Raw genomic sequence first — 72,089 nt, 5'->3', positions numbered from 1 at the left:
ACTATGCTTTCGTAGTGGTTTAGCCACATTTATATTTTCTTATACATTATTAATCCCATTCCTGCCTTACTCTGTATTTACCTGACCAAAAATACTTTCCCTCCTACTATCGAACTTCACTAACCCCACTACATCTAATTTCAACGCAACCTCTTTCGTTTTTAAATATTTTAACTTACCTGCCCGATTGAGGGATCTAACATTCCAGTCCGTAGAACACCAGTTTTGTTTTTCCTGATGACGCCATCCTCTTGAGGTAGTCTCAGCTCGGAGATCCGAATGGGGGACGTCTATACCTCCAGAAGATTTTACCCAAGAGGATGCCATCGTCATTTAACCATACATATCTTCGTGAAAAATTGTGGCTGCAGTTTCCCCCTGCTTTCAGCCATTCGCAGTACCAGCACAGCAAGGCCGTTTTGGTTCTGTTACATGACCCTGCAACTATTGAAAAAACTCTTCAGGAACCACATGTTTGTCTGGCTTCTCAGAGCATGCTCTCCATTTGGGGTTGCATCTACGATACGGCTGTCTGTATCGCTGAGGCACGCAAGCCACCCACCGACGGCAAGGTCAGTGGTTCATGAAGGTACGATACTCCTCAGGCACGGAATTTTATCAGAAACTGCTTGTGAGGAAATCTAGAAATGTGGAAATAATTTTAAATCACCTGTCAATAGCAGTCATTATTTCGTATGAATAAACACCTAGTTGAGTTTCACAAGAAATATATTTTCTAAATATGTCCTACGTAGCGTTAGATCATTTTCTTTCATGTAATTCATAATCTAATAATGCAGTATATGTTCCAGAGTCCTACAGGAAATCGACGTCAGGGACGTGGGTCTACAATTCAGAGGATTACTCCTCTTTCCTTTCTTGATTATTAGGGTGATCTGCGCAACGTTCCCGTCTGTAGCGACGGATCTATCCTCCCGCGAGCGATTAAAAATGAGCTCGAACTATGGACCTATTATCTCAGCATACTCTGAAAGGGATCTACACTCCTGGAAATGGAAAAAAGAACACATTGACACCGGTGTGTCAGACCCACCATACTTGCTCCGGACACTGCGAGAGGGCTGTACAAGCAATGATCACACGCACGGCACAGCGGACACACCAGGAACCGCGGTGTTGGCCGTCGAATGGCGCTAGCTGCGCAGCATTTGTGCACCGCCGCCGTCAGTGTCAGCCAGTTTGCCGTGGCATACGGAGCTCCACCGCAGTCTTTAACACTGGTAGCATGCCGCGACAGCGTGGACGTGAACCGTATGTGCAGTTGACGGACTTTGAGCGAGGGCGTATAGTGGGCATGCGGGAGGCCGGGTGGACGTACCGCCGAATTGCTCAACACGTAGGGCGTGAGGTCTCCACAGTACATCGATGTTGTCGCCAGTGGTCGGCGGAAGGTGCACGTGCCCGTCGACCTGGGACCGGACCGCAGCGACGCACGGATGCACGCCAAGACCGTAGGATCCTACGCAGTGCCGTAGGGGACCGCACCGCCACTTCCCAGCAAATTAGGGACACTGTTGCTCCTGGGGTATCGGCGAGGACCATTCGCAACCGTCTCCATGAAGCTGGGCTACGGTCCCGCACACCGTTAGGCCGTCTTCCGCTCACGCCCCGACATCGTGCAGCCCGCCTCCAGTGGTGTCGCGACAGGCGTGAATGGAGGGACGAATGGAGACGTGTCGTCTTCAGCGATGAGAGTCGCCTCTGCCTTGGTGCCAATGATGGTCGTATGCGTGTTTGGCGCCGTGCAGGTGAGCGCCACAATCAGGACTGCATACGACCGAGGCACACAGGGCCAACACCCGGCATCATGGTGTGGGGAGCGATCTCCTACACTGGCCGTACACCACTGGTGATCGTCGAGGGGACACTGAATAGTGCACGGTACATCCAAACCGTCATTGAACCCATCGTTCTACCATTCCTAGACCGGCAAGGGAACTTGCTGTTCCAACAGGACAATGCACGTCCGCATGTATCCCGTGCCACCCAACGTGCTCTAGAAGGTGTAAGTCAACTACCCTGGCCAGCAAGATCTCCGGATCTGTCCCCCATTGAGCATGTTTGGGACTGGATGAAGCGTCGTCTCACGCGGTCTGCTCGTCCAGCACCAACGCTGGTCCAACTGAGGCGCCAGGTGGAAATGGCATGGCAAGCCGTTCCACAGGACTACATCCAGCATCTCTACGATCGTCTCCATGGGAGAATAGCAGCCTGCATTGCTGCGAAAGGTGGATATACACTGTACTAGTGCCGACATTGTGCATGCTCTGTTGCCTGTGTCTATGTGCCTGTGGTTCTGTCAGTGTGATCATGTGATGTCTCTGACCCCAGGAATGTGTCAATAAAGTTTCCCCTTCCTGGGACAATGAATTCACGGTGTTCTTATTTCAATTTCCAGGAGTGTATTTTGTATACAAGTGGGCCGGAAGACTTGTCTTTATCAAGTGATTTGCGTTGCTTCGCTAAATTGGGGACACCTACTTCTAAGTTACTGTTTTGGCAGGTCTTCTTGATCCTAGTTCTGGAATGTTTACTTCGTCTTCTTTGTTGAAGGAATTTCGGATAACCGAGTTTAGTAAGTCCGCTTCAGCAGCACTGGCATCGGTAACATTACCAAAGCTATCGCGCAGTGAAGGTATTGTTGCTTCTCGCTGCTGGTGTACTTTACGTAAAACCAGAAATATCTTTGGATTTCCTGCCACATTTCGAGACAAAGTTTCGTTGTGGAAACTATAAAAAGCATTCCATATTAAAGTCTGTGCTACATTTCGAACTTCTGTGAAACATCGTCAATCTTGAACATTTTGAGTTCTTTTAAGTTTTTGCATGTTTTTTTCGTTACCTCTGCAACCGCGTTCTGATCTGTTTTGTATACCTTTGGGGATCAGTTCCATCTTTTATTAATTTATTTGCTATGAATCTGTCAATCGCCGTGGATAATATTTACTTGAATTTAAGCCATATCTGACCTACGCTTACATAGTTAATGTGCAAGGAGCGGAGACTGTCTCTTACGTAGGCAGGCGTCAAGCGAATTTTTATCTACTTTTCTAAATAGGTATATTTTATTGTATTTGGGTGTTACAGTATTCAGTCTCGTTACAATAACTTTGTAGTCACTAATCCCTGATGCGTCATTATGTTCAGGATTATTTGTTACTAAAAGGTCAAGTAAGTTTCGTAACCAGTTACGCTTTGATTGGCCTCCTGAACTAAACGCTGAAAATAATTTTTGTAGAAAGCATTTAACACAATTCGGACGATGTTGTATGCCTGTTACCGAGTTTAAACCTGTATTTTCTCGTTCATATCCAGAGTAGACTTTATTTGCAGCGAAAGTTTCTTTGAACTGTTCAGCAACTTTATCATCATTGTCTAGGTTGGTACAAGGAACCCATTATTAATTTATTCCAGTTGTCAAGTATAACCTCTGCCCATAGTATCTCACAGGATCTAACTACTTGAGTTTCACTACAAACGTCTACCAACAACTTGTAAAAGTAACAATCACTAATCCACCAATTGTATTTAATGTAGTACAGATGCTACACTAATTAAGTTGTTGAGAATCATTAAAACTACACGAAGGGTACTAACTTTCTGTTTATAGATACATTTCACATTTTCCAGAAACTGAACTGCGAAAACTCTTCGTATTTTCGACAGAAAAGTCAGTAAACTTTCAGCTGAAGAGCGTGATGGTGACCCTCGTACAGATATTTAGAAGAAGTGACGCGTGAAAACGAAAGCTTGAAAACGAACAACATCTGACACTTCTTAAATTGTACGTAGATTTTGTGTCGCTGCGGTGGGTATAGAAGGTTGAAAATTAAACTCACAGACATTACGTAATAAAGGGGGGGGGGGGGAGAGGTCTTGGGAGGGGAAGTGTTGTTGTACGTGGAGAATAGGATATCTAGGAACACATGATGTCTTCTGGTCGGTGCTTCGATCTAGTGAGCAATTTTACAATCACCAGACGGTATTTCCACGGGATACCGACAGAAGCAGTTCATGGAATTTTCTACTGATTTTGTTGTTGTAAGACATAAGGTTGCATGCTGTGCAACGTCTGTGTTACGAGTTCTACGTATTTAAGTGCTGTGTAATATATTACAGCTATGTTAAGAATACTGTTAATTCTTCGGTGATAAAGTTCTAAGGTGAGTAACATTCTATATAGCTTTAAAACTAGTTACACAAAGTGCAGAAGCTTGAGCGATACTTCGGGAGTCATGTGCCACCATGTACCTTTATATAGAAGATGTTCTTATCATGTTGTTGTTGTTGTGGTCTTCAGTCCAGAGACTGGTTGGATGCAGCTCTCCATGCTACACTATCTTGTGCAAGCTTCTTCATCTCCCAGTACCTGCAACAATCTATATCCTTCTGAATCTGCTTAATGTATTCCTCTCTTGGTCTCCCTCTACAATTCTTACCGTCCACGCTGCCGTCCAATACTAAATTGGCGATCCCGTGATGCCTCAGAACATGTCCTACCAACCGATTCCTTCCTCTAGTCAACTAGTGCCACAAATTCCTCTCCTCCTCGTTAGTTAGGTGATCTAACCATCTAATCTTCAGCATTCTTCTGTAGCACTACATTTCGAAAGCTTCTATTCTCTTCTTATCTAAGCTATTTATCGTTAATGTTTCACTTCCATACATGGCTGCAATCCATACAAATACTTTCAGAAAAGACTTCCTGACACTTAAATCTATGCTCGATGTTAAGAAACTTCTCTTCTTCAGAAACGCTTTCCGTGCCATTGCCAGTTTATCGTCCATGTTTCGCTTACATACATCGCTACATTCCATACAAATACTTTCAGGAAAGACTTCCTGACAAATCTATACTCGATGTTAACAAACTTATCTTCTTCAGAAACGCTTTCCTTGCCATTGCCAATCTGCATTTTATATCCTCTCTACTATGACCATCATCAGTTATTTTACTCCACAAATAGCAACCTAATTCCCTCAGCATAACCTGATTTAATTTGACTACATTCCATTAACTTCATTGTGCTTTTGTTGATGTTCATCTTATATCCTCCTTTCAAGACACTGTCCATTCGGTTCAACTGTTTTTCCAGATCCTTTGCTGTCTGACATAATTACAATGTCATCGGCAAGTCTCAAAGATTTTATTTCTTCTCCATCGATTTTAATTCCTACTCCAAATTTTTCTTTTGTTTCCTTTACTGCTTGCTCAATATATAGATTGAATAACATCGGGGATAGGCTACAACCCTGTCTCACTCCCATCCCAACCACTGCTTCCCTTTCATGCCCCTCGACTCTTATAATTGACGTCTGGTTTCTACACAAACTGTATATAGCCTTTCGCTCCCTGTATTTGACCCTGCCACCTTCAAAATTTGAAAGACAGTATTCAAGTTAACATTGTCAAAAGCTTTCTCTAAGTCTACAAACGCCAGAAACATGGGTTTGCTTTTCCTTAATCCATCTTCTAAAATAAGTTGTAGGGTCAGTATCGCCTCCCGTGTTCCAGCATTTCTACGGAATCCAAACTCGTCTTCCTCGAGGTCGGCTTTTACCAGTTTTTCCATTCGTCTGTAAAAAATTCCTGTTAGTATTCTGCAGCCGTGACTTATTAAACTGATAGTTCGGTAATTTTCACATCTGTCAACACCTGCTTTCTTTGGGATTGGAATTATTATATTCTTCTTGAAGTCTGAGGGTATTTCACCTGTCTCATAGCTCTTGCTTATCAGATGGTAGAGTTTTGTCATGGCTGGCTCTCCCAAGGCTACCAGTAGTTCTAATGGAATGTAGTCTACTCCTGGGGCCTTGTTTCGACTTAGATCTTTCGTTGCTCTGTCAAGCTCTTCATGCTCTATCATATCTCCCATGTCATCTTTATCTACGTCCTCTTCCATCTCGATAATATTGCCCTCAAGTACATCGCCATTGTATAGACTCTCTATATACTCATTCCACCTTTCTGCTTTCCCTTCTCTGTCTAATACTGGTTTTCCGTTTGAGCTGTTGATATTCATACAAGTGGTTCTCTTTTCTCCAAAGGTCTCTCTAATTTTCCTGTAGGCAGTAACTATCTTACCCCTAGTGGTATATGCCTCTACAGCCTTATATTTAACCTCTGGCCATCCCTGCTTAGCCATTTTGCACTTCCTGTTGATCTCATTTTTGAGACTTATATACTCCTTAATACCTGCTTCATTTACTGCATTTTTATATATTCTCCTTTCATCAGTTAAATTCAATATGACTTCTGTTACCCAAGGATTTCTACTAGCCCTCGTCTTTTTACCTACTTGATCTTTTGTTGCCTTCAGTATTTCATCTCTCAGAGCTACCCATTCTTCTTCTACTGTATTTCTTACCCCCATTCCTGTAAATCGTTCTCTAATGCTCTCTCTGACACTCTCTACAACCTCTGTTTCCTTCAGTTTTTCCAGGTCCCATCCCCTTAAAATCCTACCTTTTTCCAGTTTCTTCAGTTTTAATCTACAGTTCATAACCAATACAGTGTGGTCAGAGTCCACATCTGTTCCTGGAAATGTCTTACAGTTTAAAACCTGGTTCCTAAATCTCTGTCTCACCATTATATAACCTATCTGATATCTTCTAGTGTCTCCAGGCCTCTTCCACGTATACAACCTTCTTTCATGATTCTTAAATCAAGTGTTAGTTATGATTAATTTATGCTCTGTGCAGAATTCTATCAGGCCGCTTTCTCTTCCATTACTTACCCCCATTCCATATTCACTGACTACTTTTCCTTCTCTTCCTACACCTACGATCGATTTCCAGTCACCAACGACTGTTAAATTTTCTTCTCCCTTCACTATCTGAATAATTTCTTTTATCTCATCATACATTTCTTCAATCTCTTCGTCATCCGCGGAGCTAGTCGGCATATATACTTGTACTACAGAGGTAAGCGTGGGCTTCGTGTCTATCTTGGCTACAATAATGCATTCAAATAAACCTACTCCTGCATTACCCTTATTTGATTTTGTATTTATAACTCTGTGTTCACCTGACCAGAAATCTTGTTTCTCCTGCCACCGAACTCCTCTAACACCCACTATATCAACCTTTAACCTGTCCATTTCCCTTTTTAAATTTTCTAACCTACCCGCCCGATAAAGGTATCTGACATTATTCCATGCTCCGATCGTCAGAACGCCAGTTTTGTTTCTCCTGATAACGACGGCATCCTGAGTAATTCCCGTCCAGAGATTCGAATGGTGGACTATTTTACCTCCGGAATATTTTACCCATGCGGACGCCATCATCGTTCAACCATACAGCAAAGCTGCATGCCTTCAGGAAAAATTAAGGCTGAATTTTCCCCTTGGTTTCAGCCGTTCGCAGTACCAGCACAGCAAGGCCGTTTTGGTTTATGTTAACAAGGTCAGATCAGTCAATCATCCAGACTGTTGCCCCTGCAACTACTGAAAAGGCTGCTGCCGCTCTTCAGGAACCACACGTTTGTCTGTCCTCTCAACAGATACCCCTCCGTTGTGGTTGCATCTACGGTACGGCCATCTGTATCACTGAGGCACGCGAACCTCCCCGCCAACAGCAAGGTCCATGCCTCTTGGGGGGGGGGGGGGGGGGGGGGTGTTCTTACCATATAACACGTGAATTTACAAATGAACTGAGTTTCTTGAATGTCTTAATAGTTTTTCTGCCTCTAAAGTGGAAATTTCTGTTAGTTGCCAATAGCTTCTATTTCAAAATATTTTAACTGATAATTATTTTTTTGATAATGTTTCTTCTTGATGTGACATCACTTACTGACTGTTGGTATGTAGTTGAGTAACAACGTAACACATAGACTATTGCATACCGTATTAACAAGATTTCCTCGATCGTAACGGTTACAAATTTGAATAAACAAGTTTTTGTAATTTCTGAAAAAGACTGCAACACACATAAAGCGAACGCTATCATTTGAAAACGGATTAAGAGAATACATTAAATTTCTGTCACTTACTAGGCTACTGGTGAAAGTCTGTAAAATGTTTCAAGACTCACCCCTACAATATACGCAACGACAGTGATATTAAACGATAGCGAAACAGCTGCTGATACTGAGGCAACATAATAGAAAGGTACCAATGAGTTCCATGATATGAGTCATGACCACAGGGCGTAATTTCAATTCTTTGAATGAGAAGGCTAAAGAGATTTCTTGTAAAGGATGAGAACCTACCGGCTGAAAACAGTAACTGAAAATAAAACAAGCAGAAAAACTTAAATTGCTGAAAGTACTTTATTTGTAAATGCGTACATTTTTTAAAGTGACTGTTGTTGATATCAAATGAAACAATTGTTACTAGTCCATATTTATTTATTTTCACAACCTGCTTTGACGTTTAATCTTCCTAGGTACACGACCATGTTATGTGTATTATTGTGTCATGCATAGGTTGTGCTACGTTTTTGGGATAACCTGTGGCACTGTCTAGTAGAGAAAAAAATACAATATTGCATTACATAAGACACAGTTTTACAGCGTTCGTTGACATTCAAGCGAAAATATAAATGTAAAAATAAAAATGTCTCTTAATGGTCACAGGTTTCTTTTGTTGTCGTATTATCTAAAACACACTATCAAATTTTGTAAACACTGAACGGAGCAAGGACAGAGCCTGGAATCTAAGTGCAAAAAACATACAGCAAAGCAAAACACTATTCAGGAACATTGTGTGGATCTTTGCCTGCATTTGCATTTGGTTGCATTTGTTTACAAAATGTGATGATATAAAAGGAAAAGGAACCTATCAGTAAGGGAGATATTTTTAATTTTGTTTTTACTTTCACATTTACAATTTGGTTCAACAGTCCTGACCGCCAAAAAACTGTGCACCATGTACTGAAACAGTGTGGATTTTTCTCTACTCGACAGCGCCGTAGTTTACTCAAAGTCGTAACACAACATGTAAATGCCATAGAAACCCACATAAATCCACCTCCTGATGGAGGTTTAAACCTCTGAAAAGCGTTGTGCAAACTGCTATTTCATTTGGTACTTCAGATTTCCAAGTAGGAATGAATACCGAAATTAACACAGGAGAATCTAATTACATTGCTGACACACTTCATAGAAATTTGAAAAGTAAAATAAGGAGATAATTTATAAGTAAGTTATATATAACTAAATCTATCGCTTTTTCAATTCTACTGTATGAAAATGAGCTTCTTTCGGAATGTGGAGTTCAGAAAGCCGTCCACCCATTTAAAATTTTATTTGTCATGCTTTCTGTGAGTCACGTAAGGATAGTACGTAGATAGGATATCTGAAATGGAATTAACAGCAAGTATCCTTCAACATTGTTGTCTATCTGTTTGTGGTCCACTGCTGGTGACTATGTTCTCGACAGGGCATTCCTTATTACTTCCTAATTTGTCTTTCCAGAGAATGTAAAAAATGAGAGAGAGAAATTACAGGCAGTCTAATTAATACAAGCTAAGAAAAACGGTAGTTGTATGGTTGAAGGTCAATAAATTGCACGCTTTGATCTCCTATCTCATTTAGTGTTATCGAGCTCTAAAAACCAGCAGTTCGTTTCAGAAGGATCATTCATTCCAAATTTCTTTCTAGCAAGTGGTCTTTTTTTTTCAAATTTTTGAGAGGTAGGCCGGATATAACAGTTCGTAATATTTTTTTAAGTATACTGGATGGAGTGATTTCAGGTCAGTAAGAGAATGCGTTGCATGCTGATGGCATTTATTTTCGTCTTTCAGACTATATGTGGGAGATACACCCAATGATCCGGTAGGGAGGCGTACATCAACATATGACGATGTGATTTCTGTCCATGTAATCAATGTACGTCGTCAAATTTGTAAATGGCTGCCCTAAAATATTTCCCCCAAATCGTCTATGATATTGGGATACAGTTTTCCCAAACTGACAGTACGCAAAGGGACGACTAGTTCGCTGTTCGCTAAAACTGTGAACTCTGTGAGCCTATGCGAAGAGAGCTACACATGCAATGGTTTACAGTCAAACCTTAAACTGGCTAAATGTTACGGAAAAAGCTAGCAGCACAGCGCTAGTTTCGCGGTGTTACCTGTTTTCGTGGACAGCCGAGTAATCTGGGTGTCTTGCAGCCACTTCTTTAATATTTAACAAATCCTTCATCTCTGTTAACGAAAAGCACTGTACAGCATTTTCGGCAGGCATTTTAGACAGCTAAAGCTATATCACTTAATATTTATGCTCCTTCCTTTTTTGTAGAAAATCATTTCCCATTGAGATTCTTTTCCGTTTTCGTAAATTTTTGTTTCAGAACTTTTATAAGTACAAGTTTGGAATGCGGACATATGCCACTCTTCTTTTGATCTACTTTTGGACATCCTTTTCAGGGAACTTTTCTCACTTCTCGATCAAGCTTAACTTCTGGACAAAAATCACTCATCAAAAGTCTTGTTTCGAAATTCTTAATTACTCTGGAAATGTCTGATGTTAACTTCTTAGCTACACCATAAGTTGGCTGAGCATTCCTGTGTCTCTAGAGATACTTTTGACAAAGCGAGAAAGTCTTTCTCGAACCTTCTCCGTCTCTACTGTTACTCGAATTTGGTGACGGTCCCAGACCGACGAGCAGTAGTAAAAGTCTGCAGACTATAAAATCACTTTCTCTTAATACTAGAAAGGCGGCGTTTCTGACATTCTTAAAACAGCGGTAAGAGGTAATTTTGACCCCACATAAAATATTTACATATTTACTTAAACAAGTACATCTTAATGTTTGTTGATCCATACTTTATTTCTAATAATCACAACAATTATTTACAATTATAAATAATAATTACCAGTTTATTTGAATACATGTATCATATAATTTTATTGTTGCTACTGCTAACATGTTTCTTGACTGTAGATTTTAATTTGTTAGCTATTTATACAGCCGTCTAGACACATTTAGTATATTTGGTGCATTTTACTCTCACATGTGTTCTAGAAACAGCTCTATATTACTTTTCACTCAAATCATTTGAAGCTGCTAGATACACTTAGCACAGGTGATTTCTGTTTTACACGAACATTTTCTGTACACAGCTTTGTGGCCCTTCACACAGATTTCGCTAGTCTTATGGCCTCTGCAGAGGCTGATTTGGCACTTTCTCCGCTTCCTAGGTGATTATCGTCTCATATCCTCTTCCTGTGCCTGATGTTCTTGCTCTTTCGTTCCCTTAAGTTCATTTTCCAAGTGGAAGTACGAACTTCTGCCTTTCCATTTTCTTGTTCGTTACTATGTTATAGATGATCCATGAATTTATTGCCGCCATGTCCAGTATGTTGTAGAAGACGTGCATTGGCCAACTCCTACATGCATCCTTCGTAGTATATTTACAGGTAATTTGATCGACCACATCCACCACCCCCACTTCGTTGCATTATATAATGTTAGAGTTTCAGGTTTTTTTTTCCTTCCTTGTTTATTGCTACCTGAGCAAGCAGCGCACTTAGAAGAATGACTTTTTTATTCTTATTTCCTTGGTACACAGTCAAGCTGCAGTCTGTGTTGCCAATATTGTACAATATTATGGTGGAGTGTATTTCAGCATTCAGCTTCTTTCCTTCATGGGGAATTTCGCTGCGGATCTTTTCCATTATACCAACTAATGAAGTTTTCTTTTCTTTTGAGTTTTTTAGCAAGTTGAAGAGACGTAAAGAAGTTGTCTGCGGTCACATTTCTTCCTTGATTTACAACTGGCTCCATGAGACGCAGAACGACGTACTCTCCAAGTGGTTGTTCCTCTCTTTGCGTACGGGAAAGCATTACACATATGCTTTGTCGTTACATCAACGGCCAACCAGAATTTGAGACCATATTTGTCTCGTCTGTTGGACATGAACTGAGTAAACCTGCATCTGGATTTGCTTGGTAAGTTGCTCGTCAGTGGTTTTATTTTCTCTAGGGCGGTAAGTGCAAATACAGTTTTCAATGAATTTTCCCAAAATTTCATATACAAGAGCGAATTTGTTGGTTTCTAGGAGTTCAGCCCGGATTAATTTTTCATCAAAACGAAGAAATCTGAGAAGCGCCTGAAATCTGTCCCTTGGCATAATGTCCTTGATAAAAGCAGGCCCCCAGGAATGCAACCAGAGACAGTGGATGCACAGACATACCTTTTATGCTTAGTACACCCCGAACATACATGATGGCTATCAGTTTTTTCAGTTCCTCAAGTACTTTTTGAGCGTTTGATTCTGTGTATTTATTCATGGGACATATCATTGGTCACACGAAGTGGCCGCGCGGTTTGAGGCGTCATGTCACGAACTGCGCGGCCGCTCCCGCCGGAGGTTCGGGTTCTCCCTCGGGCATGGGTGTGCGTATGTTGTTCTTAGCATAAGTTCGTTTAAGTTAGTTTAAGTAGTATGTAAGTCTAGGGACCGATGACCTAACCAGTTTGGTCACTTAGGAATTCACACCATTTGAACATCGAATTGCTTCATCAAAAATAAGACGGAAGGCACTGATGACAGAGCTGTCTACTCGTTGGCAAGCTTAAGCAGTGGGACCTCCTCTCTCCTTCAGAACATTCACAGCTGACCCCCTTCCAGAAGATGAATAATTTCCAATCTCCCGCACAGTTACATCCCTTGCAATCATCTGCTGTGATAAAAGAGGTGATGATTGACGTGTATCAGCATCTGAATCATCTTCCACTAATCGCCCCTCGTTCACAATGTGTTCATCGTCACTTGTGTCAGGTACAAAATCATCATCTTCATCAGTAAAGTCAATTTCCGACTCAAATTCTGAATTCTCTAAGAGATGTAACACTTTTTCATCGCCAGCGGGGATGGCCATGCGGTTCTAGGCGCTGCAGTCCGGAACCGCGGGACTGCTACGGTCGCAGGTTCGAATCCTGCCTCGGGCATGGATGTGTGCGATGTCCTTAGGTCAATAGGTTTAAGTAGTTCTAAGTTCTAGGGGAGTGATGACCTAAGATGTTAAGTCCCATAGTGCTCAGAGCCATTTTTTTAACTTTTTCATCAGAAAGTCCACGCTGACGGTAGGTGTACGAAAACCTGTTTCACGGACAAAGACTGCCTGAGTGACATAACATAAGCTGTGGCGGACTGGAATGTACACTTGCCAAGTTGCAACAATGAGGAGCAACTGCTCTGCGTTAGTGCTCATTGTTGACACTGTTGTTGTTGTTGTTGTTGTTGTGGTCTTCAGTCCTGAGACTGGTTTGATGCAGCTCTCCATGCTACTCTATCCTGTGCAAGCTTTTTCATCTCCCAGTACCTACTGCAACCTACATCCTTCTGAATCTGCTTAGTGTATTCATCTCTTGGTCTCCCCCTACGATTTTTACCCTCCACGCTGCCCTCCAATACTAAATTGGCGATCCCTTGATGCCTCAGAACATGTCCTACCAACCGATCCCTTCTTCTGGTCAAGTTGTGCCACAAACTTCTCTTCTCCCCAATCCTATTCAATACTTCCTCATTAGTTATGTAATCTACCCATCTAATCTTCAGCATTCTTCTGTAGCACAACATTTCGAAAGCTTCTATTCTCTTCTTGTCCAAACTATTTATCGTCCATGTTTCACTTCCATACATGGCTACACTCCATACGAATACTTTCAGAAATGACTTCCTGACACTTAAATGTATTGTTGGATAATTTACTTATATTCAGAAGAGAAATTACAGTGGGATCACAGTGACCCCTTCCTCCGTTCTAGGTATACCGAATGAAATGGCGAAGAAAATTAAAATATTTTGTAAATTCTGAAACCCCTTCAGATAGAGGAGAAAAAAATTAGAAAAGTCATATAATTTCATTAACGAAGTAAATAAATTAGATATGACAATGAACGAAAAACGTATGGCAGGTGTCATTTTGACCCCTTCCACCGTTCTAGTGTTAAACCTAGGCCACGTATTGTTAAGTAACGTAGACTGTTATTTCTCCACGACTGGCTAATACACCTAAGCATGCACTGTCATTATTATTACAATGAAGAGCCAAAGAAACTGGTAATCTGCCTAATATCGTTTAGGGCCCCCACGAACACGCAGACGTGCCGCAACACGACGTGTCATATACTCGACTAATGTCTGAAGTAATGCTCGAGGGAACTGACACCACGAATCCTGCAGGGTTGTCAGTAAATTCTTAAGAGTACTACGGGGTGGAGATCTTTTCTGAACAGCACGTTGCAAGGTCATGTCCGGGGAGTTTGGTGGCCAGCGGAAGCGTTTAAACTCAGAAGAGGGTTCCTGGAGCTACTTTGTAGCAATTCTGGACGTGTCGGGTGTCGCATTGTCCCGCTGAAATTGCCCAAGTCCGTCTGAATGTACAATGGACATCAATGGGTGCAGGTGATCAGACACGATGCTTACGTACGTGTCACCTGTCAGAGTCGTATCTATACGCATCAGGGGTCCCATATCCCCCCTACTGCACGCGCCTCACACTGTTACAGAGCCTCCACCAGCTTGAACAGTCCCCTGCTGACATGCAGGGTCCATGGATTCATGAGGTTGTCTTCATACCCGTACACGTCAATCCGCTCGATACAATTCGAAAGGAGAATCGTCAAACCAGGCAACATGTTTCCAGTCATCAAGAGTCCAATTTCGGTGTTGACGGGCCCAGGCGAGGCGTAAAGCTCTGTGTCGTGCAGTCATCAAGGGTACACGAGTGGGCCTTCGTCTCCAAAACTCCATATCGATTATGCTTTGTTGAATGATTCAACGCTGACACTTGTTGACGGCCCAACATTGAAATCTGCAGCAGTCAACAGAACGGTTGCACTTCTATCACGTTGAACGATTCTCTTCGGTCGTCGTTGGACGTATTCTTGCAGGATCTTTTTTTCGGCCGCAGTGACGTCGGAGATTTGATGTTTTACCAGACTCCTGATATTCACGGTACACTCGTGAACTGGTCGTACGGGAGAGTCCCCACTCCATCGCTACCTCGGAGATGCTGTGTCCCATCGCTCATGCGACAACTATAGCACCACCTTCAAAGTCACTTAAATCTTGATAACTTGACGTTGTACAGCAGTAGCCGATCTAACAACTGCGCCAGAAACTTGTTATCTTATATAGGCGTTGACGATCGCAGCGCTGTATTCTGCCTGTTTACATACCTCTGTATTTCAATACGCATGCCCATACCAGTAGTTTGGCTCTTCAGTGTGTATTAACACATTCTTTCATCGTGGGTTAGGAGAACAATTTCATAATAATCCATAAAAAACGCAAACTATGTTCTGCAGTATTATCTACATCAACAAAATAAATTAATTCATTAGATCCACAGTTTCTATTTTCAATAATACGAAAATTACTATTATTTCTCAAATAAGTATGGCACACATCTTACAACTGTCACCCTCTTAGACTATGTGGTGTCACACACACTACTGCACTTCTGTCTCTAAATGCCAGACACAGATTTTCACCATTTCTGAATCATCCTAAAACCCACTTAGAAGTTGTTCTGACTTAATGATGAAATATGGATACGCAGTCTAAGTCAGGTGCCTAGTTTTCTGGATAGGTCATTCAATTATACAGATACCCGACTTACATCGATGTTCTGTAAGGCTACACTTACCTTTGAACTAGATTTCGGTCTCGCACAATGTGTACGCAGTAACGAGCATGGGCGCATGCTGTTTATAACATTACCTTTTACGATGATATACTGTGCAAGTAGACGTCGTGTAACATTATTTTCTCGTTTATCTAAATTTTGTAAGCAGATGAGATCAGGATATTCATTGTGGTTTCGTTGACCTATACTGTGGACACGTCCGTTTAATGGTTTGGCCTGTTATAAGAGTGATGCATAAACGTGTTATATGTAAGTGCTTCCTCTCGTTTTCATCGTTTCACTAACGATGCAATGGAGTACTACATGTACTGTTATGATTATGTATTTTATGCGATGTATATGCTGGATGTTTTGTAGCATTAACGTGTAAGTGCTCACAATGGCAAAACTGGCAAGTTATCAAAAATAATTTTCCCACAAATAAAACAGCTTCGTTGCAAGAAAAAATTATGTTAACCAAATTTTTGCAGACAGTGCAGTGTATCTGACAGGAAACAATCCTAAAGGATGTGTAGTAAGTGAATATCGTAAGGAATCTCCTTTGTGCGTGAAATACGTTTACGCAGGATTTTCCTATAAATCATTTTAATATCTCCTATACAATCACTAGTTTTGCATGATGTTCTGCGTTAATCTGTCCGTACAGATTACCCTAATTACTTGACGTTAAAGATGACTCCAGTGACTAGCCGCTATTCGAGCAGTGAAACGGTTTCCGCCTCTTACGATCAATACTCGTACAGTACCTATAGCTGATGGCAGACGCAAACAAACAAATATTTACGTTGAGACTTACCTCTCAGTAGATCACGCAGTGATGGTTTTCTTCTTTTCCTGCATTTTCTGACAATTCTCTAATTGCGCGTGTCGACTATAGATATCGGAACACTAACGGTACAATCAGACTCTCTTGGGGCCATCGTAGTCTATTTTGCCTTATGACGCCGTTCCCTAATTTAGAACGACGTAATGGATACTGCATGATAGAACATCTTCAATATAACTGCAGTATTGTGTACCTGTATAGTAGCTTACGATTCTAACCATATAGACTTTTTTGTGTCACTAATCTTCTGACTGGTTTGATGCGCCACGCCACGAATTTCTCTCCTGCGTCAACCTCTTCATTTCAGAGTAACAACTGCACCGTACACCCTCAATTGTTTGCTGGATGTATTCCAGTCTCTGTCTTCCCCTAGAGTTTTTACCCTCCACAGTTCTCTCTAGTTCAATGGAAGTTATTTCCTGACGCCTTTACACATGTCCTCTCACTCTGTCTGTTCTTCTTGGCAGTGTCTCCCATATATTACTTTCTTCACCGACTGGCTTATCAGTAAATCTGATTTTCTATTCTTCTGCAGCATCACATTTCAGATGCTTCTATTCCCTTCTGTTCCGGTTTTTCTACCGTATTCCCAATGGGCATGATTCACATAGATGGTGTCGATACTAAATCAACAGCTATATCTCAGAGAATACAACTCACCAGCAATCCACAATATTATCGTGGGTTTTATCGACGCTGTCCCCTTTGGAAATCCTAATCGCTCTTTCTCTGTCTTTGTACAACCATACTGAAATGTGATGAAGTGATGAAACAGTTTTGAGGCAACCCGTGAGATAATCTCTGTGTTCTTCCATTTTCTTGCTTGTTTTGTAAGCTGTAACTATTGCTTTAGATAACACCACTTTCGGGTAAAACAAAATTTAATCCACATTTTACCCCTTTCAAACGTTCACAATGAAGTTACAACTATCAGATCAAATCGAATCTTGGCTATAAAATAACATGTACGATTCCAGTGAGAACTCATGTATTTCCAAGGTTCGTAACATACCCATTATCATCAACACGGCAAAGACAATACAATTTCTTGCTCAGATCGATCATGCTATATACCGATTTCCTCAATAAAAGGAATTTAAAACGGTGGTTTCTGAAGTGCATGTGGAATCAACACTCAACACTGACTGGAAATGAATTTTATATGAACAGCAATAAACTGAAACTGCTCGGACGTCATTATTGCATTCTGTTTCTGTCATGAGTTAGGCCTTCCTCGGCCTGTGGCAGCTACGTTTTATCCTTCCACCTTATTGCTGTTATTACAGCGCATCACTTATCGTGTGGAATATATTGCCAAAAATTTAGTTTCCATCTTGACTCTTCCATTCGCAACCATTTATGCTTATTTTCTTCAACCTTCCCCTTTATAACAAAGGAGGATGCGGGTGAAGTGGACAGAGAGAGGGGATCAAGCAGATGGGCAGAGAGAGGGGAAGGAGGAGGTGAAATGAAAGGGAAGGAAGACGGAGACGGACTAATGGACTTTTTATTGGTACCGATACGTTTCCCCCCAAGAACTATGGACCTTGCCGTTGGTGGGAAGGCTTGAGTGCCTCAGCGATACAGATAGCCGTACCGTAGGTGTAAACACAACGGAGGGGTATCTGTTGAGACGCCAGACAAACGTGTGGTTCCTGAAGAAGGGCAGCAGCCTTTTCAGTAGTTTCAGGGGCAAAAGTCTGGACAACAGTCTGGATGATTGACTGATTTGGCCTTGTAACACTAACCAAAACGGCCTTGATGTGCTGGTACTGCGAACGGCTGAAAGCAACGGGAAACTACAGCCGTAATTTTTCCCGAGGACATGCAGCTTTACTGTATGGTATGCTTTACTGGATGATGGCGTCCTCTTGGGTAAAATATTCCGGAGGTAAAATAGTCCCCCATTCCGATCTCCGGGCGGGGACGACTCAGGAGGTCGTCGTTATCAGGAGCAAGAAAACTGGCGTTCTACGGATCGGAGCGTCGAACGTCAGATCCCATAATCGAGAAGGGGATTGGAAAATTTAAAAAGGGAAATGGATAGGTTAAAGTTCGATATAGTAGGAATTAGTGAAGTTCGTGGCAGGAGGAAAAAGACTTTTGATCATAAGGTTCGATATAGTAGGAATTAGTGAAGTTCGGTGGCAGGAGGAAAAAGACTTTTGGTCAGGCGAATACAGGGTTATAAATACAAAATCAAATAGGGGTAATGTAGGAGTCGGTTTAAAAAAATAGGAGTGCGGGTAAGCTACTACAAACAGCATAGTGAACGCCTTATTGTGGCCAAGATAGACACGAAGCCCACGCCTACTACAGTAGTACAAGTTTATATGCCAACTAGCTCTGCAGATGACGAAGAAATTGAAGAAATGTATGATGAAATAAAAGAAATTATTCAGGTAGTGAAGGGAGACGAAAATTTAATAGTCATGGGTGACTGGAATTCGGTAGTAGGAAAAGGGAAAGAAGGAGACGTAATAGGTGAATATGGATTGGGGCCAAGAAATGAAAGAGGAAGCAGCCTGGCAGAATTGTGCACAAAGCAGAACTTAATCATAGCTAACACTTGGTTCAAGAATCATAAAAGAAGGATGAATACATGGAAGAAGCCTGGAGATACTGACATGTTTCAGATAGATTATATAATGGTAAGACAGAGATTTAGGAACTAGGTTTTAAATTGCAAGGAATTTCCAGGGGCAGATGTGGTCGCCGACCACAATCTATTGGTTATGAACTATAATTAAAACTGAAGAAACTGCAAAAAGGTGAGAATTTAAGGAGATGGGAGCTGGATAAACTGAGTAAACCAGAGGTTGTACAGAGTTTCAGGGAGAGCATAAGGGAACAATTGAAAGGAATGGTGGAAAGAAGTACAGTAGAAGAAGAATGGGTAGCTCTGAGGGATGAAGTAGTGAAGGCAGCAGAGGATCAAGTAGGTAAAAAGACGAGGGCTAGTAAAAATCCTTGGGTAGCAGAAGAAATATTGAATTTAATTCATGAAAGGAGAAAATATAATAGTTCAGTAAATGAAGCAGGCAAAAAGGAATACAAACGTCTCAAAAATTAGATCAACAGGAAGTGCAAAATGGCTAAGCGGGGATGGCTAGAGGACAAATGTGAGGATGTAGAGGCTTATCTCACTAGGGGTAAGATAGATAATGCCTACAGGAAAATTAAAGAGACTTTTGGAGGAAAGAGAACCACTTGTATGAATATCAAGAGCTCAGATGGAAACCCAGTTCTAATCAAAGAAGGGAAAGCAGAAAGGTGGAAGGAGTATATAGAGGGTCTATACAAGGGCGATGTACTTGAGGACAGTATTATGGAAACGGAAGAGGATGTAGATGAAGACGAAATGGGAGATACGATACTGCGTGAAGAGTTTGACAGAGCGCTAAAAGACCTGAGTCGAAACAAGGCCCCAGGAGTAGACAACATTCCATTAGAACTACTGACGGCCTTGGGAGAGCCAGTCCTGAGAAAACTCTACCATCTGGTGAGCAAGATGTATGAGACAGGTGAAATACCCTCAGACATCAAGAAGAATATAACAATTTCAATCCCAAAGAAAGCAGGTGTTGACAGATGTGAAAATTACCGAACAATAAGTCACGGCTGCAAAATACTAACACGAATTCTTTACTGACGAATGGAAAAACTGGTAGAAGCCGACCTGGGGGAAGATCAGTACAGATCCCGTAGAAATATTGGAAAACGTGAGGCAATAATAACCCTACGACTTCTCTTAGAAGCTAGATTAAGGAAAGACAAACCTACGTTTCTAGCATTTGTAGACTTAGAGAAAGCTTTTGACAATGTTGACTGGAATACGCTCTTTCAAATTATGAAGGTGGCAGTGGTAAAATACAGGGAGCGAAAGGCTATGTACAATTTGCACAGAAAGCAGATGGCAGTTATAAGAGTCGAGGGACATGAAAGGGAAGCAGTGGTTGGGAAGGGAGTGAGACAGGGTTGTAGCCTCTCCCCGATGTTATTCAAACTGTATATTGATCAAGCACTGAAGGAAACAAAAGAAAAATTCGTAGTAGGTATTAAAATCCATGGAAAAGAAATAAAAACTTCGAGGTTCGCCGATGACATTGTAATTGTGTCAGAGACTGCAAAGGACTTGGAAGAGCAGTTGAACGGAATGGATAGTGTCTTGAAAGGCGGATATAAGATGAACATCAACAAAAGCAAAACGAGGATAATGGGACGTAGTCGAATTAAGTCGGGGGATGCTGAGGGAATTAGATTAGGAAATGAGACACTTAAAGTAGTAAAGGAGTTTTGCTATTTGGGGAGCAAAATAACTGATAATGGTCGAAGTAGAGAGAATGTAAAATGTAGACTGACAATGGCAAGCAAAGCGTTTCTGAAAAAGAGAAATTTGCTAACATCGAGTACAGGTTTAAGAGCCAGGAAGTTGTTTCTGAAAGTATTTGTATGGAGTGTAGCCATGTATGGAAGTGAAACATGGACGATAACTAGTTTGGACTAAAAGAGAATAGAAGCATTCGAAATGTGGTGCTACAGAAGAATGCTGAAGATTAGATGGGTAGATCACGTAACTAATGAGGAGGTATTGAATAGAATTGGGGAGAAAAGGAGTTTGTGGTACAACTTGATTAGAAGAGGGGATCGGTTGGTAGCACATGTTCTGAAGCATCAAGGGATCACCAATTTAGCATTGGAGGGCAGCGTGAATGGTTAAAATCGTAGAGGGAGACCAAGAGATGAATACACTAAGCAGATACAGAAGGATGTAGGTTGCAGTAGGTTCTGGGAGATGGAGAAGCTTGCACATGATAGAGTAGTATGAAGAGCTGCATCAAACCAGTCTTAGGACTGAAGACCACAACAGCAACAACCGATACGTTACATGTGTGACATATCTTTTGTAGCTCGTAGGCAGCTCTCTGTAGACTATCTTCATTGTTCAAGGTTAGAACTTGATCATCTATATACAATATCAGCATTATAAAATATTATTTGTTAAAAGCATGTGCGTAATTCTATAGTTTCCTTTTCCATTTCAGTACAAATTCGTCAATGTATTTATATAAGAGTAGTGGCTACAAACTTGTCGAATTCCTAAGTTAACATCCTCTGTTCTTTTTCCAGAAACCCCAATAATTTGGTTTCTTGTATTATTCTACATCTTTTGAATTACACATATAAGATGCCCCTTCTTCCTAACATATTCCATAACAGTTCTCTCTTTGCATTTGTATTATGAACAATACAGTTAATACACTTGATAGCTATAATTTCAGGCATTCACTTTTTCCTGTTATTCAAGATCGAAACAACCAATCACAGTCAACATCAGCACCGCCATAGGTTCGTTGTAGTAGCCGGGAAGGAGGCAACAAATATTACTTTTCTCGTCAAAGAAATACTGCGTCTCGGCTCCATTCAACGCAGAACCGAGATATGTATCAGTGTAGCATGCCTATTGTGCCTGTTGATAGTTCTGGAATTAAGTACGTCGTTTCAGCGCTGCTGTATTAAGCTACAGTGCACCCTTCGTATACATAACGACAGCCCATTCTGCCCCTGCAAGGGAAGCGCGGACGAGGATTGTGAAACTGAAACGCTGTCCTCGTACGTGAATCGTTAGATGCATGTCGTATGCATGCAAACTTTTGTAGCTTCGTGGAAGAAGGTTGTCATGGTGTGTGTGTCATCAAACGAACAACAGAAAACGTACTGAATGCACACTAATTTTCTCTCCCTCACATACGAACCCACATTCGTCAACCACTGGCAAAAACATCGTCCAGCTGTTTGCACCGGGATAGAGCAAACGCCGCTATGTAAGCAACGCGCACTGCAAATACACTTGCGAAATTAGGTATTCGCCGCGGCGTGTTTGCAGTTCCATCGCGCCCCATTTGCAAGATGGTAGGCAATTATATCGGATCCGCGCCCAGCAGATATTCGCACGCATTGCCTCTCCCTGTGCTGACCGCCTCGTGCATCATAAATACGAACCAGGTTCAGCTGTGAATTATTCCTTCGTACACTGCGTTGAGATTCCCATTATGAGTTGGTCATTTGAAGAGTGAGACGCTGAAACAAGATGGCGAGATACAAAAATTATACATCCTTTTTATCTTTTTCATCTCTGTTTGTCCGTCCTTCCTGGTGCAACAACAACGTCCACCGCTCCCACCTCACTTCCATCACAACAGATCGCAATTCTTACGCCAAGATTTTCGCAGTGTGACTCTTCTCATCTTCAGAGGCCTGTCTTATCGATACAACAGCTTCCATCCATCATTAACATATTTATTACGCTCGTATGCATGGCAGCCCGGCTTACGCATCAATATGTTGGGGAAATATATGTCCTATCTGATTAAGTCCTTGATTGGGAAAATACAGGACGTTTGACAAAGAAAAAACAGAGTACACATTTTATTATGAAATAACGGCGTGTTGTAAAAACATATACTGACGGAAAGAATTAATACACGTGGAAAGAAGACGTCGATTTTGATCCGATGACGGCATCTGCCACTGGATGGGTAGTAATTGTGTTGACAATGGCTTCAGCGTCGGCCGCCAACAGATAGAGTTATGGCATAGCTACCAGTGTGTCATCTGTGTGTACGCTCTAATAGGACATGCTCACAGAAAGAAGGCTCATTGTGGTGCAAACGTGTAAAGCAAGCAAGGAACCTTGCCATGGAGACGCACTCGTGCTTCCTACAGCCAAGTGAGAGAGTTTGAAAGGGGTCAGATTGTGGCCTTCCTAGTAGCGGAATGGTTCTTTCGAAAAACTGTTACGTAAGTCAGACGTGCTGCGTCAGTTGTGCAACGCTGCTGGTATCGCTAATCAAATGAATATTTCACACATGTAGTCGAGGTTCTGGACGTTCACACAGCATTCCTCCCCTCCCCCCCCCCCCCCCCCTCCACCAGGATTGTCTTATCGTAAGGGCAGCAGTGGTAGATTGTACAGCTACCACATCACAGAAAAGTTGGATTGTGAATCCAGATGTGTTAAGACGAATTGTTGCAAACCGGTTATTAGCAATGGGACTACAGGTACGCACAGTTCTGGCCCGTCTTGCTATCATGCCACAGCATCACGTGCATGGCGCGACTGGTGCTTTCAGAGGCGCACTTGGAATATGGAATGGTGCACGGTGGTCTTCAGCGATGAAACCAGATTCTGCCTGCAGGCAAGTGATGGTCATTTGCTCTTGCGATGTAGTCCTGTTGAGTGCTGTCTCTTACAGTGCTCTCGTCCAAGACACCCTGGTCCCACCTCAGTCCTTGAGGTAAGAGCTGCGATAAGCTACAACTCTCAACAAACACCTTTGGCGTTTCTGGAGGGGACGCAAACCAGCACTCGATAAGTGCAGAGTGTTATTAGACCCGTTCTTTTGCCATTCTAGCAAAAGGCAGATGATCTGTTGTTCCAACGGGATAATGCTCGCCTACACGTGCCCGTGAAACTCAACTTGCTCTGCAAGACGTGCAGAAACTTCCGTCGGCAACACGATCTCCGGACATGTCGCCATTCGAGCACGTGATTGGACGAGAATTGACTCGTGTGACTCGTCAACCAACAACTCTTAAAGAACGACGTGCTATGTAAAAACGTCGAGCAGGCGTGGTATAATGTATCAAATGGTTCAAATGGCTCTGAGCACTGTGGGACTTAACATCTGAGGTCATCAGTCCCCTAGAACTTAGAACTACTTAAACCTAACTAACCTAAGGACATCACACACATCCATGCCCGAGGCAGGATTCGAACCTGCGACCGTAGCGATCGCGCGGTTCCAGACTTAAGCGCCTAGAACCGCTCGGCCACAACGGCCAGCTATGACGTATCCCAGGATAGTATTCGCTATCTGTACGATCAATTGGATGCCAGAGTCAGCGCCTGTTTTGACGTCCCTGGGGCTACACTACTTACTAATGTGGGTGTTTCAGCATGGGTCGGTACCTGGTAACTCAGAACCGCTTGTGCTATTCATCTGTAGATACAATCGTTTCATGTACTCCATGTGCACCGTTGCAGCAATAAATCTCGGGTGAATCAGAAATCTCTAATATAATATACTATTTTTTCCGGCAATGTATTTCAGGCATCCTGTGCGTTACAAGCTTTATTATATTTCTTGCCAGTTCTCATAAGTCACAGGAGGTAGCTCTGTTTGTTACATTGAAGCATCTCGATACCAGTGACACAACACAAACGAAGGTTGATGTTTGTTGTCAAACTCTGTCAGATGCGGAAGCTACAAAGTAATTTTAATTGTGAATTTTAAATATTTATGGTGAAATATCAGTCAAGACTAACCAATGAAACGGTGAACGAAGACTCTGGCTTGTGCAATGAACATGCCTAATACTCTTAAAAATTTATCTTTATGCATTTTAAATGTTTTCCGACAATGGTTTTAGACACATACAACCGAAAATAATACCAAGAAAACATGTGCCAGATTATGTAAAGTAATTTCGTATAGTGGGCATAAAATACTCTAAAATGCTTAAAATTAATGTTTGTATACATTCATATCAAAAACACAAATAGTTAACACAATGTGAACCACACTTAAATAGTAAACTATAAACTTAGCAAATGAATGAACAAAACTGGTAACCAATAAACATCCAAATTTGCCTAGAAGGATGGTTAAAGTTTAATTTTTCATCATCGACAACCTCATTACAGGGGGTTAATTTAACAGTTAAGTTGGAGCGTCCTATGCCAGAGTGAACTAACTATTACAGGTCTGAAAAAATGATGGTGATTATAAGGAAGTGAAATAAAGTTTTAATAAGTACATTGTCTCAGCACAGATGTAACTATTAAAGCACTTTTGTTTCATCACACATGTTGTGTTTATAGCAGTCTTGTTTCATTCTTCAACAGAAAATGTCATATACTATAAGGAAACTGTGTCTGGTACATTTTGTACAGAATTTTCGGGAATCTCGTTCATCTTCTGATAACCCATCTTCACTGGAATTTCCAGCTATCTCTGCAGCACTTCGCAAGTTCTTGTAATAATCATGGTAGGTAGGGGGAATGAAGCACAGCATTGACTCAAGCTCTTTCTTCTTTGCACTCGTAAGTGGTCTTCCTCTGGGATACTTGAGATTCAGTGCTATGTGGTGAAGATTGGGTGTCCGACCTCTAGCTCGTTAAGAGAAACTAGCTTCATAGTACCCCACATCATCATTGTGTGTGTACTTGAACTGCATTACGTTGGGCTTCTCTTTGTTTATTCTGATGCATCTGAAGCTACAGTTAGTCCATCAACTTTTTTCCTGTTTCTTAAAACTGATGTTAAGCTGTCAGAGCTGAAGAAATCATCACGATTGATTTCCACCACACCGAACTTTTGTTTCTTGACTCTGCATGTTTTCATTATGTTCTGGATTTCATGCATATGGTAAATGTTTTCGTTGCATCTCATCTTGTTCTCAATATGACTGAAATCGGTGTTATTGGGCAGATAACTGTGACCTGGGATTTAAAAGTTTTGATTAGATTTCTTTGACATGCTGAGCAGGATCTTGAACGATATGCATTAGTATTGTTACCAGTTTGAAATTTCTATTTTGGCCACCACATGAGTCTGACCAAAAGACAACAGTTTCTTTCGTAGGATTAGCATTTAGGTACTTCATAAGACACGATCCTATCACATCTGGTCCTCGACCTGCTATTCCCTCATGCCAAAGATGCGTAGTTCCTTTGAATGTACCCATATCATGGATACCCAAACTGAAGCAAGAAAGTTGACGTTTGTAATACACAACACCAGTGGGCACTTTTGGGAGCGAAATTGTCTTTTGCAGATCAAACGCAAGGACTGTGCATTCACCGTTTGTTGCTTTCTCTTTGTCTTTTCGTAGTGTTGCCCTTGTAAGGTCAACCTGTCGATGATGTAGCTCTCTTTCCATGTTTACATCTTCAAGAGCTTTCACATTGTCAGAAGTGTTCTCTAGTGCTTTTGGAGAGTTGGTTTTAATTTGAAAGATATCACATTTCTTACATGTGTCTTTGTGTGGCAATTTAAATGAGAGGTTGAACTTAGTTTTGAAAACTTTTTCATACAACGGTTGTGACACAATGTCAGACTCTGCATTTCCTGCTATCAGTTGCTCTTTATACAGCCTGTACATTAAGCTCAAATTGAGGTGACAGGAGAGATACTTCCTATCGGGACTATCCTTCCGACAATAGTGGCTCCTATAGCATGGAAATGAATTAATATGATCTCTGATGCGACGAATTCTTTCTTCAGGAAATTTGTTATGCGGCTCATGTTTTCCTCTTCTGTCTTGTAGTTGACCAGACTTCACTTTCAGAAGAGCTCTGTGAATTTTTGCACTGTTAACACAACGTGTGTTTAGGAACATATTTTTGCAAACCCTCACATCACCTGATGTGATAGGAATAAAGTAATGTCGAGTAAATGTTCTTAGGGGATCTTCAGCATTTGATCTTCTGTCCTTCACAATGAAGGACTTTACGGACCGTCCAATCAAAGCTGTTTGTGTTTCATACCGTCCATCACTGTAATACATATCAAAAAATAACAGTCGATCCTGCAGTGAGTCTTTTTCATAACATTTGCGACGACATGTACAGCGGTAGTCCTTTAACGTTTTTCTCATTACTGATTGTCCCGTCGATGATGTAAATGCGTTTCCGCTGTTTTTGCGAGTCTTCCGAACATTCTTTTTCCAGTTATCTGGATTGCTTTTCTTGTGCTTCACCCTAATTGGTTCTTTGGATTCTGCAAAAAATAAAAATGTTTCTTAATGTAAAACTATGGCGTACATGTTCTCCACTTACATTATTACGAATCGAATACAATTCAGCAAGTAAAATAGTTAAATAAAAGTTGACAACAGATGTGCAGTCAAAACGATGCGTTTTCCTATATTTCATTTGCCAAAGTGTATCAACTACGTTCCTAACGCTGACAGCATTCTCGATGTTCAGCGACTGTAATAATCGATCAGGAACATGTCCATATCGGTAGTTGTGAGTATTCCACTACATAGTGCACAGTTTACTCCCTAGATGGGAGCACAGCACATCATCATGTAGTTAGTTCACTTTTGCATATGACAGTAGCCTTCAGTAATCGCATGCAACGAAGTAATGTTGTACACCATTCTTAGCCAAATTTATGCAGTTTTAAGTATAAAACATACCTTCAGTAGTTGATTGACGTGAGGATGGCTGTAACCACACTCTATGTCAACATTACTGTCATTTGACTCTTCATAACTCCTGTATACAACTTCGTCTGCCAACTTGTTACTGGATTTAGTTCACTCTGGCACCAGAGATAAATGTAGATCTGAGACACTCCAGAAGTGCCAACACAAAAAAAAATCGCTCAGTATCCCTCAAGAGTCCTGGTTCGTTTTGCCATATGAATCTTTATAATTTTCTGCACCATTATCAATAGCTAACCTAAAATGTCAAAATTTGTAGTTGGTTCACTCTGGCATAGGACCCTCCAGTTATCTTTACAAGGTCCACTAAACAGCAAGAAATGATATTCAACTGAACAGCCCTCACGGGTCAGAGAGCTAGTGAGCTTTGGTATGTCTTTCATTTTGATTGTAACCAAGTGACCTGCTACTGATCCGTCAATGGCAACAATTTTCTGCCGCTAATATTAAAGGACCATTGGTAGAGAACTTCCCTCGCAATGTGCACCCGGACGGTCATGAGGACTCTAGCCTTATTAATCGGTTGCAAATAGTCATGACTTATAAAATAGTAAGCAACGCACATTTCTATGGGCAACAAAAAGAACTGGCCTTGCTCAACTACCTTTTGTTGAAGAAACAAAGACAAACTCTTTGTGCCAGCCATTCAAGGAAAAAAGATTTGTTTTTGTATGAATTATTCTAACACAACGTGTGCATTTTTGTTTTCCTTCACAACCAAATATGACGAGAATCATTAGGCTCATACACTACAAAATTTCCTCTTTACTCAAACACAAAAAAGATCGAAACTATATTTTTTAATGCGTGGTAGCGTCCTACAGTATTTTCATCTGAAAATCGACTGTTTCTCCTTCAGGAAATCATTTCAGGACATGTAATGACAGTAGGTTTTGTTCCTGAGGTCAGCCTACCTCCCCTCACTTGAGTGCGTAGGAGTTACATCGAATAAAGGCTTTTGTTGCGGTCAGTGCCTTGTTCATTTAAAAAATTGGACCATCTCATTGGCGTCACTATGAACTCAATTATCTGGAAATCAAACAAAACATGTGTGGTGCTAAATGGTGTCTGGGTTTGATGTTACTTGTGCTACGCACAGTGTCCACACAAAATGCATAAATCCACACTAGGTGCGAAACTTTTGATATTTTCCTATCGATTCGTCTCCACTGTATACATTTATCATTTGTACTTTTCTCAGAACAATTTTTGAGTTTTAGTCTTCTATTTTTAAATAAACCATGTTAATTTAAATTCTCTGTGTCTGGTACATAGCTTATGAACTTAATATTTCATTCTTCAATGTGGGACACTGAACGTCCTATTACTTCACTTCGGCAAGTGTTTCTCCTTAGCTTTCCTTCTTTGCCTGAAGATTTGCCACTGTTCTTTTACAAATACAGAATCCAGCCTTTCGTGGTACTTGAATGTTCGTGCAATAATACGGTCTACTTTATTCAGAACGTTTGCACGTTCTTTCTTTGCACGTCATTGTGATGCCTATTGTTATGAACAGTGGCGTTACTCAGGCAGTAACGTTCATCTAACTGGTGCCTTGCTGAGTGCCCAGTTCTTTCGTTTCCTACCACCTGCTCCTTCTGTGTGCTAAGATGAAGTTAGCTTTCCCCGTGTTTATCTTCAGCTTTACTTAATTCACGCCTGCAATTATGGATAGCAGCCTGCGTAAACAGAGTTCAGAGTCTGCTACTAAGGTAATGTTATCTGCAGACAGAAATGGCTCGTGTTAGCTAAATTTGTTTCGCCTCTTTGTTCTAGCGATAATTTCCCTTGTTCACTGAGTTACAAATGAGTCAATTAAGTCGTCAAAGAACAGGTAAGTCTCACTCTGCCTCTGGTAATATGAAACGATTGTTTTTAACAACTGCCTTCATGAAATGATTGTTTGTTGAAAATCTGTAATTCATTATTTCAGTCACGCATTATCCATTGTATTTCATAAGACGCCTTTCTTGAGCCTACGATTATTACACCACAGGCAATTGAAATTGAGGCACCTAGAAGAATAGCAAACAACGAAATTTTATTTATTGAGCATGTACAGCACAGCGGGAAGGATATATGATTAAATTTGTTGGCGATTTGGGAATGTCATCTAGCGACGACAAGGCCACCTATGGTTAATTTTCATAGCAGACATTACATTTCTGATCTAGTAAGGTGGGTGGTTGCGCCCGATATGCAATGTCTTCGTAACGTTATCTGTCAAGAAATTGGTCCCAGACTTCATGCTGAACATACTGTCGTGACCTACATCAGTGCAAATGGTGTTCGACTGTCGAAGTGTCCAGCACAACATCCACCTCTCTCCCTGTACTTGGTACGAAAATTAGTACACAAAACTGCCCTCTCTGACAGCTACAGTGCATCTAACCCGGTTGCACATGTAGTAGAAATGAACTTGTGTGGCGTTAACGAATACGTCTCACCATGCCTCTTCAACTGAATACACAACTTTATCAATCGTAGTGCTCGTGAGTGGTAACACACCAACCTCTCGTCACCCTTTAACGATGAGGTTTCATTGGATGAGAGGTTATTGAGATTATATGAATAATTTGTACTTGGTGTTTCAGCCACTCGTGATGGTGAAACCCCTAACATTAATAATTCTTACGATTATTCTTTCATAGAAGAAACAAAGCAGTCATTTGGACATCCCAGAGCCTTATTAATCATTGTCCAATTGCAAGTGGGTGCCTCTCGTTACTTCCGATCTCAGGATCGAGTAGTTCAGATATTTATAGGGATAACTGTAGCTTAACATAAAATCCAAACCATGATGGAGCTTGGAATTTCTCAGGTATAAAAAGTCATGTTAAATGACCCAGAAGATCCTAGAGTCTGCACCCGTGATCTAGGTGATGCCGGCGCAGTAGCTCAGCGCGTTCGCTCAGAGGGTTAGCTGTCCTCTGTAAAAAAAAGAAAAAAAAAAAAACTGAGTGAATGAAGCGCAGGCGAACTCAAACGGGTGTCATGCAGTGTCCGCCGCGAACAACAACGAACAAAAACTGAGATACAAAAAAGGGGGTAGCCTATTTCATTAGTAATCAAAATGTCCTCGCCCCCGGGTTCGAAACCTGTCACCGCCTAAATTTTCATTAATAGCCAGCATTGGTGGCTGAAGACTTGACTTCGGCCATGAGAGGTCACCTTCATTCTGCCAACGGCCTTGTCAAACAAGCCGGAGGTGAGGACAGTGGTTCAGGACACTCTCTTGTCCTTGGGGTGGGAAACTGCCCTTAGGCTCAAGAGTCAGAAATGATCAACAGCATGAGTATGTAGAAAGAATGTAAACCACTGCATTAACGACAATAACATGTATCCACACGACATGTGGCCGGTAATTGAAAAAGTGTCTTGATGATCTCTCCATTGGCGAAAGATTCCGGGAACAGTCCCCCATTCGGATCTTAAGAACAGGACTTCCAAGGGGGAGGTGACCATGAGAAAAAAACTGAATAACCAAAGGAAGGCAACGAACTACGAGTCGGGCGTGGAGTGTCAGAAGCTTGAAAGTGGTAGGGAAGCTAAAAAATCTGAAAAGGGCATTGCAAAGACTCCATTTAGATATAGCAGGGGTCAGTGAAGTTAAATGGAAAGAAGACAAGGATTTCCACTCAGATGAGTATAGGGTAATATCAACAACAGCAGAAAATGATATGACGGGAGTAGGATTCTTTATGAATAGGAAGGTAGCGCACAGAATCTATTACTGTGAACAGGTCAGTGGTAAGGTTGTTCTTATCAGGATCTACAGCAAACCAACACCGACAACGATAGTTCAGGTATACGTGCTGACGTCACAAGCTGAAGATGAGATAGAGAAATTATATGACGATATTGATAGGTTAATACAGAACGTTAAGGAAGATCAAAATCTTATAGCCATGGAAGACTGGAATGAGGTTGTAGGGGAAGGAGAAGGAGAAGGAGAAGAAGAATAGGCTACTGGAGAATGTAGGCTTGGGACAAGGAATGAGAGTGAAGAAAGATCAATTAAGTTCTGTAATAAATTTCAGCTAGTAATAGCGATTACTCTGTTCTCTTCTTGTGTTCAAGAATCACAATAGGTGAAGATATTCTTGTAAAAGGCCGGGTGTTATCTGCATCTACATCTACATGGATACTCTGCAAATCACATTTAAGTGCCTGGCAGAGAAGATTTCAGTTAGATTTCATCATGGTCAGACAGAGGTTCCCAAATCAGATACTAGATTGTAAGGCGTATCCAGGAGCAGATATAGACTCAGATCACAATTTAGTAGTGATGGAGAGTAGGCTGAAGTTTAAGAGATTAGTAAGAAAGAAGCAATACGCAAAGAAATCCGATACAGAAGTACTAAGAAATGACGAGATACACTTGAAGTTCTGTAAGGCTGTAGATACAGCAGTAAGGAATAGCTCAGTAGGTAGTACGTTTGAAGAGGACTGGACATTTTCAAAAAGGCCAGTCACAGAAGCTGGAAATAAAATCATAGGTACAAAAGAGGTCACTGCGAAGAAACTATGGGTAACAGAAAAAATAATTCAGTTAATCGATGAAAGAAGGAAGTACGAAAATGTTCAGGGACATTGAGGAATACGGAAACACAAGTCGCTGAAACAAGTAGAAAGTGCAGGTAAGCTAAATGAAAAATGCTGCATGAAAAATGTGGAGAAATCAAAAGAGAAATGATTGTCGGGAAGACTGACTCAGCAAATAGTTAAGTGATAATAACCTTCGGTGAAATTAAAAGCAACTGTGTAACATTAAAAGTGCAACGAAAATTCCACTTTTAAATGCAGAGGAGAATGCAGAAAGGTGGAAAGAGTGCACTGAAGACTTTTATGACGGGGAAGCTTTGCCTGACGTGATAGAAGAAGAAACAGTAGTCGATTTAGAAGAGATAGTGGATCTAGTATTAGAATCAGAATTTCAAAGAGATTTGGAGGATTTAAGTTCAAATAAGGCAGAAGGGATAGATAAAATTCCATCAGAAGTTCTAAAACCATGGCGACTTTTCATGTTGGTGTGTAGAATGTATGAGTCTTGGCGACTTACCATGTGACTTTCGGAAAAATACCATCCGCACATTTCCGAAAACTGAAAGAGCTGCCAAATGCGGGAGTTATCGAATAGTCAGCTTAACAGCTCATGCATTCATGTTGCAGACAAGAGTAATATACAGATGAACGTAAAAGAAAATTTAGGATGTGTTAGATGACAATGAGTTTGGCTTTAGCAAAGGTAAAGGCACTAGAGAGGCAGTTCTGACGTTGCGGCTGACATTCTGGAAACATCCCCCAGGCTGTGGCTAAGCCATGTCTCCGCAGTATCCTTTCTTTCAGGAGTGCTAGTTCTGCAAGGTTCGCAGGAGAGCTTCTGTAAAGTTTGGAGGGTAGGAGACGAGATACTGGCAGAAGTAAAGCTGTGAGTACCGGGCGTGAGTCGTGCTTCGGTAGCTCAGATGGTAGAGCACTTGCCCGCGAAAGGCAAAGGTTCCGAGTTCGAGTCTCGGTCGGGCATACAGTTTTAATCTGCCAGCAAGTTTCATATCAGCGCACACTCCGCTGCAGAGTGAAAATGTCATTCTGGAAAGCAATCAATGCCGGACGGAACAAGGAGGATATCTAAAGCAGACTAGCACTGGTAAAAAGGGCATTCCTGACCTAAAGAAGTCTACTAGCATCAACGAGTGGCCTTAATTTGGGAAATAAATTTCTGAGAATGTACGTTTGTAGCACTCTATTGTACAGCAGTGAAACATGGACTGTTGGAAAAGGAGAACAGAAGAGAATCGAAGCATCTCAGATGTGGTACTACAGATGAGGTAAGGAATGAGGTGTTTGTGCGCAGAATCGGAGAGGAAAGGAGGGTGTGGAAAACACTGACAAGGAGAAGGGACAGGATGATAGGACATCTGTCAAGACATCAGGGAATGACTACCACGATATCAGATGTAGCTGTAGAGGGCAAAAATTGAAGGGGTAGACAGAGATAGGATTTCATTCAGCAGATAATTGAGGACGTAGGTTGGCACAGGAGAGGAATTCGTGACGGACCCAATCAAACCAGTCAGAAGGCTGACGAGTTCAAAAAATGTCTTAGAACTGGTGTGCAAACGAATCCTGAATCTTTGCGTTCACGATCATCCACATAGTCAGGAAGCCAACCCCTATGTACTCACAAGCCAAACAGTATGATTTACAATTCAAAATTCTTAAGAATATGGTAATTCATCTATTATGAGTATTAGCTTATCCCAGTCCCAGAGGATATACATGAAGGTGACGAGGACGAAGAATTTTATAAACTGTTTTTCCCATCTAATTACCCCATCCTACTACAATGGTTATCTGCGGACCTTGGCGAATAGCTCTGAAACTGCTTGTGTGTAGGGGGATTCGATATCAAACAAGTATTAGACAGACGCTTAACCATTTTGTGGAACAGATAATGCGGATTACACCAGTAGAACAAAGTGTAGACTACCATGTTGGGGAAGCTGGTAGGTATACGAAGCACAAAATAAAGAAGCGACAATGTGCCACTGCTAGCAAAGTAATGTCAGTTGTTTGTACTAGCTACAACCATTGAAGCATACAACAATCATTTAAATGAAAATAAATGTTTAATACGACACTTTATTAAGTCGGACGAAAAAGTATAAAATAATTTTTCGCAGCCTCATACAAATTCCTAACCCCAACGAGGAACTCCTGAAAATGTGAGATTGTGGATTTTAAACAGCTATCAAAACGCAGTACCTACTATAACAAAAACGAGGGGAGCATGCAATAGATAGCAGCTAAGAACTGTTCATGTATCAGTTACGTATTGTACGCGCCCCACGTTTTTTGTTATAAACCTGGCATGTATAGTCACAGCTATTAAACATTAAAAGCACGAATTTTCAGGGCTGTTTGTATAAGACTATGAGAAATTACTTTATACTTTTTAGTATTAGGTGTGTGAAATTATCAATGGATTTTAATTTTGATGAGATTATAGTCATCGTTTAAAAGATTATTTACATACAACTAGTAGATTTTGGACTGTGCTTTCGCTCATGTACGCTTAGGTAACATATATTGCACACATTTACTCTTCCTCTCTCTCCCTGCTTAGCAATGCCCGTCCAATCAACTACAGCCTGTACCGCTTTTTGACATGTCGGAAATTACAGACACCGTGCATTCATATAACTGATTCACCTCGATGAGAAATGAATCTAGAATCTCCAGTGCCGATGTACTGTTACTTTCGAACTCCAGCCGGTATCACCGGCCTTTTAAAAGTATACCTCCTTCTCTTGTGATTCTTGAACGGAGTATTCGCTTTTACTAGTTGTAATTTATTACAGAACTCAATTGGTCTCTCCCGTCTCTCATTCCTCGCCCCAAGCCCAAATTCTTCTGCAACCTTTCCTCCTACATCTTGTCCTACAAATGCATTCCGGTCCTTCATGGCTACTAGATTTCAACTCCCTGTACGTACTGTATTACCCTATCAATATCTTCAGATACTCTATCTCTGCATCTTCAGATTGCGACGTCAGCATGTATACCGTAACTATCGTTTTCGGTGTTGGTTTGCTGTCGATTCTGATAAGAACAACCGTATCACTGAACTGTTCACAGTAACACAATCTCTTCCCTACCTTCCCATTCATAATGAATCCTACGTCCGATATACCATTTTCTGCTGCTTTTGATATTACAATATCCACATCTGACCAGAAATCCTTGTCTTCATTCCATTTCAGTTCACTGACCCCTACTAAATCTAGTTTGAGCCTTTTCATTTATCTCCCTTTGCAGGTTTTCTAGCTTCCTTTCCACGTTCAAGCTTCTGATAGTCCACGCTCCGACTCGCAGAACATTGTCATCTCATTAGTTAATGAATCTTTCTCTCTTGTTCAACTGCCGCTTGACAGTCCGCTCCCTGAGATCCGAATTGGGGTGGGGGGGGGGGGGGCTATCCCGGTATCTTTTTCCAATAGAGAGATCATCGTCAGACTTTTTCAATTACAGGCCACATGTCCTGTGGATACAAGTCTTGTGTATTTAATTCAGTGGTTTCTATTGCCTTCTGTATCCCCATACTGTTGATCATTGCTGATTCTTCGTCCTTTAGGGGCAGTTTCCCACCCCAGGGAAAAGAGAGTGCCCTGAACCTCTGTTCGCTCCTCCGCTCTCTTTGACAAGGCAGCTGGCAGAATGAAGGTGACCTCTTACGCCGGAAGTCTTCGGCCGCCAATTCTGAGTTGAAAGTTAAGCAGCGCCGGGTTTCGAACCTGAGCCCCCGAACGTTTTGAGTAGTGTTCAAAGATGCTACACCTAGACCACCACTGCTACTTGTTGTGAACCGATTCTACCATGCACGTGAGGAAAAGTGTAGGAAGCCATTGTGCATATTTATTCCCTAAACTGACATAATTACAGACTTCTTTCGTAGTATCTAATTATTTGTAGAGACAATTTCTAAATTATTTGCAAGGAATTAGTTTTTCTTCAGTAATGAAATTAAAACCTCTGATCGCAACTTCTAAAACACTCCAGTTTGTAATTCACATGTGTGTGTGTGAATTCCTAAGGTACGATACTGCTGAGGTAACCTGTCCCTAGACTTACACGCTACATAAACTAACTTATACTAATAACAACACACACTCTCCCATGCCCAATGGAGGACGAACCTCCGGCGGGAGTGGCCGCGCCATCCGTGACATGGCGCGGCCACTCCGCGGGCCATTTTGTGATTGTGCGTGTTTATAACTGGAAGCGATGTGATGGATTTCAAGGATTACGAGAAATGGGGGGAGGGGGGGCGGAGGGGGGAGTCATTCATTTCATTTCACTTACTGCTTATTTTAAGGCCTGCTGCCTGATATTTTAAAAAAAGCAGATCGTACATAACACAATTTTATATGTAAGATTAACGACAATGAGTTATAAAGAAAAGTTAATTTGTTGTAGGAAACGGAATGTTAAAGTAATAAATGTTAGTAATTTAGAAAAAAATAATACAAGTATGGGAAAAAGACGACCAACAATAATTTTATTTCATTTATTTATTTATTTATTTTTTTACAGTTAAGACATTCCTTAAGATATAAACTATACTTCGTGTTGCTATTCCAGGTGGCAGGACCTCGGCAGAAACATCGAGCGTGTCCCATCTGAAGTACCATAAAACACAGTCTTCTTACGATAGTAAATGAAATACATCATCGGTGACTCTGTGTGTATACGTTTCTACTGTCAAAGAAACTAGTAGGCCTACTACTTATTCCATCTTTTATGTGATTATGTAGGGCAGACCCATTGCAGTATTTGCATTACTGTAACTGCATGTAGTTCTACATGTTGTATGTGTGCTGTTATGTTGTATGTTTGTGTGCATGACCATTTCCATAGGCGGGAGGGATGTCTCTGAGTTAAAACTTCGAGCCTCGTCTCCACGTATGACGTATTACATGGATGTAATTACGGTCTCATTGCTTATACTAGTCATTTTCGTTTGCATTATTTACACATCATATTTAGTAATCTGCATAATTCCGGTTCAAATGGTTCAAATGGCTCTGAGCACTATGGGACTTAACATCTGAGGTCATCAGTCCTCTAGAACTTAGAACTACTTAAACCTAACTAACCTAAGGACATCACACACATCCATGCCCGAGGCAGGATTCGAACCTGCGACCGTGGCGGTCGTGCGGTTCTAGACTGTAGCGCCTAGAACCGCTCGGCCACTTCGGCCGGCACCAATGTTCACAATTCAACTTTCGCTGACCATTCGTTAATCACAGGGCATAACCTATAGATGTAAAAGACGACCAGTCTTGCACTCAGAGAAAAAAGGCTTTAGGCTTAACATCTTAGAGGAGCTAGAGCTTTTTTAAACACCTATCTCTGAAAGACGGTCTCATTCTGAACGGATGCAATTACGTAGTAAAAACTTTTTTCAAGGTATAGAGCTGCTAATTAAAAATGGTCTGAATGGCGATACTCTCCTCAGTGTAGACTCTTAAACATCGTTTTCCTTACAAGTTTCATATTTTCTACGTACATTTGAACTATATTTCATTTCTAAAATAAGACCGTTACGACATGTTGTAATTTTCATGCACTGATTATTGTCTGTAATGTCAGATTGTCTATACAATGCCTCAGTTGCTCTTGTCTGTAATTCGATCACTCCTTGCTAGATGGCGCGAATCTGTTTTCGTGTCCAACTCGCGGCTGCCTTGGCCTGTTAGCCGTCTAGTCTGACGGTAGCGGCGGTTTGATGCAGTTGTTTAGCTCTAAGCGACCTCGTGACTGCAATTGTATATCAATGGAACATTTTATTGTTATTGACAAACGTGTTACATTTTTACAGTTTAATTTTAATTCTTGTGATTATTTCAATTTGACAAGAGCACTTTTGCTCAGATGTTTTTCACCTTCGATGTGATTACACTGTTTGTACAGTATATGGTTCAAATGGTTCAAATGGCTCTAACCACTATGGGACTTAACATCTGAGGTCATCAGTCCCTAGACTTAGAACTACTTAAACCTAACTAACCCAAGGACATCACACACATCCATGCCCGGGGCAGTATTCGAACCTGCGACCATAGCAGCAGCGCGGTTCCGAACTGAAGCGCCTAGAACCGCTCAGCCACGGCGGCCGGCACAGTATATGGGAGTAATCCTATTAATTATATTGTATTATTGAGCCATGTCATTATATTTTGTAGGTAATCCTATGTAATTTTTATTCTGATGAAAACCGCCTTAGAGCTGTCGAAACCATGGTCAATTTGACAACAAATTTATGCAGCCGAGGTGGCTATACGTACATTCTGTAATTAATTTAAAATGCAGTTTATGTGCATGAACCAATCACGTGCTATGTCTGCTTTTCTTATAATTCTCTTACCTATTTTAAATGTTATATTTTTTGTATTGTGAGTCTAATGTTGTGTTTGTGTAATTTTCTGCATTTGCGTCTCTGGCTGCGTGTGAATTTGTGTCCTTCCACGGATCCTGTTGTCGTGTTTGTTGTGTGTCTGTTCGAGATGTGCCGCAGGGATTTTCTTGTCTATAGGCGGTCATGCAGTGATCTTGAAATGTTACCAGCAATGTTACCTGTAGCACACCATTCGTCTGGATCGCGTGAAATTCCTTTTCTGTCATTATATTCTGTTATAGTACTTACGTGTGTGAGGGTGTTGCGATTTAATGCCACATGTTCAGGAGAACCATATGCCACACATGTGCACGAAGCCCGAGCGGTCTAAGGAGCTGTAGTCATGGACTGTGCGGCTAGTCCCGGCGGAGGTTCGAGTCCTCCCTCGGGCATGGGTGTGTGTGTTTGTCCTTAGGATAATTTAGGTTAAGTAGTGTGTAAGCTTAGGGACTGATGACCTTAGCAGTTAAGTCCCATAAGATTTCACACACATTTGAACATTTTGCACGAGGCACTCTGCCTAAGGCCCACGCGGTTCAAATGTGCTGGGTACGGGCCAATATGCCGCTGCCCTGTGGCGGATAGTGATGTCAATGAGGCGAGTCCTCAGAACCACACTCAAGGTTTCTATTGATGTGGTGCCAAAGGAAGTTGACGGTCTGAGCAGTATGCTCCGCTGTCCCCACCTCACTGTGTTTCCGTAAGCACTAGACACGGAGGGTGCGCCCCTGCACTTACTACAAAGCATACTATGGCTCCCAATAGAGGTGTGTGACGCGTCTTCAGGGGTAATCGCTATTACATGGTATTTTACCTTTCAAGCCCATGCATCAGTTTCGTCCCTTTGTCAATTGGCAGTCTTGTACACACACTGAAAGTTAGTCATTCGTCGCCGGCCGTGGTGGCCAAGCTGTTAAAGGCGCTACAGTCTGGAACCGCGCGACCGCTACGGTCGCAGGTTCGAATCCTGCCTCGGGCATGGATGTTTGTGATGTCCTTAGGTTAGTTAGGTTTAAGTAGTTCTAAGTTCTAGGGGACTGATGACCTTAGAAGTTAAGTCCCATAGTGCTCAGAGCCATTTCTTTAGTCATTCGTCAATATATATTCATAATTAATAGTTTAATAATTGGGTTCCGTTTCAAATATATATTCATAATTAATAGTTTAATAATTGGGTTCCGTTTCAATGTCCCTTTGAGTAATAGATATATTGTTTTGTTTGACCCTATTTTGAGTTTGTTTTGGCTGAACCGATTACTTATGCATATGGTAAGTTACGTAATTTTGTTCTCTAGGTGTAATCGTGAGTTTGCTGATACAACAACTAATAGGTCATCTCCATAAGCAACTACCCAGTTCACCTAGTCATCCGAATCCAAGTAGTTTAGGAGTAGCTCTATAGCAACGTACCAAAATATTGGTCCACAAATTGGGCCTTACGGGCATGCTTTTGCTATTTTCTTGACTTCTTTTTGGTATCTTGCTACCCATTCTGCTGTCCTATTTCTGCAGTAATCTAGTGGGTTGTTATACAGGGCAGTTGGTAGTTGCAATTCCCTCATCCTAGCGCAAAACGCAGGCCGCCAAACGTTATCAAAAGCACCTGCGATGTCGACTAAAATTGCCGCTGCATATTTATCTGCGGCCATGCGTATTATTTCTAATGTGCGGTTGATTGCATCATCTTTTGATCTTCTGACCCTAAAACCGCATTCGTGTGGACTTAGGCCAAAGAGCTGCCTGTGTGATTGTAGTCGATCACAAAGGAGCCTCACCTGTACCTAACCTAACGTGTTTAGGAGGCAGATTGTCCTGTATATTTTGGGATCTGTTGTGTCCCTATCCTCTGGTTTCTTAGTAATAGGAAGCTGCTCGCAAGACTGTGACGATGGCGGCGTGAATTGTAGTCAGTCATCTTGAATACCGCTCCAATACGTCCACCAGATGCTGCCGTAGACTTGTAGCATTGTGTTGAGGGTTCATGCTAAATGTTAAACGCAGGTATCGGTTTTGCACTCCTGTTGTTTTTCACTGTCACTTCTGTTACTATTCCCAGCTGACTATGTCGCTAGAAATTTGTTCTAGATTCTAGAGACATCGCGTTGACTCACAGCCACATTCACTGTGACGTCCACCTGTCTTATTCCCGGCTCCATTAGAGTGACTATACACAGCCTCTGATCGTACGTTATTTTTGTCTGAACCATCTTGAAGCGACACAACTCTCGTAATGACACACATCACAAGAACTACAATGTTTACAGTTGACACGGTTGTCATTCGTTGCATGTACTGTCGCCTCGCTACAGAAATGCGGGCTGTTCCGGTAGAATAACATTACAAACAAGACAATAGATTGATATCGTAATGTATTTCTGGCTCACAATGTTCACTATTAAAGTTTCGCCAATGTGCAACGTTCATTTTGACCATTCTAATAAGAGATGGCCTTTTATGTTCATCATCAGACACAACGATTTTGGCACCAAGCAGCAAGTATATCAGTTAAGACATGTAGTAATAAAATTATAAGTAGAGACCACTGAAAGAAAATTTAGTAACGAAGTTGTATTTAGAGACCACTGAAACAGAAATAACACACACTGTCGAAAAAGAAGTGCAACACCGTGAAGGAGAGGTGACTTTAAGGTAAGTGTGGTTCATCTGTAAAGGAGATCGCACATAGAACACTAGTGCGGCCCATTGTTGGGTAATGTTCGAGTGTTTGGGATCCGTATCAGTTATGACTAAAGGAAGACATCGAAGCAATTTAGAGGCAGGCTGCTAGATTTGTCGCCGGTGGGTTCGAACAACACGCAAATATTAAGGAGATGCTTCGGGAACTCAAATGGGAATCACCGGCGACAAGGCAACGTTCTTTTCGAGGAGCATTGTTAATAAAATTTAAAGAACCGAAATTTGAGGTTGGCTACAAAGCGATTCTACAACCTCCAGCATACATTTCTAGTAAGAACCATGAATATCATATTAGAGAGATTAGGTCTCGCATGGAGGCATATAGATGGCTTTTTTCCCCTAGCTCTGTTTGTTAGTGGAACAGAAAAGCGGGTAGTTAGTAGTGTTACAGGGTACCCTCCGCCACACACCGTAAGGTTGTTTATGTAGTATGTATGTAGATGTAGATTGTGTGCGGTCGCACCAGGACACAATATATACATACTGAGAGGCTGTGATGTTAGTGATCCATTTGTCACCTCCATCCGCGATCAGATGACGCTCTGAGGCCTGTCTATGCACTCTCTGCTTTGACTCTGCAGGCAGTAACTGCGCTGACTTTAGAGGTGAAGACTGTTTGCAACACTGTTTCTAATGAATATCGACGAGCACGTACTGCTGTTGAACAGCTTAGCCATTTGAAGGGGTCGCTTTGTGGGAAAGTGGGAAGACGGATGGACTATCGACGGATTACTGCATATGTTGGGCACAATGCACCGGTGGTGCGTCGCTGCCTTCAACAGTGATCTGTGGAGCATTGCTACACCGGTATACCAGGTTCCGTATGTCCGCGGTGTACAGAGGCACGTCAAAATCGACGCATTGTCAAAGCAGCGATTTTGCGACCAGTTATGGGCTACCGATCGTCATGCAGGGACGAAATCCGGGGACGTGTTGCAAATGCTGTGTCATGAAGTATCAGTGGAAACCGTCTGCTTGAAGCAGAATTAAGATCACCTCTGACCCGACAACCACACCCACACAATGACGCCGCCAAGCATGGCTATTCTGGTGTCGTAAAGGAACTGACTGGAGAGTGGAGTGGCATTCTGTTGACTTCAGTGATCAGAGTAGCTTCTGTCCGTATACGAGTGATGGACCTACAAGTGGGTAGAGCAGACTTGGTGAGCTGCTTATTCCAGAGAATATTCTCCCACGACACACAGGCTGCATCCCAGGCTTCGTGGCGCAGAGAGGCCATCAGTTACAACTCTCGGTCACATCTGGTGTTTCTGCATGGTAAAGCAACCACTGCCTATTACATTATACAGGTAGGATGGTGATGTGTTTTGTCATCAGGACAAGTCACTTTCACAAGCTGCTGCCTTCTTCGTGATGTGCAACAACTGCCCTGGTTAGCAATATCACCAGATCTGTCGCCAATTGAACGTGTATGGTACGTGAAGCAGCAACTTACTCGTTCTCCTTGGCCTGCAAGAACCACTCCCGATTTGCAACAAAAGGTGCAAGATGCTTGCGACCATCTGTCGCAGGATGCCATTCGGCACTTTTATGATCGTTTGCATGCGAAACAACATGCCTGCGTCGGAGCTAGAGTGGGTATGCACTGAATATTGATGTGACTGTTTGGGCATCCTTGACTGTGACATGTGTGTTTCATTTGGTCTAACTTTGTTGTCATAGACTTCTACAGTGATGAACCACCTGTCAACTCGCTTATCGATAAAATGACGTTGTTCTTGAGACTGTTGCACTTTCCCGGCGGTGTATGTGGTGGCTCAGCGTTTCTATTATCAGAACGTTATTTTCCTGGCAGTTAGACTTGCAAAGTGAAGATTTCAAAGAGGTTCGCATAAAAAGACTTGAGAACTTGAATGTGAGGTCAGGAGTCTACTAGTGCGCGGCAGGGCACATTGGAACGGCTGGAGAAGTTGCACTGCAGTGTTTACGTTTCCTCGGAGCTCGTAACTTTCGCAACGGCGCTGCAGCGAGTCTCGAGTATTCCAGCCGAGTAATGCGGGCCAGTGCCTATTCCTCAGAAATTTCTGCTAGCAGACCAGCTCTTTCTTCTTCGTACTCAGCACCATGCGAACAACTACCGCTCTGAGGCTGCTTCTGTTCGTCTTGTTAGGAATAGGCGAATTTCTCTAATGCCAATTCACGCGTGATTTCTAAGTAACTACAATTTACCCAGGAAACAAAAAAAGAGGTTTAAGGCCCCGTCCACTAAGTGGTCGTTAGAGACAGAGAAAGTACTCAGTTGACTTTCGCGTTTATCAGTTTAGGGAAATCACGGAAAACTTAAATTGATATGTCCTCAACGTAGGCCGTAACCACTGTGACACCTCTCCCAGTAATCTACGTAGGGATTCTCTTTAGAAAATTATTTGCTCCAGAAGCAGTGTAGACATAAGTTCCCTCGATTGACATTCATGTGAGTTAAAATATACATTACCTTTTCGTATATGACTGTTTATTCCGCATTGCTCTAGTAACAACATCAGTACTAATATTAGAATAGTGGTTACATGTTTATATCATTACCTCGGTGTTCTCACATTTGATCATTATTTACACGCTGTGGAAATCATAGTTTAGTGTGTAGTGGGGATTGTTCTTTCGCATTCTCGCTAGTTCATAGATATAAAATAATGCCAGAAGAAGGTGACGCAGCAGACCTATGTCGAATCAAGCACATGGAATAGATGGCACTACCTCAGAATTATTCAGAATTTCATGGGAACTATCGATTACGGAAACTATACTATCTGTTATGTAACATACATGTGTTGGAGAAAAATATGGAAACAGGACGAGAAATGCTTGCCTGAACGTAAAGCAGATGCTAGCCAAGCCTCCCGATTGGGCTGTTTTATTTGATCACGACCGACTCCTCGAAACTTTGCAAGTGTCAACCGTAGCCAGATCAGTGTTCTGTGTAGTGAAAGCAGTATTATCGGAGCTAAACGAATTCGAACGCGGGAAAATTCCTGGTGCTCGTATTTTGGTTGCTACCGTAACCAAGATAACCAAAGTGTTTGGTGTTTCAAGAGGCACCTTATCGAAGATTTATATCACACGCAGGGAAAGCCGAGAAACATCATTCGCTAAGTCACAACGCGGACGGAAATGTGTACTGGGTCACTGAAGAGGATTGTGACGGAAGATAAGAGGACGACAGCTGCAAAAGTCATTGTATAATTGATTGTCGCTCTCGCGAACCCAATCAGTACTAAAACAATACGAAGGGAGGTGCAGAAGCAGAAAGACTGAATTCCAAAACCACTCATGAGTGAGGCAAATACCCGAAACAGGAAAAGTTGATGTCGAAGCCCTAAAATCTAGAGTATGGAAAAGTGGAAAAAAAGTCATTTGGACGGAGGAGTCTTGTCGCACATTGTATTAGACATCTGTCCAAGTTTACGTCCCAGAAGTGCAACATGGCGACGGATCGACGATGATTTGGGCAGCCAAATCGTGGTTTTCCATGGAACTCGGAGTAACACTGGATGTCACCTGAGTACCAAATCCAAAAAGGATATTTCAATCCCTCTAAAGCTGTCCAAGAAGAGTGACAGTGATGTGACTGTGAACTGGAAATGTGAAGCAACAACCTCAACTAAACCAATACCAAATGGATCTCGTGTTGGTTAGTTGGTTGATTTTTTTTTTTTTTTTGGGCGGGGGGAAGGGGGGGGACAAACAGCGAGGTCATCAGTCCCATCCTATTAGTTGAGGAAGAAAGCCGTGCTTTTTTAAAGCAACCATCCCACATTTACCTGAAGCGATTTAAGGAAATCACAGAAAACCTAAATCAGGATGGCCGGACATGGCTTTGAACCGTTATCCTCCCGAATGCGAGTCCAGTGTGCTAACCACTGCGCCACCTCGCTCGGTGGACCTCATGTGCTGATGGACAAATAGCATTAAGCATTGCAGAGAGTGGTTGTAAATAAACACATGAAGTCTGCAGAACCGATCAGTCGTGAGTCCCAAAGTGCTGCCAGCAGTCCAGATAACACAGTGACTACGTAAGATACCAAAAATAATGGGGCACTGTTATGGAGATTTTCACACCTTGTAATTAATATATATACCACTTTAACAGTGTTATCAGTTATTTTAATTATCTTTACTTTCAATGATATGTTACTTAATGTTTTATGACTGATTTTTAAAACAGCGTACGCAAAATGTGTGATATGGTCAACAAGGACGTATACCAAGATAAAGGACACCAAGAGTCAGGTCCTAGACGAATGGCTGGGAAAATTACTGAACATCGTTTGTTACTTAGCTGTCCTTATAACTAATTTATTGAACATCAAAAGTCTTCCATAACATGTTACAAGATCCAAGCATAAATGTCTCTTTCCTTTAGAACAATACAAGCTTTTAAAGAGTACCAAGTGTAAATGTTCCTTTTCTTTAGAACAATATAGACCTCAAAGGAAACCAAGTTCAAATATCTCTATTCTTTACAACTAATAGACTTTAAGAAATACAATTTTATTCGAGTCACACTTTAGTCTTTAACCACGTTTCAAGATTTTCCCGCCACAAGAAGGAAAGTATATCAAACATGAATAAATTACAGTCGATTAGCCCGACGTCGGGTCGTGGCGCTAGGCCAGAGGCTCCGCAATGGACTCAGCGGTAGACCTCGGGCACCAGTCCGTGGAACCAACGAACAAACCAAGTAGTGATTTAACAACAACACACATAGCAAAGCTCTCTTACGCTGTACGAGGACACAACAATAAACCTTTGGTCTCCACTCCCTCAAGGATACCACATTCAAGGCAGATACAAATGCAGGTGTGGCAAAATTCAAAAATTATTGAAGCATTAAACACAGGAAATATTAAAATCACCTTAACAAATTCAAAAGCAGCCTTCAGGAAATAACTTCCATAAGCCACCAAGCACCTTAACCGTCGCTGTATGAACTGTTCTATGCTAACCAGATATGCTAGACACGTTTTAGGCACTTAAATTATCTTTATCAAACAGCTGCTGTAACAATTCAGCAAAAAAAAAAAAGCGCAGTAGGATTTAATCTTTGGAGCATTTAAAGAAATTATTATGGGCCATTCCGCAAGGTGGTTGTTGCAGCTTAAAATATAGATTTTGCTACTGAGTACAAATAGGGTGGCTGGCACAAGGCAGAGCGGACCTTTCTCCCTCATCCAACACAGCTGTTAGGTAAGATTACCCACTTACATTAGAGCTCAGCCCGCTAGGCTTTAAAATCAAAACACAAGTCACAGTCAATAAATCTTCACAGGGCGCCCACAGATTTCTTATGAGGAGCGAACTATAAGAGGCAAACCAATTACCCTAGGGGAGAGAGCTGGACGAGTATTGGCGGTGCCTTTAGCAAAAAACCAATTAATCACCGTTCAGCCATATGACTACAAACTTCGAACCGCGCACTGTGGGTGGGGGCAGGCAGCAAGCAGCTCCGACATAACATACTAACGATGACAGAGAGGGGTGTTTCTAGAATTCTCAGAAACGCTGCTCACCGTGGAGTGAGTGGTGGTAATCCCAGGGCACTGTTCCCAAGCGGGGAACTCAAGCAAGACGTAGGCGTGATGCAGCCCGGGACAGCACTAGCAGCGGTAAACACGCAGCGACAACCGCCACATCACTCCATCCCGCAAGGCCGGCCCTGAGCACTCCATTAGAAAAATGCCTACGCCGGAAATACTGTACACGCCTCCCAAAGAAACAACACGACTGCTCACGGCGACCGCTCAGCTTCTACTTCCCTCATGTCCAAAGTCCGCCAACCAAAGATCCTCCACGGGCGCGAGGTAGCGACCTTGTCGCTCGGCTCACTGTGTATATTTCAAATTACATTTTAAATTTATTCTTCTGCTGTACTTTTGTATAATATTAATTTAAAATATTGTGGTTTATGTGGCCTATGTTTGCAACGAACAAGGAGACAGTTGAAGTGAATTAATGGAAATTTGGGGTAAGGTCCTATGGGACCAAACTGCCGAGGTCATCGATCCCTAGGCTTACTCACTATTTAATCTAAACCTACGCTAAGGGCAACACACACCCATGCCCGAGGGAGGACTCGAATCTCGGACAGGGGGAGCCGCGCGAAACGCAGGAAGGCGCCTCAGACCGCTCGGCTACCCCGTGGTGAATTAATGGGTGGGGAGTTGGGTTGTTGGGGGAAAGAGACCATCGGTCTCATCGGATTAGGGAAGGACGAGGAACGAAGTCAGTCATGCCCTTTCAATGGAACCATCCCGGCATTTGCCTGGAGCGGTTTAGGGAAATCACGGAAAACCTAAATTAGGATGGTCGGAAGCGAATTAATGTTGAACTGACTTGATGTAGACATATTTGTTAAGGATCAGTTCATGTAACAGTGATAGTAGAAGTATATTAAAGCAATATTCAGGCTGGTATGTGCGAAGAATTGTGCAGGAAGAAATACTGCCATGAGAAGAAGTTAAAGTGAAGCGGTTTTGGAGAAATTGCAGACGCGACGAAGAGTGTTGTCAGAGACTGTGTATTGTCATCTTGGTGGAATGTGGTGGCGAACTTGTTACCGAATATTAAGTATATGAAGTATTGGTTCAAATGGCTCTGAGCACTATGGGATATAACATCTATATCAGTCCCCTAGAACTTAGAACTACTTAAACCTAACTAACCTAAGGACAACACACAACACCCAGTCATCACGAGGCAGAGAAAATCCCTGACCCCGCCGGGAATCGAACCCGGGAACCCGGGCGTGTGAAGCGAAAAAACTACCGCACGACCACGAGCTGCGGACATATGAAGTATTCGAAGAGTGCAGAGGCAGGACAAGGGAAGAAGAGAAAAGAGTCGACTGATGGAAGAAGAAGCAAAATTTATCTTTTGGTGAAGGTAGCAAGAAAAGAAGTGAAGTAGGGAAGACATCAAGAACTGTTTGATGGCCGACTACAACTAATTCATATCTGAAAAAGTGAGTCGTTGATTAGACTTTGGTTTAACTCTGGTGAGCAGGAAAAGTGAATGAACAGTTGTTGGTGCTCGACGTTACGAACGAGGTAGTAGACGTACTTGAACGGTGTGTGCATACTAACTGCAGCATAAGAACAGACTGTTTGTTGGAATCTGTGAATTGTATGCGGACTTTCATTTGCAATGAACAGTTTTCGACAGCTTCAGTTAACTATGAGCGCATAGTACCATTACATGGAAATTTTAAATAGAAGTATACTTCACTCATCAAATACACGTGTCGTGTGAGCATACTGTTATCAGAAGCAGTTTGTGTTTCCGCATAATACCTCATGTAACCGCGCGACCGCTACGGTCGCAGGTTCGAATCCTGCCTCGGGCATGCATGTGTGTGAAGCTAAGTCCCATAGTGCTCAGAGCCATTTGAACCATTTGAACCTCATGTAAGTGTCATTCAGAAATTTTCCCTGGAGAGGTTACAACATTCATTCTTTGTATGTCCACCTTTTTAGAGATGGTTGCGGGACTCGGATCTCCGATACAGGATGCAAATGCAATATCTTTCTGTCGTCTAGTCTCCAAACTTATTTTATTTGGCTACCAGTTGCGACAATTTACTACGCCGTCTTCAGGTCGCTAGCCGACGTGTACGAAGATTCCACCTCGACACTGTCGGCAGATGATGGTTGAAATGATCGCTATAGCAATCAGAAATTTACTAATACCAGTGTTGCTGGCCTCTGTTTTGACCAGAACCGACGTGGAATCTTCCAACACATCGGTCAGGGGCCTGAAGATGGCGCAGTAAGTCGCCGAAACTGATATCCAAATAAAATAAGTTGGAAACTAGACTGCTGAAAGGTGTTGCATTTGACATCCTATAACATCGACTGTGATTGTGTTTATTTCCGGAGCTGCAATTTAAGTGATAAGGCCTGGACGGCCCACAGCTTTTCGCCTGGTCGTGGTTGCAGCGTCTTTCAACCACATTCCACACGTACTCACAACAGTGTCACGTGAACAGCTGGGCGGCTACGCCGTTTCGTTCGCAAGCGCCTCGCCACAAAAATCTGCCCTTTTTAGTTGCGTATGTCACTTATTTTCCCAATTTGCATCCCTTGTTGTTGCTACAGTGTTTCCCCACTTGTCTTTGCCCCGCTTATATGGTTTTGGTAGCACGACAAGTGCCCACTTCGCAGTCAGACGGCGTGCAGTCTTCTGAGGGGCTATGGTAGTTATTTAGGGACAATGAAGAAACGGGTATAAATTGACATCACACGAATCCGCTCTCTAACCAGGTACGTAACAAGAAGCTCCCACATACTGTAGAAGCTCCTACAACTTCCGAATTAGTGGCGACTCAGTACACAGACATGAAATGGGAGTGTTTACTTTCCAATTAACGACTTGACACTATGCGAAATACAGAAACTATTAATTAATATAGCTTATTTAAGTAAGGCATACGGGCATAATCTTCGCAAGTCACTTCAACCTGCACTGTACTCCAAGGCGGGAAACCGTATGGCAGTTATGGGTTTACTCTGGACATGGCCGCTTCTCCCACGTCAAACGCTTCTCGGTCTTCAGTTTATAAACACACTGCAGAAGCCAAACTGGAGGTACATCACTTTGGACTACGGAGAAATAGAGGAACACGTGAGCTGTACTCAGGCTGCTTCTTGAAAGTTAAAGAAAAGCGAATCTACGTTTATAGCATTTCTAGATTTATAGAAGGCTTTTGAAAAAAAGTTGAATGGCTTACATCTCTTGACATTTTGAAGGCATCAGGGATAAAAAAATAAAAAAAATAAAAAACACGGACAAGAAGGTTATCTACAGAAAACAGACTGCACTAACAACAGTAGAAATACATGAATTAAAGTTTTACCGGAGAAGTGAGAGCGACAGGGCTGTAGCATATCCCTGTTGTTATATAGTCTATACACTGAGGAATCAGTAAAGGAAACCAACGAGAGATTTGGAAGGAGATTTAATCATGGATTTAATCACCGTTGAGGGTTTTCGACGGCTTAATACCGCTACAAGCGACAGAATAATTGGAAATGCAGTTGAATGGAATCGATAGTGTTTTAAAAAGAGATTACAAAATGAACAACCATAAAGTCAGATCAAGGTTACAACGACGCAGCCAAATGAAACGAATCTGTACTGAGGGAATTAGGCTAGGTAAGCAGGCGATAAAACTGCACTGCCTAAAAGAAATGTGAAGCACCAGGAAGACAATCGGATGTCAAGGCAACTTCGTACACTCACACACCATCGGCGGATGAGTTGCAATCTGCAAGCCAGAGCGGCCACCAGAGAGCATTAATGTAGCTCGCAGTTTTGTTACGAGGCCTGGCTGGGGATATGACGTGTGTGAACAGCGTCAGCTATTGAATGATCAGTGAGAAGTACTCGGAGATGCCTGGTACCCTACTGTAACAATGTCAGCAGCTTCTTACAGTGTTGGAAAGGAGACTCGTTGTGGATCTCCATTTGGTTGGCTTGTCGTATCGCTCAGTATCCAGATTTATGGGTATTCGGAAGTGACTGTGGCCTTTTCTTGAACTGCATGGGACATCAGGGTTCCGAATGATCACATTTAATAAGCACAATGGAGTATCACCTCATTCTTCATCAAGAACATCGTTTCCCTTCACATCTGTGCCTGCCTTCCGACAACAAGGAATGAACTTCCAACTTCATTCTGTGGTCGGAGAGTAGCAGCCATCGCGTATTACTTCAGGTCACGGCTGAAGGACTTATGACGGGATAACTGTACCATGAACCATGGACCTTGCCGTTGGTGGGGAGGCTTGCGTGCCTCAGCTATACAGATAGCCGTACCGTAGGTGCAACCACAACGGCGGGGTATCTGTTGAGAGGCCAGACAAACGTGTGGTTCCTGAAGAGGGGCAGCAGCCTTTCCAGTAGTTGCAGGGGCAACAGTATGGATGATTGACTGATCTGGCCTTGTAACACTAACCAAAACGGCCTTGCGGTGTTGGTACTGCGAACGGCTGAAAGTAAGGGGAAACTACAGCCGTAATTTTTCCAATGGCATGCAGCTTTACTGTATGGTTAAATGACGATGGCGTCCTCTTAGGTAAACAAAGCGGAGGTAAAACAGTCACACATTCGGATCTCCGGGCGGGGACTACTCAGGAGAAAGAAAACTGGCGTTCTGCGGGTCGGAGCGGGGAAAGTCAGATCCCTTAATCGAGCAGGCAGGTTAGAAAATTTAAAAAGGGAAATGGATAGGTTAAAGTTAGATACAATGGGAATTAGTGAAGTTCGGTGGCAGGAGGAACAAGACTTCTGGTCAGTTGAATACAGGGCTATAAATACAAAATCAAATAGGGGTAACGAAGGAATAGGTTTAATAATGAATAAAAAAATTAGAATGCGGGTAAGCTACTACAAACAGCATAGTGAACGCATTATTATGGCGAAGATAGATACGAAGCCCTTGCCTACCACAGTAGTACAAGTTTATATTCCAACTAGCTCCGCAGATGACGAAGATATTGAAGAAACGTATGATAAGATAAAAGAAATTATTCAGATAGTGAAGGCAGACGAAAATTTAATAGTGGTGGGTGGCTGGAATTCGCTAGTAGAAAAAGGAAGAGAAGGAAACGTAGTAGGCGAATATGGAATGGGGGTAAGGAATGAAACAGGAAGCCGCCTGGTAGAATTTTGTAGAGAGCATAACTTAATCATATCAAACACTTGGTTCAAGAATCATAAATGAAGGTTGTCTACATGGACGAAGCCTGGAGATACTGACAGGTTTATGATAGATTATATAATGGTAAGGCAGAGATTTAGGAACCAGGTTTTAAATTGTAAGACATTTCCAGGGGCACATGTGGACTTTGACCACAATCTATTGGTTATGAACTGTAGATTAAAATTGAAGAAATTGCAAAAAGGTGGGAAATTAAGGAGATGGGACCTGAATAAACTGAAGGAACCAGAGGTTGTAGAGAGTTCCAGAGAGAGCATTAGGGAACGATTAACAAGAATGGGGGAAAGAAATACAGTAGAAGAAGAATGGATAGCTTTAAGAGATGAAATAGTGAAGGCAGCAGAGGATCAAGTAGGTAAAAAGACGAGGGCTAATAGAAATCCTTGGGTAACAGAAGAGATATTGAATTTAATTGATGAAAGGAGAAAATACAAAAATGCGGTAAATGAAGCAGGCAAAAAGGAATACAAACGTCTCAAAAATGAGATCGACAGGAAGTGCAAAATGGCTAAGCAGGGATGGCTAGGGGACAAATGCAAGGATATAGAGGCATATATCACTAGGGGTATGATAGATATTGCCTACAGGAAAAGAGAACGACTTTCATGAATATCAAGAGCTCAGATGGAAACCCAGAGCTAAGCAAAGAAGGGAAAGCAGAAAGGTTGGAGGAGTATATAGAGGGTCTATACAAGGGTGATGTTCTTGAGGACAATATTATGGAAGTGGAAGAGGATATAGATGAAGATGAAATGGGAGATATGATACTGCATGAAGAGTTTGACAGAGCACTGAAAGACCTAAGTTGAAACAAGGCCCCGGAAGTAGATAACATTACATCAGAACTACTGATAGCCTTTGGAGAGCCAGCCCTGACAAAACTCTACCATCTGGTGAGCAAGCTCTATGAGACAGACGAAATATCCTCATATTTCAAGAAGAATATAATAATTCCAGTCCCAAAGAAAGGAAGTGTTGACATACGTGAAAATTACCGAACTATCAGTTTAATAAGCCACGGCTGCAAAATACTAACACAAATTCTTTACAGACGAATGGAAAAATTGGTAGAAGCTGACCTCCGGTAAAATCAGTTTGTATTCCGTAGAAATGTTGGGTCAGGTGAGGCAATACTGACCCTACGACTTATCTTAGAAAATAGATTAAGAAAAGGCAAACATACGTTTCTAGCATTTGTAGACTTAGAGAAAGCTTGCACAATGTTGACTGTAATACTCTGTTTCAAATTCTGAAGGTGGCAGGGGTAAAATACAAGGAGCGAAAGGCTATTTGCAATTTGTACAGAAACCAGATGGCAGTTACGAGAGTCTAGGGGCATGAAAGGGAAGCATTGTTTGGGAAGGGAGTGAGACAAGTTTATAGCCTATCCCCGACGTTATTCAATCTGTATATTGAGCAAGCACTACAGGAAACAAAAGAAAAATTCGGAGTAGGTATTAAAATCCATGGAGAAGAAATAAAAACTTTGAGGTTCGCCGATGACACTCTAATTCTGTGAGAGACAGCAAAGGACCTCGAAGAGCAGCTGAACGGAATGGACAGTGTCTTGAAAGGAGGATATAAGATGAACATCAACAAAACCAAAACGAGGATAATGGAATGTAGTCGAATTAAATCGGGTGATGCTGAGGGAATTAGATTAGGAAATGAGACACTTAAAGTAGTAAAGGAGTTTTGCTATTTGGGGAGCAAAATAACTGATGATGGTCGAAGTAGAGAGGATATAAAATGTAGACTGGCAATGGCAAGGAAATCGTTTCTGAAGAAGAGAAATTTGTTAGCATGGAGTATAGGTTTAAGTGTCAGGAAGTAGTTTCTGAAAGTATTTCTATGGAGTGTAGCCATGTATGGAAGTGAAAGATGGACGATAAATAGTTTGGACAAGAAGAGAATAGAAGATTTCGAAATGTGGTGCTACAGAAGAATGCTGAAGATTAGATGGGTAGACCACATAACTAATGAGGAAGTATTGAATAGGACTGGGGAGAAGAGAAATTTGTGGCACAACTTGACTAGAAGAAGAGATCGGTTGGTAGGACATGTTCTGAGGCATCAAGGGATCACCAATTTAGTATTGGAGGGCAGCGCGGAGGGTAAAAATCGTAGAGGGAGACCAAGAGATGAAACACTAAGCAGATTCAGAAGGATGTAGGTTGCAGTAGGTACTGGGAGATGAAGAGGCTTGCACAGGATAGAGTAGCATGGAGAGCTGCATCAAACCAGTCTCAGGACTGAAGACCACAACAACAACAACAACAACAGTGTAATAATGCACCTGAGATGTAAACATGTGAAGCAACATTATGAGAGGGAGAGGATGCGCACTTTTAGTAGGTGCTAACACATAGGTCAGCAACCTCAGTACATGCACATAAGCATCAGTCCTAACACACCCACGGATGCAACGCAAACGTGCCATCTAGGTGCCAAATAAGGCATACTCTGGAGGTTTTAAAATAAGTTAATTACTTTTAGAATGAAGGTGCTTACACTATAAGGATAAAACTAATACAGTATGAAAGTTTAAATGAAAGAAAATTTACAGGGGAAGAAAGAATGAGTAACTACAGAAACCTATCTATACACTACACTACTATTTACAGTATACACAAATTTACACGGTTGTTATATACATAATGAATACAACACTATAAGGAAAGTATCTATGTACAACCCAAGAAACAATAATTGCAGGGGTATGATCACATTCTGAACGAACTACGAAAGATAATGAAGTTGTGCCCGTCTGCAACAATAATTATTAATTGCAGATGGACTTGCTCTGAATGTTAGCGATCTTATAAAAGAAGGATTGATTTTGAGAATTAAAAAGGAGCTGATGAATTTACACATCCACATACTTAAAGTAAAAAGATGTTGTGTGAGGAGAAAAATTATACGTTAGTTAGCCATGGTGCGACTGCATTCTTAGTTTATAAGTTATTACCAAGATTCTTTTCCAGGTAGCAATGCAAGGACATGCACTGGTAAAGGCAGAAGGGAGAATTTAGGTTACTGGTACCAAATAAAACGGGTCACACCGCAATATGGGCGATTATATTTGTAGAAACATGTGTGACATGATTGTGACACTGTGAATGAGTGTGTACATACGAAGAGATAGGTATAATGTTGTTAAATGAAGTTTAGGTCTAGTATTACCAACGCAAAATGGATGAGACTGCATATTAAAAAGAGCAAGCTGCTGATATGAATGCCAAGTATGAGTATTCATGTTGCATTTACACGGGGTCACGACATACTGAACGTTCTTCTACAATATTTTCTCGGCAAAGCCTTCGTAGTGACATATTTAAGTATACTGTAAACACAAGAATGGTATCCTGAAGATATGGATACAAGTTAGGTACACTGAATTACACTCACTATAGGGGCTATCGAACAAGTATATTGATAACTTATATGACACTGCATTGTCAGAATTTTGCAATTAGTTCAGCAAACATTAGGTAAGTAGTTTCACAAAGCTACAAAGAAGAGTGCACAAAACGTGTACTCAGTCATTCTATGGCGTGTAGACGATGGATTTCAGCAGGAGATAAAAAAACTTCTTTCCGTTCCCTGTCACCGTTCCTTGTAGATCAGTAGAAGCATTCCTAGTAGACTTGAGAGAGGTGGAGGTAAGCGTACCTATGTTTGCTTGCGTTGGTTAACGTGTGATTAAAATTTCTTCTCTTTCATTAGCAATCTGGACTTACAGGCTTATGAGTCAGACGAAATGTGAGGACAGTGGTTTGTGCATATCATGAGACTGCGTTTATGTATACTGTCCTTTCAACCCTGAAATTTAAAAAAAAAATAAAAATAAAAAATAGATTTATTATTGTTCTATGTAAGGTAATACTATTGCATGAACTCAAATATTGAGAGAGTTACGTGCTACTGACAAATCTGTAAGAGACAAGCAGCCTTCGGATAGTCGGAGGATTGGCGTAAGATGTTGTTTATATTCATCCTAAGGCGAAAATGGAATCTTAGACGAAATACAGTGGTATTTAAATGTTGTTTTCTGCACAAGCTATAAATGTTATAATGAATCTAGATGCGAATATGTATAGATTGTAGCATGTATGTACCCGACGTGTCAGCAACATATAGGGTTACGTATGAGCAGTTTGAATCAAATGATGTTGATCTGTAATGCTTATTTTGAATATCATATGTGAAACTGTATGTGTATTGACAAAACATACGTCAAGAGAATCTGTTCAATTACGAAACGCTTGACATGTGCTGTATAAAGGTTACATTTACGTATGTTGCAGTGAGTGAAGGTACGGGTACGTACAAAGAGCCAAAAGTTTTTGGTTCGTTTGTAGCAGCGAGGGACTCTAGACTTTGCTACAAGGGAGCATGTAACACGAATGTGGGTATGGCCTTACCTGAAATTTGGTGAGATGTCGATGTGGTGCTGAGTGTACGGGCTGGCCTTGGCCGCTGTAGTATGTGACGCAGGACGTGATTCCAGTACCACAGCTCAGAAATAACGGGCTTTCCGTTCCAGCATCAGAAGCTCTCAATCACACACTCGCCTATACACACGGAACAGCTCTATCGACATTTTGACAACATGAAATTCGTCGTTATCTGAAAACTATGGAAGCAAACTGTACCGTCTAGCCATGACGTTTAATGTGTGTGAGCGTAGCCGTGCCGTGTTCCGCAATAATAGAGCCGCAGACTCTAACTGAACATGCCCTTCATAGCAGCATAGACTTGGAAAATTAAATTTTCAGAATATATAAAATAAAACTGTAAAATAAGAGAGAGCTGGCACATCTAGCGTATACATAAAAATAATATTGGTCATCAATAAAACCCCGGTCATGCCAAAGATACAATATAAATCATAACTGAAAATAAATTTTAATATGTTTTGATTGCAATTAGAAAGGGCACCGCTACTGGATACTGTTGTCCAGTAATAGTGCAGTATACAGTACGGGGGGGGGGGGGGGGGGGGCAGTTGTATTGGAATTGTACAGTAGGGAGGCAGTTGCACTGAAATTTATGCTCGTTTACCTACATGGGAATATATTTAATTTTTTTCTGTTTATTTTTATCCATTCATTCGCCTAAGTAATTCATGGCAACAATTAAAACGCAGTATACCAGCAGCAATCAAGCCTGTGGAGCTAGCGAAGAAAGATGAACATTAATTTTCTTACGTTTGTAAAAACTTCTCTCTATTTCGTACTGTTGGCCTTTTCCTGTCCATGACAGAGACAGAGGACGTGGATTTTTGTTTGGTTCATTAAAAATGTGAACTACATTAATTCTTACAGTACAAATTCAATTTTATTTACTAGTTCCTTATTTCACCTGTCTATCTGTCTGCGTTACAGGCATCTGTAATACTTTGGAGAAGCGAGAAATTTAAGCAGAGCATGCGTCAAAGTTTCAGAGAAGAATAGGAGGCAAATAACTCCAAGGCTCGAATAACTGTGATGTAATAATCCAATATTATATGTTACAGATTTTTCGTGTATACGAAAAATCGTAAGCCTAACTGTCTGGAACGTACATCGCTGTGCGTAAATTAGCTGAGACACATGCTCCCGAGCGAACACACTGTTGCGCTTCTTGTGTGGCACCAGCAGATTTCCATCGTAATTATTATTCTCAAAATAATTAATTAATCAGTAGACTGTTTGAATGAATCCATATATTCTGTACTACCACAAAACATACGTCAAACAAGGAACCACTATCTATCTCCTGTAAATTTGAGAAACTAATAGTATACATCCACATGATACATTGTTTCCGTAGATCATCTAATAAGTGATCAGTTATAACAAAAGCGAAAAAACTCCACACTTATCCAAAGAAAATATTTATGTCATCTTCACATGTCCAGACCATGTCTGAGAGTATTCGGTACAGGATATTTGGATAGGTGATATTTATTTTGTTTCGGTTGTCCACTCTGTATAGATTGAACCTGTTACTGAATTATGTTATACACGCTGTTTGGAAGGATGAGATATTTTATCTGTATCGAATACATATGATTAACTTTTCATGCGGTTTATTGTTTAAATGTTTTGGGATTGATACTGTTGATGTATCCTTTTTGTTGTATTGCATCGTCACGGACTAGTACCACTCTTTTTGGTATGGTATGACGTAGATGGCCTGGGCGTGTATTGAGTTGGGTGTATTTAGTACAGGGAAGCCACCGTAACATTCGTCTGTCCTTTCCTTAGTTAGCTTTGCAACCTGAATGCCTGTGGTATTTGCTGATATTATATTATATTATTGACTGAATTTTTACCTGGTTGCACAAGTTTTCCATAGGTCTGTGTAAGTGGTTGTCTTACACCGTCTCATTTTTTTGTGGCGTTAACCTGTAGTATATGTTGGTTCCATACAGGTATTTCATGTTTTGTTTTACAACTTAAGTTCACATAAACAGTCCATATTTGATTATATACGATAAAGAGTACACGTACAGGTCATACATATTTTTTGCGTATTCTTGAGTTTTGTGATTGTTGACCACCTTTTCTGGATAGCGTTAGTGGAATAAATACACATTATTAAGTACAATATGATTTTCATAGGCATCTTATTCTTTGGTTGAACGTTCGATACATATGAAGTTTTTCACCTTTGATATTACTTATAACTTATCACATGACCTACGGACACTATATGTTGTGTGGATGTATATTATTAGTTCCTGAAATTGTAGTGGGACGTGAAATTGAAGCGTCACCCATCCACCAGTGTCAGCCTATTTTGCAGGTGAATATAAGTTAATTTACTGTTTTGTTTACGTATTTTTGTAATATTTGTAATGGTTCTGAATTGTCTAAAGTTTTGTATTTATTTTTTATGTTTCATGTACGGAGAGGGCGGTGCAACGAACGGAGACAGCATCTTCACTGCCGGGACCAGAGAGAAAATTGCTGGCCACTATACGTCGCGGGTCGACAGCCAAAGAGCAACAGAAGATCCTGAAACCGAGTTGTTGCGTCGTGCTTCTAAAAATTGAAGAAAAAATAAGAATTTGTAATGTTTGTACAACAATGACATCGTAGAAAGTTAATCATGTTGTAAATGTTCAGTTCTGTCTTGTCAAGGCTCAGGTTCACGTCTATATGTAGGAAGATAATAAACTAGTGGATGCTACAAAAGTTTAAATACGTGTTCCGAGAATTTATTTATGAAGAATTATGTTAAGTAATTAATTTGACAAGATTATTAATTTTTGACAACGTTCATTGCGAGTTTGAATCTCGAAAGTTTATTCAATGTGGTTCTAATATTTATTAAAGCAGATCACTTGCATTAATATAATTACTGAGAAGAAACAAACGACATCTAAATTGAAAAAGTTTACGCAAACCAATTGGACTGAGTGACGTAATTCTGCGCATACGACTCAAATGATGATGTTTTGATTACAGTTTTGTTTCGTTCAAGAACCATTCAGAGACAATTTAAAAAAGAGTTTAAATACTTTTGAAGTGTGTTGTAACTGACGTAGGCGACGAAGTCTGCACATAGTCATATGTCCAAAGAAAATCATTTATACAAACTTACGTCGTTACACTACACCGTGGCGGCCTTATAAACAGGACTTGTGTGCACTAAGACACACAGGTACGAAACAAAACATCAAGAGTCCTTCGGAAGTCAACGCGAGTCTTAGTGGAGCCTTCACCAGCCGGCGGCGACTTCGCGGGTGTGGGCATCTGACCTAGCACAGCCAAGCAGTACGGTCACGCAGTTGTTCCACGAGAAGGCGCATCTGTTGGGCAGCAGCTGAACGCTGCAAACCCCGACAACCTTTTTCTCCCTGAACTAACAGGCCCAGTACGTCAGCTGGGGGGCGGTCCTCCGGCTGGTATTAGTGGTGTTGCTGAGGGCTTCGCCTGTCTACGGTGCGGCCGGGCGTGGTTGCAGCCAGTGACGTCTCCGCTGTTCGACTCAGCGTCCTGCCGGTTGCGGAAGCGGGGTCGCAGCATCTCAGCGGCTGCATCGACGGCTGTTACTTCTGCAGCCCGTAGCAGCACACTGATCATCGAGAACCACAAACTAAAATATTAGTGTCCGGTGAGTCTGTTTTAAGTTGGAAGTGGAGTGTTGTACATAGGGAGTGTGCTTTTAATAGGATTGTTGATTACAAGTCTGCGTGTGTAACTAGTTAATATCTTACAATAATGTCGGGAAGTGAAATATCAGACGAAGAGCAGTCTGTGTCCGACAGGAGCATGAGATCCCTTTTTAGGGCGATCGCTAAATTAAAACGATCTAACGGGGAATTTTTAGCTGAATTAAAACAGCCTAACGAAGAATCTACTGCTAGATTGAAAGAGGAACTAAAACAGGAATTAAAACAGTCTACCGAAGAATCTACTGCTAGATTAAAAGAGGAGCTAACAAAATCTACAGACAGGTTACAGGAACATCTTAATGACATCAGTCGAGAATTAAGTGATAAAATAGAGGCTTCTAAAGTTGAAATGCAGGAAAAACTGGTAGGACTTAGTAATAAGATTTCTGATAATTGTAAAAGGTTAGAAGAACATATCCAGGAATCGAGTGAGGAAAAAGCTCGCATGCGAAATGATATTACTGACTTAACCAAGAGACTAGATAATGTCAATGTCTTAGTTGTAAATGAAATAGAGAAAAATAACGATAAGTTACGGAATGAATTTTCTATGCTAACAGAAACTGTTCGTAGAGAATTGTTAGAATCTATTAAAGAGGTTTCTACCAAACCTGTAGAGATTTCTTCAATAGATAATGTAGAATTAGAGACATTAACTCATCGAGTAGAAAAAGATCATACTGAAATAGAAAACATGAAATTTTTAATTACCGAAATATGCAGTGACCTTGAGACTTCCAAAGATAATAACATTGACGAAGGTACAGAGCGTTCACATCGTGAACACAGTGAAGAATCGATATTAGCTAACAGAAATGCGAATACAGGAAATTACTAACGGTTATCGGAATTAGATAATAATGAAAACATTTCAAGTAGTAGAAGTAATAACGTAATCAGAGACAACAGTCGCATCGTGTTTGCTAGCCCGGACGACAACAATACAAATAAAGAAATCACGGCAAGCAAATCCGACGCAACTCCGTCTCTGCAATCTAAACAAAATCCAACTATGTCTCTCGCAGAATGTTGGGATGATATAACGACAAATTCAAATGTAGCAAGTCGATTTCCTGTGTTCAAATCAGGAGGCGAACTTCACCCCATAATCTTTATAAAAGCTTTTGAAACTTCATTATCTCCTAAATGGAGTAATGGAAAACGGATTCAATTTGTAATAGGACATTTAGAAGCAGAAGCTGCGGAATGGGCAGTACTGCATAGAACTGAATTTAGGGACTGGGATGATTTTGTTAAGCAGTTTAAACAAAAATATTGGTCAAGAGGAAAACAACAACTTTAGAGTTGTTAGACCCTCCTCCTTATTCTAAACGGTGGAGAGGTTATAGGAATTATTTCAAATGGCATTTAAACCGTGCTAAATTCATTGAAGAACCAATTATTGAAAGTCATCTAATACGAGTCCTAATTGTAGGTTACCGTATTATGTAAAGGAAAGAAAAATGTTATTCTACGAGTTGTCCATCCGAACGAGAAAAGGAAGACCTTGTATTAGTACGATCTCATCTTAAAAGTTCGAAGATCAATAAGGAATGTAGAAAATTCTTCTTTCTCTTTGAAGGTCCGTATGTTGTTCATAAGATTGTACATCCCAAAGCGTTAATTCTTATGGAACCTTCATCAGGTGTAATTAGAGGATTATATAGTGGCGATCAAATGAAACCCTTCATTCCTAAATAAGTTAATATTTAGTATATGTTACATACGGAAGAGCGTTCATAGTTTATTCATGTGAAGTTTTTCGTGATAGTTACGTGTTATTTTAAAGAAATGACAGGAAGTTTAAACAAGTGTTCTACAATAATCTACCGGTACTTCAAAAGGGGAAAGATAACTAAAAGGGGATTTATATGGAAGAAAGTTTTGTTATTAGGTCAGAAGGAATTTTTGTATATTTTATATTTACTCGGATAGTAGGAACCAAAGGGGATGTTTAATAATTTTAGGGACCATGGGCGTCCAGAGCTGTATGGCTCACGAGAACATAGCAGACTGCCTTTAATAGAGATTTGTATAGTGTTAAAGTAGAACACACCAAACGTGGCTCTCTCGCTTGTTTCTCCTAAATAAATTGTCATTACCCAACAAAGTGTCCGAAGGTAAAGAAAGCCGTGCCGAGATTCTAAAGAAAGTTTTGCTTGATTTCTTCTTGACCTCAGGCATAAATAAAGCATTAGGGAAAGAAACGACGTGAAGTAAATAGTACTATTAGTTATTGTGAGAAACTTATTAGTAATATATATTTTGGAAAGAATAATTCTAGTAAATGAATAAAACTGAAACTAACCTATCACAATTTGAACGCTCTGTCCTAATGTAACAACGTTAAAGAACATACTAAATTACTATTTACTAGCAACTATTAAATGAAAAGGAGTAATCTCCATATATTCGGTTGTGAATTATCATAATAGTATAATTAAAAGTGAATGACAAATAGTCACAGCAATATTGTCATAAAAGGATTGAATCTAGCTAAGAGCAAGGACTCTAGATTACGGAAAATGTGAGAAAAATGTATAATATTAACAGTTAAATATTGTATGTAGAAGAAGTTTTATTTTCGGTTAAAACCTGACAAACTGAGCTTGTGGGTTGGGTATGTAGTGGGACGTGAAATTGAAGCGTCACCCATCCACCAGTGTCAGCCCAGTTTGCAGGTGAATATAAGTTAATTTACTGTTTTGTTTATGTATTTTTGAAACATATGTAATGGTTGTGAATTATTTAAAGTTTTGTATTTATTTTTTATGTTTCATGTACGGAGAGGGCGGCGCAACGAACGGAGACAGCATCTTCACTGCCGGGACCAGAGAGAAAATTGCTGGCCACTATACGTCGCGGGTCGACAGCCAAAGAGCAACAGAAGATCCTGAAACCGAGTTGTTGCGTCGTGCTTCTAAAAATTGAAGAAAAAATAAGAATTTGTAATGTTTGTACAACAATGACATCGTAGAAAGTTAATCATGTTGTAAATGTTCAGTTCTGTCTTGTCAAGGCTCAGGTTCACGTCTATATGTAGGAAGATAATAAACTAGTGGATGCTACAAAAGTTTAAATACGTGTTCTGAGAATTTATTTATGAAGAATTATGTTAAGTAATTAATTTGACAAGATTATTAATTTTTGACAACGTTCATTGCGAGTTTGAATCTCGAAAGTTTATTCAATGTGGTTCTAATATTTATTAAAGCAGATCACTTGCATTAATATAATTTCTGAGAAGAAACAAACGACATCTAAATTGAAAAAGTTTACGCAAACCAATTGGGATGAGTGACGTAATTCTGCGCATACGACTCAAATGATGATGTTTTAATTACAATTTTATTTCGTTCAAGAACCATTCAGAGACAATTTAAAAAGAGTTTAAATACTTTTGAAGTGTGTTGTAACTGACGTAGGTGACGAAGTCTGCACATGGTCATATGTCCAAAGAAAATCATTTATACAAAACTTACGTCGTTACACTACAAAATGTACAAGAGTTACATAGTAGTTCTTGTTTGCCATTCCTTCTATTGGTAATTATGATGTATGGATGCATTCGCACATGAATGTTGTTCGACCTGAATAGCATGTTATGGGGGTTTTTCATTTACTCTGGGTATGTTGTAATATAGGCGGTTTTCTACTTTTGGTCTCTTGACACGTTTTGGACACTAATTTCATGCAAATGACGTAAGTCTGCTCCTCTACGTTTACATTTCAGCATTTTATAACTTTAACATGACGTATATTTATATTATCATTTTGATAGCTTTACCTATATTTATACTTAGATTTTGTTGAGGCTGTCCTTTTGCAAGTGCTACTTGGATGTAGATGTGTAACCGTTCTTTATCTTGAACATTATCTTCGTTTTTGTATATTCTGTGTATGTATGGCATATTGATTTTCTGCATTTGGTTCACAGACACACATTTTATGGATATGACATAACTGTGCCCACATGAGGTTTTCACCTCAGCATTTTATGGCTTTGACGTGATACACAGATATATTTACACTGTCATTTTAATAGCTTTACCTGTAAATGGCTCTTAGATATTCATGATGCTGTCCTTACCCATAGGACTATTTGCATATAGATGCATATTTCTTTGGTTTATTTATTTCTGATATAGTTTCTTTCATACACCTATAATTTTCTGCAATTTTGTTTTTAGATTAATAGGTTACTTCAGGATTTTGAGTTTTGTGTATCTAACTGACCAATTTTAACCATGGGATAATTAATGGTTTTATTAATAAACAGTACATTTGTACAAGGAATAATAGAGACGAAATTCTTTACAGTATACTACATATAATTTTATTTTACATATGTGGCAATGCATACATCTGTTGGTTTTCCTCAAATGATTACTGTAAATTTGTTTTTATAGTATTGTTCCTGATTCTTGTACTGATTTTAATCTGTCTTTGTATTTGCATGGTTGGTAAGTTGATGATGCTATCATTACTGTTTATGCACGAAGACCCGAACATGGTATAATGAGTCACCGAAACTGGTTGCGGTATAACAAACTAACATTAAGAGGACGGCTGCAGGTGTTTCATTTTATTACGTGGATAGTGGGTGGTGGCTGGATGTGATTGTAGGTGATTTCACCGGAAAAGTAAGTGCTTTACTTGAATTCTGGAACAAAGTACCTTTCTGTAAACGTTTCAAGAGGCCTAGGCTGCATTGAGGACCATCTGAACTGTGAATAAGTTCATTTTGCGTTTCTATTCCATAGTTCATATTACACGTACTCATTGGCTCTGATCAAATCGGAACTTCAAGTAGCATAAACACTGATTATAGTGATGTAGAAATGATGCCATACGTTAACAGTATCAGACTTCTCCGATAAATTTGAAAATTCTTTAAACTATATTTTTTCACTCCTAGTGATTTTTCTCGTTCAGGTTTGATACGAAGTAAAATAATCTACTATTATTAGGCAGTTTTCTTATGACACTTTCGTTCTATACTTTCATGCGGTTCTTGATGAATTTCAAAGTGATCGAATGTTCTAACTATAAGTTATACGCTTTTCTAATAGTGATCTGATTGTGTTCTCCAAGTGCTATATTTCCTTTTGTTTGATCTAGTATTAGCAGTTACGTAATTAGCAATTAAGAGATTTTGCCTGTTAGTAGATTCTCAGGCCAGTATCGAATATAAAATATTCTGTGACCGCACATTTCATAACTGAGAAATAGTGCTAAATTCATTCGATGTCGTACAAATAAGCAAGAAAAAATGGTAATGGGATATTTTCAATGAAACTTTATTGAGTGCTAAGCAAGAGGTTTATTAGTTTCAATAACGTCGATTTACTTTACTGCGCCGGCCGGTGTGGCCGAGCGGTTCTAGGCGCTTCAGTCTGGAACCGTGCGACCGCAACGGTCGTAGGCTCGAATCCTGCCTCGGGCATGGATGTGTGTGATGTCCTTAGGTTAGTTAGGTTTAAGTAGTTCTAAGTTCTAGGGGACTGATGACCTTAGAAGTCAAGTCCCACAGTGCTCAGAGCCATTTGAACCATTTTACTTTACTGCCCATAAACTTCTGCACAAACAAAAGTAACGTGTATTCTCTTCTGCAATAATTAGCATCATTAAACCGCTTGCTGTGTATTTGCAAGCTGAGCTACGTATTACTCCGAACAGAGTTCTCTTTCTTACCCGATTTGATCCAGTAAACAGGGAACGACAGCCCCATTGTGTTTCAAATTGAGTGTCTTCCAATTACTGGTTGCGCATAACGCCATGAAGGACTTTAACACTAGTAACCGCTTAGAAACACTGCTGATAAATAATGGACAAAATCATCCCTTGTTCCATCAGTTACAATTTTTACAACTGCACAGTTAAGAAATAAAATGGCAAGTTGAAGTGGAGCAACGTAGAGATTCATCGCTTCTTATTCGGCGCTTCACCATAGGATGTAATCATTTTTGACCTCCAGAGACCCCTTCCGTTCCAGTCATCCAGTCCTATATTTCTGCTATCCATTGCTTCTTATACGTATTTTCCCACTGGAATGGTTGCTTCATAGTTCTGGTCTTTCGCTCTTCTTCTTCTGGGCAGCTCCCGATTTAAACTCTTCCTTGGCCTACTCTAGTTGGGAGAATCGCTGTATGGGAACGTATCATTGAAATTCTCTATTGTTGATAGTTTTCGTTATGGAGCATGTTATATCCGTTCGCTTCCACACCTTCTCATTCCTTATCCTGTCTTGACTTGTTAACTGTAGAAATCTTCTCATACAGTCCATTGCCACTGTTCTAATTCTCTCCTTAACTATGATTTCAGGCGGCATCTCAGCTCCTTATAGGGCTATGTTCTCCACCACGCTCTGAAATTTCGTTTCTTAGCGTCCTGCCAGATATTATTATTTCGTATTATGCCATGTAAACATCTTTCAGACATTGCTGTTCTGTAAATAATTTGTTTTGCACATGAGCCGGAATAATCCATAATTGTTTCCAAATATTTGTATCGTCTACAGACTAATTTCCCTTTCTCCCGAAAAAGTTTCACTTCTTATAGAGGCCGTAGCCCTAGCGACCAGGGCCGCTCCAGCACTCTACATCTACATCTACATCTACATTCATACTCCGCAAGCCACCTGACGGTGTGTGGCGGAGGGTACCCTGAGTACCTCTATCGGTTCTCCCTTCTATTCCAGTCTCGTATTGTTCGTGGAAAGAAGGATTGTCGGTATGCTTCTGTGTGGTCTCTAATCTCTCTGATTTTATCCTCAATGTCTCTTCGCGAGATATACGTCGGAGGGAGAAATATACTGCTTGACTCTTCGGTGAAGGTATGTTCTCGAAACTTCAACAAAAGCCCGCACCGAACTACTCAGCGTCTCTCTTGCAGAGTCTTCCACAGGAGTTTTCTGTCATCTCCGTAACGCTTTCGCGATTGCTAAATGATCCTGTAACGAAGCGCGCTGCTCTCCGTTGGATCTTCTCTACCCCCTCTATCAACCCAATCTGGTACGGATCCCACACAGGTGAGCAGTATTCAAGCAGTGGGCGAACAAACGTACTGTAACCTACTTCCTTTGTTTTCGGATTGCATTTCCTTAGGATTCTTCCAATGAATCTCAGTCTGGCATCTGCTTTACCGACGATCAACTTTATATGATCATTCCATTTTAAATCACTCCTAATGCGTACTCCCAGATAATTTATGGAATTAACTGCTTCTAGTTGCTGACCTGCTATTTTGTAGCTAAATGATAAGGGATCTATCTCATTATGTATTCGCAGCACATTACACTTGTCTACATTGAGATTCAATTGCCATTCCCTGTACCATGCGTCAATTCGCTGCAGATCCTCCTGCATTTCAGTATAATTTTCCATTGTTACAACCTCTCGATACACCACAGCATCATCCGCAAAAAGCCTCAGTGAACTTCCAGTGTCATCCACGAGGTCATTTATGTATAATGTGAATAGCAACGGTCCTATGACACTCCCCTGCGGCACACCTGAAATCACTCTTACTTCGGAAGACTTCTCTCCATTGAGAATGACATGCTGCGTTCTGTATCTAGGAACTCCTCAATCCAATCACACAATTGGTCTGATAGTCCATATGCTCTTACTTTGATCATTAAACGACTGTGGGGAACTGTATCGAACGCCTTGCGGAAGTCAAGAAACACGGCATCTACGTCCGGCCCAGTCGTTCCGCCCAGCAACAGCGGCAGCCGCGTCTGCGGCGATCTGCAGTCGGCCCCGCCTCCTCACTGGAAGCACCGTCGTCTGAGGCGGAGGACACCACGGAGGCCGTCGAGTAACAGCCGCATCATTCATCTGCACAGGAAACAAATGTTAACATTAAAATGCTTGCAGCTTCACTGTTGTTCAACATGAAATTTGAAGTACGTGCAAAACGCTGTCTCTACAGCAGAATACAGCATAACCTCCGGTAAAAAAGAGTATAAATCAGTCATTGATAATCAACAATGGAGAAGCGCTATCTGCGCTCTTACAATCTCAATTATTATTAACTTTGTGCCTCTGTACCAGAAAAATGAGCGTTCTTTTTTTTCGATTCTGATGTTCTAGCCGACGGACGCTAATTGTTCACGGTCTGTAACTGATACAATTATGTGTAGTAGTAATAGAATTTTGTTGAATATATATGAAATTAATAATTTTAATATGTTTTTTTGTCAGTAGTGACTGCCTATCCTGCATATGATTCAGTACGTAATAATTAAATGTTGTCCTAGCCATTTTGCATAGGCTCATTATTGTAGGCCGCAATTAATGACAAAAATTGTATAAGTTCTTTTAATAGTTCTTTAATGCTAAAAGTATTAAAAAGAATAAGCCCAATAAACTGAAAACAGCGTCTTGCAATGCTTTCCAATTCATGTTGTAGTGTTATAAGAAATATAGTGTTGTAGATATAATGAATTTTGTGTGTAACTTGGCAACAGAATCAGAGACTGATTGTATTGTCTTATCGTAACAAGTCACTGTAATGATTATTTCACCTGATAAATATTTTTAAATACCTGACATTCTTTGGACATAGAGCAGCAGATTAATTTATTTGATACTGGCAGGAAGCAACATTGTCATTTCCGCGCGTTTTCATGACCGCGATGTAGTCATACCCCGATCGACACTAAGGGACCAAAAGATTTAGTGACGTTAAAAGATAAACAACACTACACAATTAAAAAGGATTGATTCAGAAATGATAGGAAAACGATAATGTTCCTCCTGCCTCAATGCTGCATATGGTCCACCAGCGTCATCGTAAGTTATTTAAATAAACTGATACAAAATGATTAACATTCAAGTAATGAGGAGATGCAGATACCTAATGATAATTTGTCTAAATAATCAAACTTCATATATAACACACGTTTTTTAATGTTACGTACCTTTTTATATTACAATTACAATAGCTTGTGCGTATAACAAAAGCTTTACAAATAACAGGTAATACTTGAGATTAATGTCCTCTTGATGGTGCCTGCTCGTAATTAATTACATAAACATATATGTTCTCTGCCTGAGAAGACAATTAGCACATTTACAGAATATTTTACACAAATTATAAAACACAGATTGCGGAACGCAGCAAGTCCGCGTCCGCATTTCGTGGAATAGAAACAGTAAAAGGTGAAGCGCTCAAGGCCTCATTTGTCTTGAAACAACAGAATTCTTTTCATGTCATTAATCGATACATGTACATAGAGATTTACAGCCGCTGCACAGGAGCGGCAAAGATAAATAGATTCTGTCACTGCTATGCGGTGGTTCATTTCTTTTACATTAAAGTTGTTTGATAACTTCAGGCCATCAGGCGTTTACTATTGAGCGTACACTAATGGTTGTGACGCGAAAATTACCAATATTACAATATTAGGCAAGAGATACAGTTTTTTATTAATAGGAATATCTACAGATGCTTACGCTGCCATTGCACATAGACAGCTATCCTGGAGCATGAAGCCTCACAGAAAAAATAATTAAGCATTGTTTAAATGGATTATGGCGTAATATTAGAGAAAGATTTTTAACCCATCGTGAGTAAGATGGATGTTTTCACTTTGGGATACGTGTGTTACTTCTGGCGATAGCGCCCTGAGAAAAATTAGCCGCGGCCTTTAACACGCTTAGAAGAGTACTTTCAAAAACATTTCATACAATAGGAATAACGGCACAGTTATCGTAGTATGAAGCAGTATGCAATTTAATTCATTCAAAAAAAAATTTACGATAACTGTTGCACAACGTGGGCTCGATGTTCCAGAAACTTTATGTATGTGGAAAGGATATATTACTAATAGAAGAAAATTAATGCTTGTATATGTAATCTCTTTCATGTGTACGAGGAATATTATTTTCGATGTAAAGAGAGACAGAAGAGCAGGAACCCACCACAGATTTGAATAAGAATAAAGACGACGATAAAAACGAAGGCAAGGGCTTCTGAAAATATCTCTTTCCTTTGTGTGTCGTGTTGTTTGCTAATATTCATGGTTTGTAGAGCGTGGTAGTGTTTTGCAAACAGTAATTCAAGTAGGCAAAAAAAATTATATCTGCTGTAAATTTGTGTAGAATTAGAAATTTTATATGGTGTTATTATTGTTTCATTGGTGATCGCCGTGTGAAAACAGTTGTGATAGAATAATGTCTTGTTCAGAGTCAAAGAGATTACGCGGTAAGACTAGGAGAGAGGTTGACGTGGAAGCAGATTCATGGAAGGATAGTGAAAACGATTTGGAGTAAATCCCCATGGGATCTACAGTCAATAAGAACATGCGGGAGCATATTACTGATCATGAAATAGAAACTGCACATCAGCGCGCAGAAATAGAGCGTAGCGTTGATACCAGCGTGTTGCCAACTGTTCCGGGCGAAACAGCCGCGCCTGCAACTAAGCAAACGGTTACGTGCGCCGCGACTGGTCACGAAGCCGTGACTGCAATTGTAATGAAGTTAGATCAGTTTCAGAAGCAACTGGAGGACAAAGATAGAGAGGGGGAAATAATACAGTTAGAAAGGGAGACACAGCAGGAATAAAGAGAAAAAGAGAGGGAAAAAAGAATATATGAACAGCTTAAATGTTTAGAAGTCATGAAAGCAGACATAGCCAGTTTGAAACAAACGTACCACGAATTGCCAAATTTGGTAGCCAGCTTAACCACAGACATACAAAATTTGCAAATAGAGCAGAATAGCATGAAGGAAGATATTCAGAACATAACAGAGAGTAAAAAATATAGAGATAGGAAATGAAGAAAGAATACAGAATTGCCTTGCGGAACATACTAAAAAGGTCGTAGAAAAAGTAGAAAATTGGGTAGATAACAAAGGGAAACAGATAGATGATAAAATACAGGCAGAAGTGACGCGCAATTCGCGCAGTTCACGAGACTGGTCAGTTCAATCAGACAGAACACGAAAGAGTAAATAACACGAGAGTGGAGGACAATTATGTACCTCCTTCGCATGTTTTGCCCGAAAATCCGCCGTTCTCTGTCACCTACAATACAATCTGTGAGGGACAGGCAGGAACGTGTAGTCCCAACAGTGAACCGTTGGATGATGCGGGGTCTGTGCCCACTGTATCTTCAATAATGATGGAGGAGAGTTTAATTAAAGACCGCCAGTTCCAAACCTTCTCCACCGACAAGACAAATATTCACCCGGTTGTATTTATAAAGAGATTTCGAAACATACTCCCCAGAGCATGGACAGAGAAACAAAAGATAGTTTATTGTTTCGCACATAGTAGGAGATGCTGCTCTATGGGCAACAGATGCAGCTGAAAATAGCTACACCTTTGAACAATTTGAGAAGGCTCTCTCTTGGTACGCAACATAACAATTAAAGATTGGCAACGTTTCTCTTTTGATAACTGCGACTATACTGTATCCTCGTAAAATCAATTTCACACAATTTAGGTTTCACAAAATTTTTAGCTCATATCAGTAGTCAGGTGGAACGCAACAACCTCCTGTTTGCGACTGCTTCAACGTGTCACACAATTGAAAATGAGATTTCCTTGGCGTGACTGATTAATAGTGTACTTCCGGGTGTCCATACGAGGTCTTGTTCCCATTTTATGCATAAAATGGAAACAAATCGGATGAACACCCAGACGTACGCTATTAATAACCATTAAAATGCGTCTTTTTGTTACTATTCCTGTTCAATAATGCTGAATACCGGTTGTAACTACGAATTCTTTTTCAAAACGTAGAAGTGATGGTGCTTCTTGAATTCATTGTAATTTGCGAGCTCTTGTCTCTAGTGTTGGTGTTCACCTTACATCCATTAATGTCTACG

This window comes from Schistocerca piceifrons, chromosome 4 (assembly GCF_021461385.2).
Source record: "Schistocerca piceifrons isolate TAMUIC-IGC-003096 chromosome 4, iqSchPice1.1, whole genome shotgun sequence".
NCBI lineage: Eukaryota > Metazoa > Arthropoda > Insecta > Orthoptera > Acrididae > Schistocerca > Schistocerca piceifrons.
This window is presented reverse-complemented; position numbering follows the sequence as displayed.